At 40.6% G+C, this 72,089-nt stretch overlaps 1 protein-coding gene across 1 annotated transcript; it reads left to right on the top strand.

The window, feature by feature from the left end:
* The first annotated feature begins 22,055 nt into the window (after positions 1–22,055).
* Positions 22,056–71,149, top strand: MDFIC2 (MyoD family inhibitor domain containing 2). Its single transcript, XM_087744335.1, has 6 exons — positions 22,056–22,176; positions 22,865–22,952; positions 49,722–49,760; positions 58,495–58,559; positions 66,132–66,357; positions 70,890–71,149. The coding sequence occupies exons 2-6, from the start codon at positions 22,865–22,867 to the stop codon at positions 71,147–71,149; spliced, it is 678 nt and encodes a 225-aa protein (XP_087600461.1). The 5' UTR covers positions 22,056–22,176.
* The last annotated feature ends 940 nt before the right edge of the window (positions 71,150–72,089 follow it).

The following is a 72,089-nucleotide window of genomic DNA, read 5'->3' as shown; positions in this document are numbered from 1 at the left end:
CCCAGTTCATGTGGTAATTCAAGCCTCAGGCTTCAATGACCATGCTTGCCGGAAGCCTGTTTCTGGAGACAATGATTTGCAGAGTAGAAGAGTGGCCGTTGGTGGAGAGACCCATGGCAAAAATGTCGGACACACCACGATTTACAGCACTTGTAACTGGTAATCTGCCACAAGAAACTGCTTCAGCCGTATGGTCTCTCTCCAGAAATAAACGCATTACTCTAGCTAAATGCTGTTTCTGGGCATAGTGGAAGCTTTTACCCTCTGGAGAGATGCAATGTGTTCCAGGACACAGCAAGAAGCCTGGGATCAGATGACACAGCTGTTCCTACCAGGTGCTGTGGTGTCACCCTGAGCAGGTCCTTGTAAAATCTCCATCTCTTTTTGTCTGCCCACAACCGAAAGGTCTTGCTGACTGAGCCTTGATCCAATTTGGATGTGTGCAACCAATAGGGTTGGAGCAAGGCTGTGTTTAGCCTTTTATGGTTAGACTGAACCAGAGAATAGCACACTCAAGGCATCTTTCCCCACAATCGAGGCACAAGCAATTAGGTGACGGCAACGATATTACAGCATTGGGAAAATGCTTGCTTCAGAGCTCTTGTACCTGTTGAAGCAAAGTCCCCATGGGATATTTACAAATGGTTTGTCAAAACAGAGCCCTAAGCATGTACACGCTACCCTTCGGAGGCAACACTCACACCAGTTAAGGAGGTAGCTGCATTCATGAAGCACTGTTTTCATACTTCGTGTTCTGCAGAGCGTATGAGGTGGTACCAGACACTGGTGGCATTCGGTCCCATGGAAGTGCTACAAATGTGTTGGGGCACCTGACGTTAGCAATCCTTGAGCAACAAGCTGCGAGTGTCATGGGAGGGCTAGCTCTACCTCCAAACATAGCGAGACCTGTATGATTAACTCTTAAAGGAAGGCTGCATTGTGCTCAAAGGTAATTTTACTCTGGCATTGATTTGAGGTGCAATTTGAAATTCATGACAATCTATGTAAATGTGCTTGTGACACTGAAGAGACACACAGTGCGGATTATGCATGACATCTTAAGAGCACACAGATTTTTTCATAAATACTCGTACAGTGTCTGCCTTTTAGACATCCTGGACGTACTCTGCTCTCAGGTTACATCCATCACATTTAAAATAACTCCCATGATTATATCAATACAAAAGAATTTAGTTTGCCCTCTAATTCTATCTGCAGATTTAATAATCTTCTCTGTGTAGATGTAACAGAGAATAAGAAATTTAAGGGTCATTCATCTTTTAAACGGGGAAATATAAGAGGAAATGGAAATGGTGAGGAGGGGCAAGGAACTGCTGGAGAAAGAAGGAAGGAAGTAGCACCCCCTCTTCACCACTGCTTTCCTTGGCCTTAGTTTTCCCTATGTGTTGATAAGACTGCTTGACCACAAACAGAACAGCGGTGATTTTCTGCTGTTTCTTCTTGAATTTACGTTTAATTCCTTAACACAGTATGGCCTTCCAAATGTCAATAAAACGTCCATAAAGAGTTAGGGACAGGCACTGACAACCTAAAGCAGACAGTGTGCTGACACTGTAGATAACCTTAAAGGGGTTAAATCCAAAGCGAGTTACAGAAAGAGGCTCTTTCATGAGTGAGATAAATATGACTAATGTACTTTTACTAGAGACAGTTAAAAATAAAACCTTAAAGAAGAAAAACACGCATTCATTTTACACGACAGACACTATTATTTCTACATATTTCAGATTCATTTGCAAGTTAGGAAAATTGTGATTAAAAAAAACCCGTTAGCAATCACATTTACAAGCAGAAATTCTACTGTGTTGAGTCATAAACTGCCCCCTTGCCTCAGCTATATTACGCTCCAGAGTTAAATCTATTCTTGAGCTTTTTCTTCACCTCATTTAGCAGTGGGTATATCTTTTGGATTAATTAGAGCAATCCTCTCATTCAATAATAGTCAATTGTTTTCTGTTCAACCATCATGCATAATTGTTTTCTTTGATCCATACAAATGCTGGCTATTTTTCATGCTTAATTAAATCAGGGCTTCCTCCCGCGCGGAGGGGCGCGGAGCCCTGCGCGGCCGCCCCTGCACCGTTGCGCGGTGCCGGCAGAGGGCAGCCAAGCAAGAGTAATCCCGGCCGAGCGGAGACGCTCGCTGCAGATCCTTCTCAGATCAAACAATTGGCCTCAAAAGCTTTTTTTTCCCCTCCCTTTCTCCCCTCCTTCCCCCCCCCCCCCCCCCCCCCCCCGACAAACGTATCCTTGGCAGGCCAGCTCATTGCTTGCTTAACCAGCTCTCTACAGCTGAACAGGAGGCACTGCATTGCCCAGATAACTGATGAGATATTTAAGAGACACGTCTACAGGACGGGGGGAAAAAAAAAAAATCCGCCAAACAGAAAAGACGACAAACGGAGTGGTAACTGGCATTTGCACAAGCTTCCAGTCTTACTCCACGATCTAGTTCTAATAGAAGGCAGAAATAAAGTCATGCTTTTTATCTCCAAATTATAACAGCAAACAAAGGGGAATGTATTTTTGCAGTGGAAGAACCGCCAGTTAAATCCTCACAGGAGGGCTAAGAGCTAGGGCTCAATCTTGAAAACACTCATCCACATGAAGATTGATGCTTCTGTGACTATCCTTCATAAGGTTACACATGTATATGTTTCTATAGATATTTATAAACATACTTATCAAAATATATATAAACATAAAAAATTTCTTAACCATACTTACTAAATAAAAATTTCAAATTCCTTAAAATTTGTGTGTGCTTATATACACTCCTATAGACCTTTTTAAGGAAAAATTACTTTTTAAAGTAGGATTTCAGCCATTAGAAATGAATGTGATATGCACAACAGCAAAATAGCACTAAAGCACCATCTTAGGGAAAAGCATTCAGACAAAACCTAGCAAGTTACAGGGATCAGACTGAAAGGCGCTCTCTGAACTACTGCGAATGCTCAGCAGAGTCAGGAGTAGTCAGTGCGCCTTCCAACCTATTTTACTTTAATGGGATGATTGCTTATAAAAGTTTCTTAACCTTTCTTTCAAACCTTGACCAAAATGATCACTTTAAGCTGCATGTTTTACTCTCCACCACAATTTCCGCCTGCCGACAACCCCGGAGAGTGCAAAAGCGACAACAGGGGTGCTGCTGGATCTGCCTGTTCTCCAAGGCCGGATCCTGCCCCCTCGAGGGGCTGGTCCCCCAAGCCGGGGAAGCAGAGCAGGGCCAGGATGCGTCCCATGGCTGGCAGCTTGTGCAGCCACAGCAAACAGCCTCCACCTCTTCCCCAGCTTTCCACTCCCCAGGCTTCTGGCCCTTCAGTTTTACCACACCATTTTTTCTTTAAACTAGCAAGCCCAGTTTGTGGCTCTGCTCGGGCTGTGTTTAACTGTACTAAGGGCTTCCTGGTTATAACGAAAAGACCTCGCCTCTAACCCTGCTTTAAAGTGTCGTCTATGGAGATGGGTAAATTGAGGCAATCCACAACCTCCCTGGGACCCACTGCCATCCCACTGCACCCCTCCAGCACCCACAGAAGCAGAGATGGCCCATCGTGACCTCTCAAATACCAGCCACGGATGTGTCCGTGCTCTCACAATACCACAAAGTTATTCCAGATTTTGGCCAATTTTTGAGGGGAAATCTGCAAGTTTTAGGGTTTTTTTTTACAGGCCCAATGCTGGGTGCACCCCTCTATACTGACTCACAGAGGATGGTGGTTGTTTTCTTTTTTCCTTTTCACAGAAACCTCTAAGTAGCAGACAAAGCTACTGTCGAAAGAATATTTTTACAGCAGTGGAAATAATCAGTGCAAGGCTAGTTTTTAAAACCTGCTCCTAAAGTGCTTGGAACATTAAACAATTATTTATGAACACTTGAAACATTAGCTGTTCCACTTGAAACCATTGGCAGGGCTTTAATAACAGCCCAAGCAATGCTCTGGAAGCAACACCAAGGACTCTTGCTAGTCCCAAACCCTTTATTTCATTTTTAAAGCCGCTGTTGCTGTGCACCAAAATTAAAAGGTTTATCACTATGATTAAAACAAAATCTCATCACCGGCATGAGCATCTATTCCCTTCAATGCTCCACTGAGACATCCTCTCACTTTTTGACTGTTTTGCATGCCTTTGCTTTCCTCTGCTTCTTCCTAAAACAAGTTATTCTTGCAGAAAGCTTGACTGGGGCACTGCCTGCCCCCTCTCCCAGGGTTCAGGTGGATTTTCACATCAAGGAGGCCAACTGACATCAGGTTAAATAGATTTCCTAATCAGGATTGCAAATTCTTTGATAATGCAAGTACCCTAAACTCATGCTGTTTATTAAAAATAATAATCATCTTTCTGGTAAGAGAGGGAAAGGGGAACTCAATGACAGAGACTGCTCAATGACAGGAAAGACCACATTTATGAAATTTGCAGGTATGTTTTTTTCCTGCAGGCCACCTTTCCCAGGGAACCAAAAGTGTTCAACCTTTTTCATTTATTTTTAGTTATTAACATCAAGACATTCCAACCCAAAGAAGAATCCTATTACATGGGGTGCAGCAGAGGCACACAGTCCTGTCCCTGGGATGGTATGTTTGAAGAGAAAGGAAAGGAAGAGGCTTGCCCATTTTGCAGTGAGGAAAGTGTGGTACAGGGAAGCTGAGACCCAGGTACGGAGGTGGGTACCTCTCCCCTGGAAGGGAAACTTAATCCTTCAGCAATGTACCTGTGCTCCTGGTCTGGTACTTCCAAGCAAAGCACAATCCAAAATCTAGCCCTTTCAGCATCCAGCAGTCAAAACCTGCCCTACAGAAAGACCCAAGAAGGGAGGTGTTCCACAATCCCCTTTTAAATTTAAACACATGTTTAGATAAACAGTTTTTGTCCAGGATGTTAGAAAGGTCTGACCCTGCTCCTGGGATGTAGGCTTGTGTCCTCCCATCGCTCAGCCATAGCCTGCTACCAAGCAGGGCTCATTTGCCGTTCTCCATCTTGTGGTTATGATGTTGCCCGCAATTAGGTTTCATTTTTTTTTTTTTTTGCATGGAGAGGGATGGAGGCAGGCGGAGGGCAGAAAGGTGTTTCCCACCTTGACAGAGCATGCTGTTGGTCCCATGGTTAGGGAGTCAAGCAGTGATCATTTGACCATGTGTGTTAAAACCAAGGCTAACAAAAAAGGCCATATTCCACTGGGTCTAAGGAAAAGCAGGCAGCATGGTGTTAAGAAATAACTGAGGCAGAAAAAGCAGCATAAAGAATCTGAAAGACATGAATGCCTGAGGAAATGCAGATTTTGGGGAATCTGTGAGTAAACAGGCATATGACTGACTGAGCCAAAATATATACAGGATTTCACAATATTTAAATCATGTATCTTTGTGTTCTTAAAAATAAATTAAAACCATACCAAGGCTTACACATGGGGAACTGACGCACGCTGGGTGCTACTAAACCTGCAGTCAATGGCCTCATCCTGCAGCCTCCACATAAGCAGACCTGGGAGCCTGCGCACAGCCCCCAGGAAGCTTAACCACTGCCACCACTGGGAGCAAAGGCAAGCCGGTTGTGAGTGGTTTTAAACTCCCACATGAAGAGCCCTAGCAGCATTTGAGAATCACACAACAGAACGTGCATTATCTGTTGTGGACCCCATGCCCTCTTTTTAAGATGGCTGTTAACTTGCAAAAGTTACTGTGGCAAAGGAGCAGAAAAACGATTTGATCATATTCAGTGATATTGCTAAGAGCAACAGGGAAAGACATTTGAAAAAGTGGCTTGCAGTCATTTATACACCTCTTTCCACATGTTAACCATTTTTACTTTCAATAACCATGCATCAGTGCTTTTGCTGCATTACCTTATAACTCCTTTTCTTCTTTATGGTCCTTTGTGGACACATTTTCATCTGCTTAAATCTCTGAATATCTACTAGGAAGAAAATGTGAGACATACACACAGGTACTCTGTCCTAAGTTATAAATATATTAGGGGCATACAAATGTCATCACAACCCTCAAATGCAGCTTCACTGGCTCCTGCTACAGAGACACATTGTGACTTGCTAGAACTGCACCAGCCAGAATTTGGGAAGGTTTCTAGGACTGGTGCTCCTCTCTCATCCAGGTAATTTGTTACTCAGAGTGTGTTGATCGTATCAAAAGAGCTATTCTTTCCTTTATGACCATTTGCTGCTATGCTAGTCTTCCCTTAAGATATGTAAAGCCCACGTTGCTCGTTTTGACAAAGTGAGAGAGAGTAATTATCTTGTTGCAACTCTGGAATTGAAACCCTGGACTTACAAGGCTGCCAACAGCTATGTAAAGCAACTTCTGAAAATTTACCAGAATAAGTTTGGCCACCTAGATCGGGGGCAATATTCTCTTAAACCATGAATTTGCAAACAAAAGACAATGTTTCCTCTCCCTTCCTCGTTTAGGTACTTTCACTCCTTCTCTCTAAACTCCTCTGTCATCTGCTGGAGATGTTGGCCCCAACTCACCTTGCTCTTCCCTGACATAGTTATATAAATAGTAGAAGTCTCTGGAAAACCTCTCAGGCTCCGAGTCACCTGCCACTAGTCTTGCTGACAAGGAAGAGATTTTGAATCCTTCCTGGACGATATTTTCAGAAAGATGTTGGCCCTTCTCTAGACACCTGTGATCACCACATGTTCAGGAGGGCTCAGCATCTGGAAAGGCAGGCTCTTTATGAGTCTGGCTATAACTGCCACACCTGGTGATGCTGGGCTCGACTCTTGTGCACATCCCTAACCCACCTTTAGACATGGAAAAGAAAATTGATAAATCTGAAATAGGTTCAGATTGAAAAGGCAGCTTACAGCTCATGTAGGACTCTTCTCAGGTGCCTCTAAGCTCCCTGGTACATAAATCTTACAAGGTACTTCTGAGTTTAAAGATACTGCTTTTAGCATGGCAAACAGCATGCACACTCCAGCAGATGTAGCTGGAAAATCCTCACACCTATGAGCAGTCCAGTAAGGAGAGCTGAGATCTACGCAGACGTGGTTGAAAATGTTGGGTAAAGCTTTGGTAAAGCATCTACACAGCAGCCAGAGCTTCATTCTGTCTACTCGTATTGCGCGTCCTTAACAACTGCCTTCAGTAGAAGATTTTCCTAAAGGGACGGACTGAAAATGCATATGAGTGGCTATGCAGCAAATAGCTTTATCAATTATTTCATTTGCAGTCCAGAAATACCAAAGGGCTTTGCAATTCAAAATGTTAACACACAATCTTAGGCCCACAGAACTTACCACCTGGAACTGAAAGTATGGAAAACAAAAGGAATTAATAAGATGCTTAGGGCAAAGAGGTATAAAATAAATTAAAATCAACCTATCTTATTTTAGGACACTGAGCTCTAGCTATGGTTCATATCTCTTTCCCAGTTATTGATCAAGTTGTAACTTACTAGTTCTTTATGAAGGAGACAAGACCATTATATTACTACGTATGTTTGAGAAATCAAAATATCACCAGCATATGAAGTAGTTGGATTTCCAGTTATGAAACACGCATTTGACTCTTAAGAATGCTGGAGGCTGAATAAAGGTTAAAAACTCAGAAATAATATTGTTCCTTCAACTTTTGCAAAAATCTTTGAGAGATGAATTTAGCAATATGTGGCTTTTAATGGTGTTACATTAAACAGCAGGATTTCCATATGGCGTGAATCTGCTGAATTGTATCGAAGATGGGGATTTTGTTCCAAATTTCTATGGCATTCTGTGATTGTGTCATTAGATACCCGCAAGCCTTTGCTACAATGAAGAGTACAGAATGTGCCAAGTAAAACAATCTTGAGTGTGCCTTCCAAGGGAAAATACTGAGACTAACGTTTAAAATTTCCTAGCCCCATTTTCTCTGAAATACAGTGAGTTCTTTTTGTTAGAAAAGGGTTAAATGGAAATGTGTCATTTTCATAATAATAATAACGTGTTTTATATTGAAATTTGTTCTTCGCGTCTTTTCTTTTCAGTATAAGTGTTGGTGTGTATGAGTGATATGAGGATAAGTTTGTGAGGGCAATTACCCATTATTGTTGAGTAGCTGAGTAGTCCCCTGAGCAAACTCATGCATAATTTGTTTGTTCATAAGATACCGTAGAGCTGAGGCTGCAGTATCTTCTATGCCCCAGCTTATGGGAAAATGGAAGCTTTTTCCCACTACTCTGCATTTCTTACCCTATTGTTTGAACTCTGATCATCCTTCTTGCCCCTCTATTATGGGCACCTTCGCTGAATAGGAATCGCATATCAAGTGGGTTAAGGTCAGAAATACATCATATAAAAGGGGAAACAGTGAATTCCTTTTACAAGATTCATTATGATAATCATGTCCAAATACATTATTAGAAGCATTAAAGAAATCCTTTTCTAATTTATTTTTGTGCCTCTTTCTATCTGCATATCCTTGTTATCTAAGAGAAACAGTGTGGTCTGCAAAGTTGAGGTTACAAACGTGCAGTGGTCTTGGGATAGACAGGACTGGCTTGAGATACAACTTCAATGTTAAATAATTTTCCACTTTTTTAAAAACTCTAATCTTTCCTTACATGGTTTTCTCCCCTTGCAGCTCTCTCTTCCCTTATCTGTAGGAGGACTTGCCCTTTTCCTCAGGTAGCAGCATCCCTATTACCTCTTTCCCTTACACACTCTAGAGCAGTGATTTCTTGCTTTACTGATCAGTTCTTCTGTAGCTTCACCCTGGAGAAGCCCCACAATTTAAATGTTGCTGTCTGCAGCCCTTTTCCTCTGAAGAGCTGCACACATTTAACATCATGCTGTATGGGCAATGTATCTTATTAAAATTACTGTAATAGGAACGTGAGCATTTCAAAATGATTCATGTGTGCTAAGACAACTGTACGCCTGGATTTGTAAGGGTTTTCCTCCCACCTTTTTTGTTTTTAAGCCAAGGCAGTTCTATGCTATACCACAAGGAGGAAGGCAGGCTGATAAACAAGATATCTGTATCAGGAGATACAGGTATCTGTATCAAGACATCACTTTCTTACATGAGTTAATATTTGCTGTTACCCAGAAAACACTTATTTTTGCACAGGGGGTGACATTTTTTTCTTCAGTAGTAGCTCAGAAGTTGGAGGCACCACCAGAAGCAGTAACAGTGACATATCAAACCGTCTGCCTATTTGGTATGGCTGGCATGCCATATTTTGGAAACTTTTGGCTTAGGGTACAGACATTTAAAGGGTTTCTATCAATACTGTTAAGATATTACATATAATAATATAATTATTATGGGTAAGATTTTCACAAGAGATTAGCTTTACAAAACCTGCAGAAAAGCTAACCCTAGTTTTATCCCTCCATATGAGCAGTACTCAGCCAACACAGAACATTAGACAATCCTAGCGTTATATTTTCATATTTGGACAAAGCATTATTACCTGGAATGAATTATATTTGTGTTCCACCTGTACTTAGCACATTTGTTATCATGACAAACTGCTTCTTTCTGAAAGTAATGGTACAAAGAGGAGGATGAAGAATTAATTGACACCCAGATGTCAAAATTATATATCTTTTACTTTTTTAATAAGACAACTGTTTGAGGAAGACCCCTATTTCTTCTTTAGATACTTTCCACATATTCTCTCCTGTTGGTAAAGCAGGTAAGAATTTAGTTAAAGCATGATAATAGGATAGCTCTAACACAATTTGCATTGAGTCTTAATACTTCAGTTTTGAAGAAATGCTAGATCAACACGAGCATCTGTCCCTATGTAGCTCTCCTTGGGGAACTCCAGCATAAGGCATTTATCAAAGCAGCACCCAAACTCACTCATACCTGAACAGAATGAGCTGAACATCCAACAACATAACTCCACGTAAGAAAGAAAGAAGAAAAAAAAAAAACAACAAACAAAAACAAACAAACCAACAAAGTGCCTGAATTCAGCTATCAGCCTCTACTTGTAACTTGTGGAGATATGCTAAGTATCTTCATTCTGGCTCCACAGAACTGAAATCCTCTATGAAGTTCCAGCATAGGACTATCAGACAAGCTTTTGCCTGATGAAGTTTCAGAATAAATACGTTAGGGTTCCAGGCTGATTTAAATGACAAAGCCAGTTATTAATTTTGGTACAATCTTTGGATAAGCCCTCCAAGACTTTATGACACCTTCCTTCACATGTGGAACTCTGCCACCAGTGCTTTTATCTCCTCTTTCGCTTTGGCTGATGTTATTAGTGTCAGAAATGATGTTTGGATGGAAAGAGGAAATGGAGATATAGCTAATTTCTTAAAAGGTGGGGCCATTAATCCTGTCGGAGCAATATTTGGATCCTAAGGAAGTAGATACACTCAGGGTGGTAACTGTCAGTTATAGATGAGCCTGAATACACTGTCTCCAAAGCCAGTGCCGTCACCGTAATGCTCTCAGGTGCAAGGTGAAGGCACAGTCTTTGTGGAAAGGTTAAAAAAAAAGTATCCTGGGAACACATGGCATGTCCAGTACTGGTGTAAGAGCAGGCTGTGCTGGAGAAGACTCTTTCACCACCATGAACGGGGAAGGAACTGATTAAGAAAATAGCAGATTTTAGAACCTGATATATTTGAAGAAAGGTGTCAGTGGTAGTATGATCTCCTGGGGTCAGGATAGCCTGTCTGTGGTCCAACAGGAACTGGGCTGCTTGTGAAGAACTGCCTCTCTTCGAGATCTGCTTCACCAGCTGTCGATGAGCTGTCAATATCAAATGTAAATGCAGCTATGGGTAAGCAAATATTTATAAAACACATTGGTTACTTATAACAAGACAACTTGTGCCAAAAACTAAGAGATCCATTGAGATCACGAGCAAGGAACAGGGAAGTGGCCTTAAATGGAGAACTAAATACTGAGAAAATGGGCATTTTTGCCCAGCATCCTCTGGTGACCCTGAAAATTATTCTGGGAAGGGACTGATGTGTTCTTCAAAAGAGAGTGAGCCTGAAAGAGCTGTGCTGCACTTCATGTTTCCTGTGTCCATGGCTCTCTAGGACTTCGTATTGCTTGCAACAGCCAAAATTTAGTGGCAGTAAGAACAAACTCTGAGGTGCATGAGACTTTCCTGCTCCTGTTTATTGTCCTGTCATCTTTTCTTTTCACTCACACAGCTTTAAACAAATAAAATGTCCAACAGCCTGAAAACAGGTATAGTGCTAACTATAATAGTCCTAGGGTCTCTATAGATTATTTTTTTTTGTAGCTAGATCACAACATATGATCACTGTCTCTTTTACAGATCAGGAAAATACAAGGATTTATGCAGATCACTCACCATGCAAATGGCAGAACAAGGAAATGACCCTGTATTTTCAAAGTCCTTGGCTAGTATTTAGTACTTGCAATACTACATCTTAGCTCTAAATCATTATTAGTTACTTAAATTTTTAGTGTATTTTAGTATATTACTGTATCTTTATCACTGTAAATCCCAAAGAGTGAAAGGAACATGCTCCAAAAGATGTACCAGGAAGACTTGCTACTGGGGAAAAGAAAAATACATAGATAACGTCATACAAAGTCATATCTAAAGACTAGAAATTTCTGTGCTATGGCTATGTGAACTAAACTGCAACAGGAACACCCTGACGTCTAAGATACTGTCTCTGAAAACTTGAAAGTAGTTCTTGATGTCCGAGACACTTCTGTTCCTCAGCAAGAACTCATAAGAGCTGAGAGGACACTGGGGAATCACTTGGAAAATATGACTTGCAGTTAAGCCCTTGATCAATCAGTGTAGTGAAAGGAGCAGTATCACTCTTCGGAAGTTAATTAGACACTAAGAGTAATACTCTAGAAAGCTTTGAGAGCAGATTGTGTAAAGACAGCTCCCCATATAAATCATTACTATACCTCAACTCTGAATTTCCATTAATTATTAAAGCTTTCTAGGCAAGCTAAGCAGATATTCTAAGATGCATATTTCAGAAATTTCCACATGTTAAAAATTAAGTACTGTCGAACAAGCTGGGCCAGGCAATGAGAGCCCTTGGAGGCCCCCATCACAATGTACTCATGTCACTCATCATCATTTCCAAGGGATACATCAGGTTCCCTGCTGATGCACAGCGCAGCCCCAGAGCCAGCCAGCTCCCTCCGGGCATGTCACTGCCCTATCCAACCAATGAGTTTGGGTTTCTTCTCCCTGTATTTGGGACAGACCTGGAGATACAAGTGTATCTGCAGATGTTCAAAAGTGCTCCTGGGTTCTTCAGTGTACTTTGTGTCAGCAGGGTCATGACACAAATTAAAGGAAATGGGGGTGTGAAATAAAGGATTGGGCACAGGGAGGCTATGGAGAGCAGTTTGTGTGAAAAACTGAGGCCTGACTGGATGGCAGGAATGAGGCTCTTCCCCTCATTCAAGTTCATCTATGATGTTTTCCTTGGTTTTGTAATCAGACATGGAAAGAAACAGATCTGGACCAAAGATGTAATTTGAACGAACTCTCCTGGCATTCTCAGATGTCGAGAGAAGTCAGACTTTGCTGACCCTTGGCTTTGTTTTGGAGTTTAATTAGAAACAGAAGTCCACTGAAGTGCTCTCGTTTGGGATGACTGCATTAAGCCCCATCTAAGTCCAACTTCCCAATAAAGTACTGGGAGCAGGGGCCTTGTTGCTGTTTTTAATTAGATTAATTATTTTCAGTATTTCCAGCTAAGACTAAGAAAAGTAGAGCTTAAAATATTCTGAAATAGATCTACATCAAACAAAGGTAGATATTTCTCATATTCCTGTAGTAAACAATGGAAGAAAATCAAGGGATCTTTAGTCATTGCAAAAATGTGGGAAGATAATCCCCCCATTCTATTCTGTGGGTCATTTTTTTACATTAAATACAAGATTTCTTAACTTTATTTGTAAATAACATGTAGGTTTGTCCTTCTGATGGAACAGACTAAACAGAAAAAGATCAGCAATGGAAATGTTCAAAGGAATTGGAGGGAATGGCAGACTTTAGATTTGCATGCAGAACATTCGATGTGATGAAATGTACCCAAATAAAGTGTCTCAATTTTCGATTATTCAAATCAAGATACTGCAATATTTTTGGACACTCAAGACTTTGAGCTGTTTATTAATTTTCTTTCTTTACTGCCTTTGTCCCCTGAGAAACCTAACAACTGAAATATAGCAACAGTGCAGAATATTTATTGGAGAAAACAAGCACTTAACAGGATTGCAAAATTCCAGGTTCTCAAGAAGAAAAAGCAATAGGCATTAAAACAAAAGCTGCTGATACTGTACTACTTTTTAGTGTTATAGATAAGAGAGACCTCTTTTGCTTTCAAGAAGAAAACTAAGCATAGTTGAATAAGAGTGTTAGACTGCTTTTCATCCAAACTGCACAGCAGGAGGACACCTTTGCAAAAATACACAAATCCTATGTTTTACCACTTAAGTAATATTTGAAAATACAGTCACTATTGAATTAGCTAAGAACTAATGACTATTTGGGTAGAAAATCATGAGAAACTAGAACAGCCACAGTGAATGGTTTGAAACATTTTAGGCAATGACATCAACAGTATTTTCAATTGCAATTTTGACATGGCTAGATGGTGCTTTACGACTAAACCAAGATAAAGAGCTGACCACTCCCCAGAAGTCAGTGGATATCTGTCTGCTCAAGGTGAGAACGACAGCTAAAGAAATGGGTATGTGAGGCCATGAGTACGGAGGCTGGGCTGCCTGGGTAACCCTTGCGAGGGTGAGACAGCAGAGGGTGAAGTGTTGTCCTAAGAAGGCAGAGGGTATCCATGCTGGGACCTCACAGATGAGCAGTTCTCTTCAAAGGAGATTTCACTCACATTTGACAGATTTTTCAGAATGGCCACATACCTCCTGCTCCTTGCATTTTCAGCAAAGCATGCACAGTGTTTGAAAAACACTCCGAAACCTTGGCCCTGAGCTTTCCATGGTAGGAGAAGCTGTCTCACACAAATCCTTGTCAAAACCCAAGATATGGTCTGAACTAAAAATTAGTAGCTTCAATTATATGATCACCTAGTATGTTAATGAATGAGGGAGTAGAAATAAGGTTGCCTGAGCAACCTCAGTTCTGGCATTGCTTAATATCAGAGTACTCGGCTAAGCAACCAGAATAATTTCCTTTTAATACCAAGTGTGTTTCTTGGACAGATCTAGAGAGCACATTGCCTTCATATGCTACTAGGAGCAAGGATACAGACATACATATCTCACTACCAAGTCTACTTCAGCAGACTTAGAAAGGATCCTCCCAAATTAGGGGCTGAGGTTGCCCACAGTGCAAAGCAGCACATCCAAAGCGCTACCTGAGCTTGGACCACGGCAAGTCATTCCCCAGAATAACTCCAAAGCACATTTCCACTCTGCTCTTGCACTTCCCTGGTTTGTCTCACCATGAGCCATCTGAATCTCATAGAGCATCAGAGCAGGCTTGGCCTATGAGAGGAGTTGAAACTCCAGGACAAATTTTAGTCTCCTTGTATATTGTTAGGACTAATGACAATTTATTATCTATGTTCAGGTCTAGGGTTGATTGCAGATATCATTTTGCTCTATTCTCATCTGCATGCTTTCTATATATAGCGCTACTGTTTTTTTTCTTCCCTTCCAGCAACTGTGACAAATTCTTTTCAAGCTTAGGATGGAAAGAAATGCTGTCTTCAAAACAAAACAGGAAAAAAGAGCCTGTTTCAAATAAAAATATGAATTCGATACTATTTCATCTGTGACACACCTTCCCCACCCAGCCTGTTAGATATTTGAAAGAATTTGATACTTAAAAATACAATGAATACATACATACAAACAACTTTAAACCCTATGATTGTTTTTGAAGTATCATGCTACATTGAATCAGACAATTCTCCTCTTTCATCTACACTCCAGAGAACTGCACTTTTTCCCTGAAATTCTATAGCATTTGAAAAGAAATGGTCCTGGTTTAGAGTGATAGCGCTCCAAACAGTTCTTGTGTTTTCCATTAATTTTTGGTTGTATTGGTATTCTGTTCCAATTAGTCTCTGTTAGTGCTTCAAAGCTCTATCTTATCTGCAGATAACATCAAAGATGAGAGCTTCCAGTTTTAAATTTGGTTTGTAGTTATTTTAAAGATACAAAGGCATCATCTGTGAATAGCTGATCAAATAGAATAAATACTTTTTTGTTTTGGCTCCAAAAGGGCCAGAAAGCTACTTTTCTTTTTGAAGTTCAATTTCATTTAGACATCAGGCCTTATTTTCAGGGTGCTGAACTCCCAGAGCTCACATTGACTTCGGCTGCAGTTGTATGTGCTCAGGCGGGAAACATATTTCCTCTTCCCCAAAACTTTGAGACCACATTTTTTCCTCATTTCACTAGTCCAAATCACAGACCTTTACAAAGCATCTTTTAGAAGTATTAGCAAGAAAGATCCCAAGTAATTCCCATAACCACCAGCCTATCGGTTCCTTTAGGACAAGTTCTTAATCTCTCCTGTTAGAGCTATTTCACTCCAGCTAGAAACTAACATAATCATTCAGAAGGACCTTGACCTGACGTTTCTTGTACCCCAGGGAGACCCTACCTAAGAGTTCACAAAGTTGCTGTTTTCTCTCTACTGCTGCCTTCTCTCTGGCCTGATAAGGATTTAAACAAAGGCAAACAAACTTAGCTGAAGAACAAGAAACTCATTTCAGTAGTGGTTAGCTGAGAAATAGTAGTGCTGAGTTCAAGGCAGCTACAAGTTCCCTTGACATCTTCCTGAAATAAGGTAGAGGTCTAATTTTGTCTTTTTCTTATAAGAGTAATTTAGACAAAACCCCTCCTTCTCAGCTGTACTCAGCACCTCCGAGAAGGTGACCACAGTTCAACCACTGTTGGGAAGCAGCTTACTTAAAAGCATGAGGGGAAAACACTTAAGTCAGTTTTCTCTCTGTCTAAAAAGCGCAGTGCTTTCACTGACATCTTGTCTGGGATAGTGCTGTTTAGGGAGGTGCTGTCAAGCTTTGCCAGGCAGAAAAGGAGCCCGTAAGCGCTCAGCTTCCTCTTAATTAAAAAAATACTTGCCACTGCCTTTTTACATATGATGGAAGACAGAAAATCACTGTTGCACCTACCTGGCTTGCAAATAATGTTAAGGACAGTGTGATCTTGCTGTCAGCAATCCCATTATGCACTCTGCACTTGCTGAAAACATGAAGGATTTTTCTCTATGGCCCCACATACGTACTTGTGCACACAGATGTGTCATACTGATACTCAAGAAGCTGCCTCTGTAGTTCATCAAACCATGAAGACCCAGAGATTAAAGGTATTCATGGATTCCTGCCAGGGAACAAACGGTGGGGGCACACATGCCATCCATGAAACTGCAGTCTGGGAAACGTAAAGCTTATTTTCTGACCTACTCCAAATGCCGACATAGCAGAGACAACTGATTTCCACAGGAATTTTGCAAACATCCACCAGCCCAAGCACAACAGGTCAGGGCCAACAAGCACTGCAGAGGACAGGGTGAGAGTTCAAAACAATCTTCGCAAACCAGGGAAATAGTATGGAGAAGACTGAGATGAAGTGCAAGAAGCACAGCTGCACAATCCTATGCTTACGTAGGAATAATCAGTTGCATAAAAAAAAAACCCGAACAACTGATTACATTGCTACACTGCAAAACAGAATCTGGGGAATGGGACGGATTATAAACCAAACATAAGTCAACAATTTCATGCTGTCATGAAAAAGACAAACATCACACCAGGATGTATAAACAGGAAGAAAGCTTGTAAAACATGCCAGCAACCTCACTGCTCTATCCCATGTGGGCAAAGTCTTAGGAGGAATGAGACCACCACATTACCAGAAAGCTGAAGCTCCAAACGTCGTAAGATTGACCATACGCTAATGAATGTGATCTAAATGTAAAGTGTTGAAAAAAGCTGACGGAACATGTGATAACGTTCCTTTAGCTGCTGAAAGGCTTGTAGCAAAGGGATAGGAAACTCAGCTTTGCACAAGCAGAACAGAAAGGACAAGAGGTAATGGGTTGAATCTACAGAGAAGGAAGAATTAGGTTAGACATCAAGAAAAGTTTTTGCATTTGTTAGCAGGATAGAAAAGCACTGGAGAAGACTGCCTGGAAAGGCCACATACCCGGATGTTTTCGTGGTACTTCAAGAACAGGTTGTCTGAGTATTGGCAAAGAGACACAAGTCAATCCTGCAGTGAGCTAAACAAGGAGTAAATGGTCTTCTGAGATTCTTTAAAAATTCCTATAAAAATATTCAACTAGGGGCCTTGCAATAATCCGAGATAGCCAGTTTCTAGACAGTAGCAATGAACTGTTGCAACTAAGATATGACCTTCATTTTTTAGACCTGTTACACAAACTCCTGTACACTCCCATAAAAGTCTTCTAACTACTGTTGGTTACACCCATCTGCCAACGGATACAGCTGCTCCATAAGATGGTTACGTTCCTTTCTCCCTTATGACAGTATACACTGTGATATGGCAGCAATTACACCATTCAGCTTATTTTCTGTCTTGTCTTATTGAGTATTTCCCAATTTTTGCTGTAATGCCCAAGAGGCTTTCAAATATTTGTCTGGAAAGGTATCCTGCAGCAGGTCTCCCTTGGCCTGGAGGGGTCGACCCAAGGGACCTGTTTCACCCGCCTTTCCAAATATACCAAACTGAGCCTTTAAAGGGGCAAATTGTCCTATAACACACTATATATCAATTTTTTGAAAAGCTCTTGGGTTTAACCACCCAAACACACCCACTTAAATGCCAGGGCAATGCAGAAGCACCTGTAAAGACAGCGCACACAGAGGTAATGGAGAATTTGGCCTGTGATGGACAAAGCATGAAACAGCATGGAAGGATTTTCTGCTTGAAGCCAGGATATACAAAGGCACACATAGTTCCTGTGTTACTATAAAACCATTATACAGCCTGGGCTTTAATTTTGACTGGGGCCTCTAAGTTTGCTGCTGACAGGAGGGAAAACGGCCAAAGCGTACTGCTGCATTCAGAGGCCCTTCCCCAGCCTGGATGGGGCTTTTGTGGCTCCAGGGTTAGAGTCCATGTCTTTCTGCCTTCCCTCACCCAGCACCACACTATCATCCTCTCAACTTTATTTCACACTTGCCCTTCATCCTCTTCTCCTAACATTGTCCCCATCATCGCTTTTTAGCGCAGATACCAAGTAACCTCCCTCCTGCCCTCTCGGAAGATGAAAGACATGCAGTCTCTCTCTTTTCTTTACCTTTCAGTGGAAATATGGAGCATTCTTAATCTTACTGGTCTGTGCTTCCTCTATATTATTAGCGACCTCTATGCTAATCTGCCTTTGCAACCCTTTTCAAGCAACCCTTTATTCCATCCTCCAGTCTAAACATTCCCAGACATTCATCGACCTACAGAGGCACTGAGTGGAAAAGTGAAATAAAGCCCCATGTCTCCCCTTGCAGGACACTGAGTTATTGAAAAATTACCTAGAGTATCTACGAGGCAAAGTGATGGGGAGTAAACTCCTACTGTCTTTGTACTGCTCAGAGCCTCTGCGGCATATAGATCATTTGTCAGTGCCAGTTTGAGGCAGTCTCTATAAACAGGCTTTTTTGCATTTGAAGCACTCACAGGACATGATGGTTTGGCTAAAAAACCATGCATTTTACATGTAACCACCAGGATAATTTGGCTGAATATCGTGTTCCCACAACTTAATATTCTACCTACAGATGCATGATCAAGAAGAAATTCCTTAACTTTGACAGGGCACATCACATTATACTCACTTTATTATTGGAAATGATCACCCCAGGGTGCAAAAGGGAGCAAAGGCATAGTTTCATGATACTTTTTTTTTTTTTAAAACCACATTTACTGCAGTGTGGGGTATTGCAAAGCTACAGAGCGCCACTTGCCAGTGGACAAGTGGTTAAATTTTACCTGGATTGTGCAAGAAAGAAATAACTGCTTAATCCAATGCTGTGCTGTGGAAAATTCACGTTGGAAAATTCAACTTCTAGGCACACAGTTCATATCCTGAAGTAAAAAGTCACTTTAGGTAGTGAAATATAGTGCTGTAAATGCTGTACCCATAGATGCAACCAAAAACTCTCCTGGCTATGGCTATACATCCTCCCTTAGACTCAGGACAGGATCTGATTCTGAACTCCTGACCTGATATTAAGCACACAAGGAAACCTTGACAGTTTTGATGCTTGCTAGGACCAACAATGAGTTTTTTCCTCTGCTTTGATGGTTATTACAACCTATTAAAGTTTCCTATTCTCCAACTCTGCAAAGACTTGAATGCACTCCCAGTTGAGCAGACCAGAAAAATATACTCTCGAATCTCAACAAGCACTTGATACAGTACATTTATCTGGCAACTGATTGATATCACATCTATTTTGGCATTATGATTTTTTTTTTATCTCCCATATAAATGCCCTATTTCACAATCTGGAAGGAAAAGGAACAAGTGATGGCCCATAGCTATTTAATAGCTATAAAATAAAACCTATAAAATAAAAGTGAAATGAATTATCAAACCATAAACTAAAGTTCGGTGTTTAAAATGGGCCATGGCTTTAAAAATTCAATTACAGCTTTAATAGAAACAAGTTTACTCAATATTTTAATGACCTTCTCTCATAATGTTTTTTCCTCCTTTGCAAAGCCTGGCATTACTGAGGATGCAATGGCAAGCCTGCCTTTCCTCTAACTACTTTAAGATTGATTAGGAAACAGAAATATTGATGCATTTATCCAAAATAACTTAATTAAATGAGGCAAAAAATAGCACACAGAAGCATGTCTCAGTAGAAAACCAGAGTTGATCGAGATTAAGAGAGGTTACATTTAACGTTCCTGGATTAAAAACGTTAGGACCATTAACTAGATATCAGCAATGGAGAATACTCCGAATAGGAAACTCATTAAATGTTTTCTTAACTTGTCAGTGGGCTGTTTTGTGAGGTTCAGGTTAGGTAACTTCTGCAGATTTGCATGCTACTAACATGCAGAGGGATCCTACAGGGCATCTCAGCTGAGAATAGCAGATGAAGAGATCTCGGAACAGTATTCTGCATTATCTTTGTTGAAGCACAGATATAAAGTCAGGTTTGTGTTTGCTTGGTTTTGTCAAATTGGTATTGTCGTGGTTTGGTGGATACCTTTAGCAACAGGCTGCCAGCAATGTTGGTTTCTTGTACTCCTGGAGGCTGAGTCTAGACTCAGTCCTAGCTCCTGCTGGTTTCAAGGGGAGCTTAAGTGAGAAAAACCCTTAAAGGCAAGACTTCAGGGGCTGTTATTTCAAGCAACAGCAGCTTTCAGGGCTGTGGTTTTGCAGGGGCTTTTCTTGTCTGTTTTACTTTCTTTGGGAGATATTAGGATTTTGACAAAATCCCTAGAAAAACAGGGAGGGGGTGCTGAATGAACTAGAGGGAAAGAATTTTCTATCTAGTTTGTTTTGGCAACAACCCATATCTTCATTTTAAACAGTGCTTCTGAAATGTACGGTAGCATCAGGTCCAAGTTGCAATCAGATAAGTCTAGGCTGATCTGTGTGGAGCCCAGCTGATTTTATTAGGACCCACCAGGAGCTCTATAGCCTGACCTGACAAATCCAGCTGAAGAGTCAGCTCCACTGATATATTTAAAGCATTACGGGTGCAACAACATGGAAAAAAAGGTAAGTGTTTCTGGGAGAGAGGGGAACTACAACTGAAAATACATGATTCTCAAAGCTGCATCCAAGGGGAATGGAATAAAGATCTTAAAATATTACCCCTAAATGTTTCCCCCCCTGTGGTTGCAATTATTCTCAAAGTACCCTGCTTAAAATAGGTTTTCAAACCATGCAAGACTAATCATTGCAATTTGGAGATGTAAGTAGGCACTTACCATGCAATTCACAATTAGCTAAAGATGGTAGAAGAATCTCAGTCATGTTGGCACAGGAGATTTAAAAAAAAGAAAGAAAACATTTTTTCTTGTAAGAATGACATGTGATGGGAGAGTAGAGGAAGATAATTGTCATAACAAAGGGAATATGTTATTATTTATTGGCCACACTTAAGCACTGGGATCTTGGATTATAGTATCTGGTGACAAATGCTGCTTGAAATTTTGTAAATATTGCTTAAAAGGTAAGATAACTGAGTAATTCTGAAAGTGCTCTGCAACCAACACTTTCAAAATTCAGTTCTGGGAAGCAGAGTGACTTTTTTTTTTTTTGGTCCTAAGAAAAAGTAAGATGCAACATCTGAGCACCCTAAAATCTTGTTCTCTTTGGGCTAGAACGTACTGCTACTAACATTAGAGCAATATTACTGGTAACTATGGCAAAAGAATTTTTAAAGCCAACTAATAACCTTAAATTTTTAGTGCCTTCAGTGTATGGTGTAGTCCAGACTGTCCCCCCTCCTCTGTCCTGCTGACCGTCAAAGCCCACCCAGCACAGGGGTTGTCCCCACTTGAGACCACTCAGCCTTGTTGCAATGGACATAATGGCTGTTTGGCTCTGCCGACCTGCCCTCCGGCATGGTGATGGATTTCAGTCTCCTGAGCTTGAGAGGGTCACGACACTCAGCTCCCCGCAGGATTCGATCATTTCTTTGCCAAAGTGCCAGCTGTAAATAGATATTTAGGGTCTAATTTCTACATCCTTCAGTATTTTAAATGTGTCAGTGTTTGGCTAGATGTAAGTTATCTGATTTGTCGCTATTAATTTCCTGGTTCCCTTTTTATTTTCTTCCTCCTCTTGCAGAATCACTGGGTTATGAACTGCAGTAATAACCTTTCCAAACTAATTTTTCTTTTTGCAAAGCTTTTGATTTTCTTTTTTTTTTTTATCACTCCACTAGTGCCAGGATGCTGATTACCCCCCTCCTTCCCTAACCTACCCAGCTCTAGAAGTGCATGCAAACAAAAAGGGGGAAAAAAAAAAAAAACCCTCAGCAATAAGTTGGCTGCTTCTGGCAGCAAGACAAATCTAGCACCACACAGCAGGCAAGCAGAGAGTGCACTGCTCATCCTTTCGGTGTTGTCAGTGTATGGGAATGCTGGACATCAACACACAGCGAGGGATTCGGCCAAAAGCACTCCTCCTCGGCATCTGAACCCTGCTGCTTTCACCTCCGATTGGAAGATACAGGTAAAAATAGAGAAATGCTTTAGCTAACTGGATTCAGTGAAAATATAAAGCAGTTAGAAGAAGCCCAGACAGCCTAATCTTATTCCTAGCAGGCAATGGAAGTAAACCACAGTGTATGGGCTGATAGCTACTGTATACATAATACCCTCAGGTACTGTAACTTGCATGTGATTCTTCGCATTACAGCAAATAAATTGTCGCAAGTGGCAGTAAAGATTTTTTTCTTAATACACTTTGTTCAAGTTGCCTTTATAAATATTTATCATTATTTACATAATTATACCTCTCTCTGACAGCAGGCTTTATAGCAACTTTGAACCACTATAAACAGGCAGACTGGATGCCTCCTTTTAGCCAGACCGTATCTATTCTGTGTATTATATGTACATCTATTACCAGCATGCTATGAGGATATCACTCATTCATTTCCTAATGTAATTTATAGTTACATTACAAAAGAATCCATCTACAAACAGCAACTATGTAATATTGATAACGCATTTAGGAACAGAACATAAATTTAATGACTGAGATATTCCATAGTATAATAAACTGCAGGAAAAAAAAAACGTGTCTGCGTAAGTACGTACAATTTATTATAGCAGGCAACTAAACAGAGAACATATTTCTTTGTCAGAAACTTTCTTTAAAAGAACTTGACATCCCAAAATTCTTTTCTCCCCCACAGATGTCAGAAGCTGAGACAGACAAGGTAAAAATCAAACGAGCAGAAAGTTTTGAACATGACAAGCAAAATATTTCTTGGCTGAAAAAAGGTAAGTTACATTGCTGAGTTATTAGTTACTGGCTTGTGTTCAGAGATATTTCTCATTTATTAAAAATTCTTTTTTGAAGAAAAAGGCATAAGAATACCTTACGGGCTTAAATATGGCCAGGAATTTCTACCGCATAAATTCCATAGCTTGACTTCTACAAAACATGCATGTACATTTGCTTATGGTGCAGGAAGGCCTAAACTGCCAAATTTTAAAGCAACCTCAAAGCTCATTTTTCTAATATCCTTGCATTCCTGGGGAAGTTTTATTTGACCTGAACTATAAGCCACTAAGAAGTATGGATTATCATCTTAATTCTGATGAAAAGTTTTTATTAACTCAAACTATTACTGAATTAGATTAATATCTGTTTGGTTTTCTCAAACATGAATAAAGATCAACCTTGAATCTTTGGATTTGGCAGTGTGTTATCTTAGAATAAAGTAGCATCAGTTGTCAGCGGCTTATGAAATACAGACTCTCAGAGAAGTTATAAAAAACAAGTGTAGGAGACCTTTCCAGTTTTAAAGGCTGAAAAATGACAGGTATTAAGCAAATAATTTGTGTTAAATACTGGTGTTTTCAAATACTACATCCTATTAGTTAAACTATTTAGAAGACATACAATTGAAAAGGTTTTCATATCGCGTATGCCTGTACACATAAAGAAGGAAGGTTCTTCTTTAGGACACATTTCTTACTGGAAAAATTGACGTGCCAAGTTAGTACATAGCTTACTACATCTTTATGTTTGTTTGTTGGTCATAACAGAGTTACTTTATTGTATTTAATATACACACAAGAAGAACATTAATTAAATAGAATCTCAGAGACTTTCAAAATGCACGATACAAATTAAATATCCATGCTTAGGTGCAGATTGTTTTTAATGAGAACAGTTATATTCGAATCCTAACAAAAGTATTTTGGGAAGACTCAACAAGTTACCTGATGTTTTGAAAGCATTAACTAGGAGGGTATTGAGGAAAAGGCTCATTTATAGCCACTGTTATGTCATCTGTAAAATGTGCATCACTATTTTAAGTTCATGTAGTTAATTGTACATTGGATCCTTTAGCTGCAAGAGAGGCTGCAATCAAGTAGGCCTTGCAGTCTTCATGGTTTATGCAGCACTTCCGCAGAATGAAAATTGCATGCTTGAGCAGAGCTGACTGGCCACCACACAGGCTTTGTCTGGCTGGACATCCAAAATCCTCTGTTTGCAAGGTGTCACCTAACTTCAGTAAAAACTCTGCAAGCAGAGGATTTGCAGTTTGAGCATCACAGCAAGCGATATAGCTGAGTGAGATCTGGGTCTGATTGTACAAGATAGCACTGCACTTTAGCTTGTAAACAGAAATCACGTAACTGAATATTTATTGCATCAGAATAGAGGAAGAGAGACACAGCGTTACAAAAGGGGTACAAAGGCACAGGGGACTAACTACTCCATGTCTCTGAGCAGGATAAGACTGATGGCATGGGCCCTCAGAGTTCCATACGGTTATTTATCCTCTGGTTCAGACCTACTCCAGTAGTCAGGTGGCATCTCTCACAACTGTATGTTCCTGAGTTCCTTTCACTTAATTGATGCTAATCCACAATGTTTCATTTCTCCACTTCCTAAGAAGAGACACCACCCAGAGTTTCTAGATCATTAGTAAAAAGTTTTGATCATTTTCTACTTGGAGGAGCTAATCTTTTCCAGAAAGAGCCAAATGCTGCCTACTGGCACTTCTTCTCTCTAAAGTGCCACAAAGCAGAACTGGGCCTTGAAGGTCTTGTACAGCAGCTGAGTCAATAAACAGCTGAAATGTGTCTCATAATGAAGGGAAATTTTCCTTGAGATAAGAATATGGACATTATTTTATCTTATATTGAACTTTGCTTTTTAAAAATGTTGTTATTGTTTCTTTGCTTTAAGCACTTCTATGGTACACGGTGGTTTTTTAGAATATGGTAAAGCAAATTGTCTGGAGCAGAAGCTTAACTTCTATGTTTAAATGTTTTAAAAATACCCCACGTATAGATTTCAGGCATTCCAATAAACAATGAATTGTGGAGAACAGACTTGTACTGTTTCCGTCAGGCACAGTAAGAAGACTATATGTTCTTTTAGCAACCAGTTTTAAAGAAAAGTTATTTTTATTCATGGTTTTGTATTGATTATTTGTTCCTTCTAAAAGAAACAATCATGAACCACATAGTATCAGAAATAAACAAAAAATATAGACTAGGCTGTGGCTTTAGTATCTTTCCTAGACTTCATTTTTTTTCCTAATGCTTTGCAAATTAACAGATCATAGACTGACAGTACAGTAGGTCAACATCAAAATAAGGTACCTATTACTTTTTTGTTGGCTTTCACCATTAGAAGCTGTTTAATCAGGGAAGGGGGGGAGGGGGGTTTTATTCTGGCAGCCAGTTATTTATCTTCTGCTTCTTTTGGAAGAAGAAATTTTGCTTCTGTTTTTAAGTGTCTAAAAGCAGAAATCAAAGCCTCATTCCGAGGGAAAACTTCTTTCACACAGCAAAATAGAAACCAAACCAGACTTGTGAAAAGTATTATAGAAAAACATCAGGCTGTGCACATAGGATTGTATCTTACCATATCAGCAGGAAGAGCCTAAACAGTCCTACTCATGCATCTACTTCTTAGTAAGTCATTTGCACCCACTGCTGTGCTCCTGCATCCCTGCCATGAGTGCACCAGAAGACTGATGGGAGTTAACGATGACATGGAAAAAAATAATGCTGCACAAGCCAGCACAGTCTTGGAGAGAAAAATCTACATAATCATGGCCCTAGACTGTATTTTTCAAACGGACATTGGCACATTTGCCCTCTCCTTTTATTTCTTGCTTATCCTACAAGGCTTTTTTTGGTGGAGGGCCTGAGGTCCTCCGCAGCACCTAGCACATTGTAGAACTATAACAAAATAATTATAAAAATGTAAACAGGGAAGCAGACTGGTAAATGCATGCTCTATGTTTGCTAGACTTTAAGAAAGTCCTAAAACATCTCTGTACCTCCCAAGACACTTAGCACTTAAGTCTGGATGTGGACAACATGAGAGACTCCCTGGCTTGAGAGTGTGAATGAGGATGATGAAATGATCACAGTCCTATCCCAAGATATCTCAGGGTGAAGAATTTATACCAGCAATCTTTTCTGATAGTATGGCATGTTCCCCAGGACTATAATTTCTAAAAGATCACACAACAGATGAGAAAATCTGTGTTTGGAGGGTATGCATCAGACCATCACGTGCAAATCAACCAGAATCAGTATGAAAGAGCATTGAGAAAAGGCAGTTCTTGGCCTCGTGTTCTGCTTGTCTGACCTTAGCACTGGTGAGAACCAACTCAAGGAAAGCCTGGGACATAGGAGTAAAACCAGACAATGACTCCTGTTTTGTGTAGGAGTGGAGGCAGTTATCTCTGCTTGCTTCTCCCCATGGGGAAGAGCTTGTTGTTGGAGATGGGAGGCAGTTTTGGACGGAGATAGAGTTCCCCATGCCAACGCCTACAAAACATCAGGGTAGACTGAAACATGGGCTCGTTTGCAAAGAAACATTTGCAGAGTTGTCTGCATTTCTGTTCTGAAAAACCAAAGCTGGAATCCTCAGCACATGCATTATCCCCACTTATACATGTTTTGCCCTGACATGCACAAAATTACATAAATGACAAAGTGTATAAACACAAATACGCATGTGTAAGTAAAGAACGACCAATGTAGCTTGAAGGTAATGTTAAAGAAACATTCTCTGCATGGGCCTGTGTCCCCACCTGTTTCATGCACCCACAAGATTTGTAACAAGCAGACCATCACACTCCAAGCAAGAAACATCTCTATGGGCTCCTAATCAAGCACAGTTATTAGAGAGTCCTGTGAAATCTGGAAGCTACACAAGACATGCCTTTAGAAATGCAGTACCCAAGGACGAGTAACACTTCCAGGGGCTGACTCAGGGATGCTCCCACCTTGCATAGCACAGCCACAGCCACAGAGCTGCCTCTTCCACATGGACTAGGGCTCTTTCCACCATGGTGGTGATTTAGTGCCAGATTAGCAGCCATCTGGTGAGAAGGGAGGTCAAAGCAGAGCTAAATTCACACCAGCCTCAGCATGTGGCTTTTGGAGTTCCTTACAAACATTTAATCTCTTGGTATCACTTGATGATTACAGCCATATGGATATGTGGGAGCAGGCAGGAGCTTATCTGACTGACATAATGCTGTAAAAGGTGACACTGATTTTGCACAGGGGCCAGCAGTGGTCTGTTCACTATTTCTGCATCCATTGCAAACACAAGGGAAAATGTGTGAGGGCCTAATACTGCCCTCCAACAGTTTCATCCAAAACTGGCCACGGCAGCCCAGGAACGCAGATCCAAGTTGCGCAGAAATGAAATTTCATTTCAGATATTTTCACACAAAGCCCTCCTGTTTTATGCTGCCCAGCTGTGTACACAAATGCCCTCCATATATAACTTCCAGTGAAAAGTTAATGAAATGGCTTCCTTGCTCTCCTGCCAAAAATATAACTGAAATGCTAATCTCAAGACTTTCTCCAGAATAGCCCCTTTCTGCACTAAAATTCTCATAAATCAGAAACATTTTTGTCTAAAATAAGTCTGTTTTCATTGTCTTGCAAATAGTAAAAAGTCTAGCCCCAATTTCTTTAATCGGCTGCTCTAGCCAGCAGATTTTTGCTCTAGGGTGAAATTCAGCCCTGTTCTGAGGGTCAGTACAAGGTCAGCACTTAAACCATAAAATAGGGCTTAAGTGGTAAATAGAGCCTCTGTGCAGGATTATATTTCACCCCTCCAAGGACTACAGTTCATATGAAAAGGGAGATTTACTCGTATCATAGACCTGGCTGTAGTGACTTTATTCACATTATTCAAATAATACCTTAGTCCAGAAGTAATCCCATTGGGTGAGATTGTGCCACATTTCTTAGTCGCACATCCCAGAAATCCAATACAGAAGCAGGCCGTTCCTAACTGCACCATACCAAAACATCCCACAGCCTGGTCCTGGGGTTATATTCCTGGGGGTAATAGCAAAACCTTCCTACGCTGCAGCACTCAGAAATGCCTTTTCCCCAGCACACCCCTCTCACTGGTTACCCAGGGGCTTTAGGAGTCTTTTACAAGAAGTAATAAAGCAGGAAGGACATAATGCCAAGAGACTGGTTTTGCAGAAGGAGAGCTATCCTGGAGACACTCAGGGAATTTCCCAGTTCTTTCACAACCTTCCAGCTTTTTACCTGGTTTGCAGGGGCTGGAGTAACCATTACGAGGCTTGTAATTTGGTTTCAGGGAGATTATTCTCAGCAAAGTGTTCTGATCTCACATGCATCCCTACATTTAGGAAGCTAAATGACAGTTTTAGAATTTCTTTCTAAAAACTCAGAAGTCAGTGAATGAAATTTTACAAACATGCTTGGACACTTGTTTCCTGAATTTTGCTGACTTGGGTCCAGAAGTTTTTTTTTCCACTCTCTTCTTCCATCCTGAATTAAGTCATTGGATTGAAAAGCTTTACGGAAGACTGATAGCAAAGAAATACCTCTCAGTTTCATGTAACAGAAAATGTCAAATGCTTATAAGATGAACACTGTAATCCAAGCAGACTGTTTCTAGATAAGACCACCACACACACACAAAAAAAAAGCACATTTAAAAACTGATGACAAGGATCCCAGGGGGCTCAAGTTCCTGGAAGATGCCTTGTCAGCTTCAGGACTATGACCAAATGAATTAATCAAGACAACCCTTCCTTTAAGTTGTAAAACAGCAGATTTAAAGACTCTTCCAATGGAGAGGGAGTATATGAAATCTGCGATGGTCCCAGCTCACTGCTCCTAATTATAGTTTTATAAACTGAGTGGTCCTTGATCTTTGAACTGGAGGGTCCTTGGAGATGCAAGACTTTGAATACTGCCACAAAAGTGGAATGAATGTACAGTAAAGACAGTGCTACTTCTCTGGGTCATAGGATTAAGTTTAAAGTCACACTCCTATGCTGGATATTGACTGTAAAAATAGAAGCGAAGGTTTATTTAGGTTTGATTGCCTTAAGTAAATTTGTCCCACAAAGGAAGAGAAAAGTCTATTTCATTCAACTGCCAATGCTGGGGAAGACCTGAATATGTTTCATTCACCTCTGGAAGTTTTCCAGACCAATTCTATTCTTTGTTGTACTTGGGCAAAATATTCAGAATTTTGCTCTCAGTTTTTTGTGCTCAGTAGAGCAAAACATGGAATAACAATATAAACACTCATTAGTTCTTGATTTTCTCAGCAACATACATGTTAGGAGCAGAATCCACATATCCAAGGGCCTCCATAGTCCTTCCTACTTAAGATAGCAAACTGGTACATGAAAAATCTTAGCCTAAGGGTCAGCGTCAAAGCGATGAGTAATTCCATTAAAGCAACGGAGCTGCATTGGCTTGCAAAAGATTTCATTTGTCCCAGTATGTTTAAGACAGACACCTGTAATCATCTTAGGGCATCAATAATGCAGAGAGAGTGAAGCAACATGTCTCATTTTTACCACTCCAGTTCATAGAGGGAAGGGTCAAATGCCAAATTGGTCTCCTAGATCTAAGGCAATACAAGGCAGAAAAATGCCTGTACTAAACAGAATTAAGTAATCTGGATGATAAAGAAAATTCAGTACTAATAAAAGCGATAAGTGTTTCAGAAGCTTCATAATTTTTAGTGCTTGATTGTATATCTGCTCCCTATTAGGGATGTTGTTGGCCTTAGATTCCAATACATGTGTCACTTTCACAGAGTGGTTTGCTTCTCTTCAAGTGAAGTGGAGCCCAATGTCAGTTTTAGTCAATTTTACCCTACATTTCTGAAGGCTCAAAATTAATTATTTGTATTCCTTGTAATCTGGAGTAGTAATGCAAATGTCCTCAGGGTTATTATCAGTTTCTTCTGGAGGGAGACAGTAAGACCTTTGAATCTAATTGGGTATTAGATGTTTAAAAGCTATGAAAAACAGACATTTCAAACCTATTAATGAGCATTCAGTTCATTTATAGAACTTAACTCCCTGATAAAAATCCCATCAAAACAACCACAATGCAGGCCTGATTCATTTTTACCCTGAGCTTGAAGGCAGGATAATCATGGATGTAAGCAGTTCATTGCCAGTTTTCAGAAGGTGTTTTATAGGCCTGCAAGATTATATGCTGATATGTAGAGCCAGACTGACAGTCACATAGAGGTGTAACAAAATCCTTACTATTAGAGGGGTTCAATAAAATATTTAGATTAAAGGTAATTAGATTATGAAAAAAAATATGCCTCTCATCATCTCATTGAAGATTTGCGATCATTCTCCAAAATACAACTGCTTCTAAGTACTCAAAACAACGCAGTGGATGGGCTAAATCCTGGGCATGCTGGTTGTCTGTCGCTTATGAAGGATATTACAGGAAAAGTGGAGAGAAAGACTAGAAGTGGAATTAATTTAAATATTCATTGTTAGCTGAGGTTCACAAAGGAATTATTTTTCCATCTATTTTTTAAATAAGTATTTAGAACTAAATCCAAACAGAAAGAAACTTAGACATTAAGACTGACTTCTCTAAATGTCCAATAATAAAATACCTGACATAAAACCATCATCAGAACAGCTTAGTGATTAGTGAGTACGTCTGTGACTTCAGATCTGGGCTGAGAGCACATGATTGTATGAGAGGACTCAAATTCACACCTTCCAGAAGAAAACTCTCATCCCCAGCTGTCAGATACTCTATGTAATATTGTGTTTTGGAGATTCCCAAGCGTCTATGTCTGGGTGGACTACTTAAAGCTCATTGCTCTAGAGAGACGGGAAAGGACACTACAGTCCAGCAGGTAGGACACTTGCACGAAGGGCAGGAGATTGGCTCTAGTTCCTGCTAGAGAGAGTATTCAGCTATCCAGTGAAAAGTGGAAAGCCTTTGACAGGTGGTCTCAACACACTGCTCAGAGCAGGCAGAGAGGGATTTGAGCCTGGTCCATGCCCAATCTACCAGCTGCTCTCACCAGCAGGGATCACACTCACATAGGTGGAAAGGGACTAGAGCATCTCCTTCTGCTCTGCCTCAGGACTGATGGCTGGCAGAGATGCCCAATGCAAGTGAAGCAGCCATAAGTACATTGGGGTGGTCCTTCTCCCCATTCTTTCCAGTAGTTTTCCTACTTTAATTCCTCGTTTCCTCGCCTCTCCCATCAGCTTATTGCTCCCAGTTACCTGGTCCTCTGCATGAGCTGTACAGAAGGTTGAATCTGGGACTCTGGTACCTCCTGGGCAGAAGGAATTATGTAAAAATTAGGTGCTGAATCCCTCAGCATCAGCTGAGCTTCTTAATAGGTCTTACTACAGCTGAGATTCATCTCTTTGAAGATAATTGCACAAGGCCTCTTCACCACCTAAGTGATATCTAAGTGTTACAGAGATCCTTGCTATCCCCCTAAACTAAATTAATTTTTATTTTATAGGAGGCACACAGTCTTTTAGGGTGTCCTGATTATATAGTCTCATTCTAATTTCAGTCTTTAATCTGAATAAACACGTTAGAAAAACACAGACACAATTAACTTAATCATAAATTCAGATGGATTGTTTATTATCTGTCTACTTAATGTGCTTATGATTGCAGCAGTTAAACATGATAATGTTTTCTTCTCTCACACATAAATGAATATACACAGTATAGAAATGTGTGCGGGAAGAAAAACTTCTCCCTGAATACATCAGTAGGCTCCACAGAGAAGTAGATGCACTGCTCACTGTTGTGCTCTACAGAAAAACACAAACATTGCCATGATAGTGTTGAGACATCCGAGAACTGATTACTGACAAATTATGTTCTTCTTGCTGAAATATGCCTACATGCAGTTTCAAAAGAAAGAAAATGCTATTGCAGCAAAGATGCAGATAGGAACACTATTTGGCTATACCACTGCTCCTGTGATATAAAAGCAGAGGTGTAGATTCTGGGTAAATAAGATCACTTGAGTCCTTCAGAGTAAATACAGGTCAAATCAATATCTTCCTACTGAAGCAAACTCATCAGACAACAAATTTACAGAAATGAGTTTTCTGCTGTGATCTTCATAAAGATAGTTGTGTTAAAAAGGGGTTAAACCCTTTGAACACTACATTGTCTGTTTTGTTACACGCCCATGGCAACTAACATGTGCCAAAATGCTATCACATACCCACAAATACTTCGATGCCAAAATTAAAGTTGGAATATGATTCTTCCTGTTCCCACGGCATATTGAAAGTTAATAATTATTTCAAGCATGCATTCAGTTAAATTAGTGATTATTACTCAAATAGACTTCTCTCTGTCATTAGACTAATTTTTTTAATGGTCACATAGTATACCACAATGAAGTTCTATTTGGCTTTGGAATATTCAAGTTTTAGCTAAATTTAAAACATGCTACACTTTTCCCCCCAAACAAGAATCTTTGTTGCCTCACTCTTGGTTGTGAGATAAAGCAGCCCCAACCGCATGTTCTTATTATGTATCACTAAAGCTAAATTCAGACTGGTATTTCCTCTCTTAGCCTTCCTAGGGTTTCTGACTTCTATGTATTGACAGTCAGAAAGAGAGTCTTTGAGGTTAACTTAACTCTCTTAACCCACGCTTCATGCTGACTCTCTGCATGACACTCACTCTTACTAAATAGACCTTAGAAATAAGTTGAGAAGAGTCTTAGAAAAACAGAGCGCATCCTCAGGTAATTATAATTTCATAGGGCTGCTTCGTGTAACACACTTCTATCAGATGCTGTTCTTTCAGCTTTCCACCTTGTGAGCTGAACTCACTCTGCACACTTATTGAATACCAAGTAGTCAATACTAAACTAAATCACAGCTTCTCTTGTTGGTTAACAGAAGCCTAATATGCTGGGCAATCCACGCTGTTACACGTGTAACAATTTTGAATTTGACTCAGACCAAGCTAAGCTTTAATGCCTTTTAAGATTGTCATGTAGATGTATCACCTATGTTGACTGCTGGTCCTAAACTTACAGCATGGCTGATAAATCAGTCAGTATTCCTGACTGAAAAGAGTCCACTATGATAGTACATGGTCAAAGGGGAAGAAAGGGGAAGATAAAAGAACAGAAACTCAAAAGTCAATTTAAGTCTCCTCATTTTCACTTTGCTGCTTCTCAACAATTTCCCTTGTATATAAATACTAAAAAAAACCAAATAAAATTCTATGATAAACTTTGTTTTTCCCTGAATAAAAGAAAAAGAGAAGTTGTAGGTTACTGGAATTTTAGATCTCTGAAATTCACGCTTATATTCCAGGAGTGGGCAAAACAATAGAAGAGATGGTGAGAGGCAGAAGTCAGTCAAAAGAATCATAGTAAAAAGCAATTGTGGCACCTAGTAGTCATTCTGGTTAGACAAAGTTGTGAGCAAATATGTTGTCTTCAGATATTTTACATGTTTATTATTTTAAAAAATACTATTGCTATTATAAAACAAAACATATAAAAAATCTAGCATAAAGTATTTGAAATATATCCATTTCAGCTTCCAGCTAAGCAATGATTTTTTTTTTTTCTAGTTTATTTATGATTTAAATAAATAGCCTATGAGCTTCAGGTAGATATTCACTTGACTCACACTCTTGGTCCCTAACTTTATGATCAGCCCTGTTCCATCAGAAATGGTAATCACTAAGCAAAGAAAGTCCAAACAGCAGTGGAAGCTGCCCCAGCTCTTGTTGGAGGGAATCACCAACAGTTGTAGAGGATAGTATAGTCTCCATGCCTTAAAATTTTTTCATGAAAAATAAATAAAATATAAAACTAAGCTGCGGTTTTTAAGTATGACACAGCAGTATTACTTGCATTAGGCCAATTTACCATTTATGATAGCAGTAATAGCACTAAAAGCCAATAAAAGCGGTTTGTTCGTTCAGAGATTGGCTTTTATGGCTTATTCTAAATATTATCAAGTGAATCAAAAGCTGTCATTATAGTGTCTAAAAAGCCTTCGTACCCTGTAAGCAAACAGTGTGACTTTGACAAATAATCATTAATATGCCTGTGTGAGACCAGGGCTAAAAGAGAAAGAAAAAGGAAAACCCAATATTTCACTTTACATAAATCATTAAGATCATTTCAGTTAAATTTCACACAAAATAAAACAGCTTTGTATGTAAAATGCCACAGTTTTCCTAAGATTTTTTTTTAATCTGTGAACATACTTTTTCATAAAACAAAAACTTGTCAGATAACTGAGCAATGGGTGATTGAACTGTAATGATATATTCTCATCAGCTTTGGAAGAACAAATGATACACATGTCTAGGTAGTGCCTTTTGGGCCAGCATTAACCTATCCTTCCCTTGGCTCCCATCCTGCCTGCCAGAAACCCCAACAAGCACAGCACCACTACCTCTCTTCTTGCTTCACAACAGAAGGTGTGTTCCCATAGCACTGGAGAATTGTAAACTGATTCATCTCCCATCTCATACCTGGCCAGTTACTCTTGCAAGAAGCTCAGGGGAGCAGATCCAAGGCTCTGGCAGCTCTCAGCTGCAGTCCACCCACCTCCTGCCCACTTGGATGTGAACAGGAGCATCCAGAGAGAGAACTGTTCTCTCTATTGTATGCAGGACAGATGTTGGATATATAGGGTTTCCTCTTTGCAGTATTCCTTCCTGCTGTCCAGCAATACTAGGGCAAGTCCTCTTCAAAGCTGCACAGGTCAAGTCATTACCATTTGCCATTTCTAGTCTTTGAACCTCTTGAATGGCACTGTCCAGTGTGCATTCACCAGCAACAGTTTAGGATGAAGATTTGGGCTTACCACTGGCTGCCTAAGACAACCGTTACTGGCAACATTGCAGTGATTCACATGTAACTTCCTGAAGTGTTTGAGAAAGGATGGAGGCAAAGAGACAGACAGGAGAAAACACCCTTGTTACTGCCCTTCTACTGACACATCACAGTGTCCAACATTGCTTCTTCATGCTCTCCTGCTGCATAACCCGATAGACCTTACAGATGAGTTACTCAAGGTCACACACCCCCAGCTGGGTAGCCCTGCTGGCTTTATAGAAGTGCCCTCATCTGTTTCAGATCCCTGTGGGTAGGCATTACCTGGGCTACCTGGACAGAGTAAGATGGACAAGGTGGAAACACAGCAGGAGCTTCAGGAGATCATGTGGGGATGGGATGAGTCCATGGGCAGGGTGAGCACAATACCGCATAAAGAGGGCAGGTACTGGGCAGGTTAGGTGTGGATTGTACAATAGTTCTGACTATATAATCAAGGCTTTTCTCAATTAAAGAATTTGGACTGTTAAAATATTAACTGGACTAACAGTAAAATCTTAGCTGCATACACACTGTGTGCCTGTAGAAAGATTTTTCAGTGCAATGTCAGCAAGAGGATTTGGGAGCCCCAGTTATTTTCAGCACCCTACAAGGAGTCTGGCCTTAGGTCTGCAGGCCACAGCGCTTCCTCAGCCCTCAGGCAAGCCTCAGTGACTTGTTAGCCATGCTGGCAGACACCCAGGCTCTGGACTCAAGACCAGGGTATGCAACCGTGGCAAGAGCCTGGGACAAACTAAGCGCCTTGGGCCAGGCATAGCCACCTGTCAAGTCTCACGCATTGAGTACAAGCCTTGGCCAGTTGGCTCAAGCATTCATGCTCCCACAGCAAGTGCTGTGTCTCAGGGAGTTTTCTTGCCTATTGCTATTTACAGTTTTGGGGGCCCCACTGGAATGGCAAGCTAGCGTGCTTGCAGTTGACACGTTATGCGATACGTTGTGCAGCTGCACAGAGTGCATAGGCTAGCAGAAACATGTGGTGCTGCACTGCCAGGGGAATTATTCCCCCAAAACAGCCCTTCAAGGGCCACATGTGTTTTGCAGGCAATTTATGTGAGCAGAAAACCAACAGACCTCCCATTCCAGGCTTCTAATTTCTTTGGCTATTTTTTCCATGGATTAAAGAACTTTCCAGAAACACTATATTAACAGGGAAGTAGAAAGATCCCAGGTAGAAACTGATACACCAGATTTTGTCTAAGGTACCCTAAAGCATGGTAAGAAACCTGTTAGGATCCTCTATATGCTTGCATTTAGCCAAGAAATGGTGTATACAATTCTATAAATTTATACCAAACAGAGCTGCTTCCCTAAGAAAATTCCCACTGAATTATGGGTTTGATTATTTCAACCCAGGGAGTGAAAGAGTAGATAAGACCTGTTTATCTACTCACAAGAACAAAGTCACTCTGGTCCATTTGAGCCTTCTCTTTCAGGCAGAGTGTCTAGCAACTACCAAGCTCCCTTCCAGACCCAGTACACAAGCTGAACATCTGCTTTTCTGTGCCCAGGCATAAGCTGGTTCAACAGAGGGTCAACAATCGAGACCTCGAGAACATAAGCTGCTCATCGAAATTAATAATGCCAGTGTTCCTCTTCCATTTCCACCAACAGTATTTTGCAGTACTGAATTCAGTCTCAAGCATTCCTATAAAATGGTAAGAAAAGATTTTATCGCACAAAGGTTTGAGTGGTTTGTCCTGTTTGCTTTTCACGTCATGGGTCTGCAATGCATGTATTCATCACATATATTTTTCCTGTATTATTGTTCCCAAGGGTTCAGTCTCCCCATACTTTAGCCCCACCTTCATCTCTTTGTCACACACAAGTTCTTTATTATTGCTGAAGAAAATCAGAGCACAGGACTCTATGGGTTGCTGTGCAACCTGAAACAACCTATGCAACGCTGACAAAAAGCAAACATCAGATATGATTCTTTTGAGCGAGATTTCAAGAGCAAAGTCACCAGAATTACTCATATGCTTGAAGTTAGGTTTGTGCTTAGGCATGTTGCTGAATCTGCTTCTGATAGAAGAGGAAGACTAAGTATGCCTCAGCCTAGATCAGAGGCCACATCTTGGGTATGGTGTTGCCCTGTTTCTAATTGCTAGTGTAGCCAAGAAACTGTATCCCTCCCTCCACTTGAGAGACCACCTGGAGAAATACATTTTTTTCCCCCTCAAACTTTGCACAAGAGCCCAAAACTTGGCTTTAATATAATACATATTTTCATTCCCCCCCCCCCCCCCCCCAATGAGATGCATGGATATTTTTACCTGCACGTACTTGTTTTGTTAATGGGAAATATTTCAGACACTGTGTGGTAATGGACTGTGGGATATGGGATTATATATTTATTAATCTCAAGAGCACTGTGTAGACTGTACCAGTAAGTTACAAGCAGATTGGCAGAACAGGGTTTGAATTCTGGCAGGAGATCTCTTCCAAGCTCGCCTGTTAGGCTGCATTTGTCTCTGTTTTAAAACTTTACGCTGAGCTATAGTTGCTTCGGTCAACTGTGCTACAAACAGGCTGCACTGAGCACTCTGCTCTGGGTCAGTCATGTCAAAACTAGGGTGACCTTGTGGCCAAGGAGATGCACTTTGAGCAGCTGACCACTATGGTTTGTGCGCAATATAAAAAAATGTTGCTATATCCAGAGATAACAGCAAAAAATGTTAGTCATGGTGTGCTTCCATTGACAGAAAAAGCTCTCTTTGCCCATGGAGATTGTATTTATACACAGTGATGTCTAATCTGACTGTATGCGAGTTTACACAAGTATGCTACAGTCAAATACACCCTCACCTTCTCTCCTGCCACAATAGGTCAGCCTAGACTTTTCAGTGTGGTGACTTTTACAGAAGTGAAAGGCATTTTTTGCACAACTGAAAGACTTTCATTTTAAGATGAAAAAGCCTGCTTTCTCCCCCGAGGGAAAGTTGGAGAAAGTTTCATGGATTTGCCCTTTGTAATATTCTGGTTTGTCTGCAACAAGAGGAGGAAATAAAAACTAATGGAAAGAGACATTTCTTCCTGGATCAAAACTGAATACTTCCAAGAATGCATTCTTAGACTGTACGCACACTTAGAAGAAACAATTGCTAGGTCAAATGATTCACAATGTACAGCCCCACTTCGGCACTTTATTTTTCCTAATCAGGTAAAAAAAGACAAATTTTTACTTTTCATTTGAAAGTCTCAAATCCTTTTCAGCCATTAACCACTAAAACAGCCTATTTGCTCCATGAAGGTAATTAATAGGAGTGGAGGGAGGTAGAGCAAATACTTGGAAGTGTGAAATTAATTCTTTCCTAGACTTGGACATCAGGACAGGAACATACTCTACGGTGAACTAATTGAAAGCTCAGCCCAGAGCCTTTTTAAACTTCAGAACAGTTCAGATCCCAACTTTGCAAGCTTGTTTCATCTTCCCCTATGCCACCACTTATCTTCAGGAACTGAGGCATCCTACAGATTGAGACAGTAACAAAGTAAACGTTTATACCCAATGTTAAATTAAGTATACATTAGATGTAAGTAATACTTAGATATTCTAAATATCCAGCTTTCTAGGTAGCTGGGACCCTTGACTGCAGTTGCCAATGCCTAACATTTCTTAATGAAGATGAGCTCTACATGTTTCCAGGAAATAAACAAGAATAATTGTAGCACCCAAAATTAGTAGCTATAGATGAGGTAAAGGTCACAAAGGACTGCCATTGATTTTAATGACAGAACGGTTGAACCCTTAATAAAAATGCCAGTACTGAATTATTAGAATCTGGCTTTCCCTGATTCTCAGTCTCATTTTCTACCATTTATTTATTACTCTTCCAGTTCTCTTCCAAAAATACCAAGTGGCATCACCTTCTTCTCTGGCCTGTTTGTGCAATGCCCGCCTGTTCAAAATCTTTCATTTGTTTTTATGAGCTCTGGACTGTGGCCCTGGTCTTGGTTTTAAAACAACCAAACTTTCCCTACAGAAAGTACAAAACTTTAAAGACAGCAGATGCCAACAGCCTTCGTACATGAGTTTTAAGAGTTATCTTTCCAGGACTGGCCACACTGACCTCCTCCTCTCCCATTGGTGTCCCATTAGAATGCAGGTTGTGTGTAAAATTAGAACCAGATCCTGTAAGTACCTCTGAATCCTCGATTCCCTTTTTCTGCCAGGGAAGTGACAGTAGTCATCAGCCAGCTACAACACTGGAGTTATTGACATGGATCTTGCCTTGGAATGTATGTAAATTTCCCTTAAAGTTATTTAGGCAGCTGATTTTCAACTACTTTCTTCATCTACATTGTCCATAATGTACATCATAAAATCCTTATTTGCCCTGTGATGAAGACTACCTAAACTACGGCTGGATAAGAAGTCTATTTGCTTTGTCTAAATAGTGCAAGCTCTCCCATATCCAATGACTGTTGGAATTATTATGTGATCTTTTCAACTTCTAATACATATTAATTTGTAATATACAAAACCATTCAAATAAATAATTGTGCAGACTGAATAAAAAAGCAATTTAAACTTCCCCCCCCCAACTGGAGACACTTTTTACAAATAGTTCTTTTAAGTAGTCTTAATAGTATCTCTTTAATATTGCCATTAAAATTCACCAGAGTTCAAGAGCAGAGCAAATTTACATCTGTTAAAATAATGGAATTGACACTGATATTACATCATTGCTATTTTAAATAATCATTCTTCATAATTCTAACCTACTTGCTTTAAGTTGCAAATAAAGGGCTTGTTCCTACTTTCATCAAAGTCAATGGCAAAACTCCCTTTGGCTTTCAGGGAGCAGCACCTAGCTTTAAATACAGGGGCCTCTAGTGATATGCGGTGGGGTCTGACTGCATTTACTAATGATTCACTAATGCAGCGAAGAATAAATCCCTCTGAAGGAAAAATTACTGAGGACATTTCTATGAGCTCCAGTCAGACAGGATAATTGTGCTGGACTAGCCTGTTCCCCAAAATCACAAAACTCTATACACTACCCTGAATTTCAAGAGAGTTACAGTTCTTCTGCTTAGTTTCACAAGAAAGATGTTTTATATAGGTGTTTTTTGCCATTTTAGTGCAATTTTGTGGTTTTCCTTCCTTAATATTTTGGGAGAAATTGTTTTAAGAGAAGCATAATGGCAACCCTCAAATTCACCTTCTCTTGGGAGAACATTAGAAGTTTCACTGAAATTACATAACTGTTCTTCTATGAAGAATTCAAACTGAACCTAAAGGAATTAAAAAGATAGCGTATACACAGCTGGAAAGCCACCTAGAAAGTGAATCAATGTAGTCCTCTCCCTGATTACAGAAGAAAATGAAGCAAGGATATTTAAGAAATACAGAGGATAAAAGTTATAACTCAGACTATTTATAACTGGAGAAAAATATGGTTTTTTAATATCTGTTTCACACTCAAAGTTTGGTACCTGGCTATTCCTAGGCTGCCTTTGTGTTCTCCAGAAAAAAAAAAAAAAAAAAATCAGCATCCACACAGCAGCTTATCATCTGTAAAATCATTATGATTGAGTTACCTACATAGATCAAGTTTTCAGGGACAGGAATGTTTCAACTGTATCTGCACTGAGCATCTGGTTTGACAGATTTCTGGCCATGGCAGAAATCACCAGTCACTACAATTAACTTTCTACTAATGCACTACTAAAATATGTTGAACATTTACTGGACAATAACCACCAGCTGAGTCTTAACCATAATTTTTCACTGCAGTATAGGGCCTGTTAGATGTTATCTGGGAGCCAGAGAACTTTATTAGCACTATCATAAAAACTAAAGCAGAATCAATCCCTTGTTTTATCATCACTGACACTGCCTATTAGACATAAAATATCTATCAAACCTCAGCAAAGTTAGGTCCTAACTGAAATTGCAATTGCCTTGACATCTTTAAGAGTAATTCAGCTTAAAAGAGGCCCACGTGAGAGAACAAAATGTGACCCTTTACTGTGAAGAAAAGCAAAAATAAGCAGCACCACCAAGACCAGGGAGGAAACATCAAATTATTCCAGAAAAAAAAAAATAAAAAAGTCAAGTTTTGAAGAACCTGCAGTGCTGACTGCTTTACTCCACTTGGAATTACTTGCCCCATTACATGTCTTTCCACTTCCACAGCAGGACACCTGCCCTCAGGCTTATTTGGGAAAGAGAAAAAAAATTGTAGCTTGGATGGAGGGAAATATCTTCCAAGCAAGGACGATTAGGCAATGCTCTGCCTCAGGAAGTGTTTCAGGCACTGTCACTTGATAGTGTCTAAGAAGAAATGAGAGGGAAAACACCTAAGGGATTAGCCCACAGAGATTTTCATGTCATGCAGGCTGGGACTAGCTGAACTAGGAGGTCCTTTCCAGATGCATCATCTGTGATTCTTTTTGGCACCATTCCTCAGCTTTAAAAATATACCATCTTCCCCCATGCCAGTGGCACTAACACAACATGATGTCTAGTGCAACTCAGCCTTCAGGATAGTGTTGAATCACACAGCAAACTAGTGCTGTGCAATTAAATAATTTATAAATTCAGCTTTTATTAGCAATTTACTACTTTTGTGGCTTTCCAACCATGCTAATAGGAGGAAACAGCAAACACCTGACATGGAGGAGCAGTTGTTGGCAAAACCCTCATCACTTGGGGGGGATATAATCAAACATACATATATTATAGAAACTATTTTTATATTATAAATATACAGTCTAGATTCTTCATTCCAACATTATTCTTTTCTCCAACACTAAAACCTGCTTATCTGAAGACTTAGCATAATTGCAGAAATCTTCATGGGAAGAAACATGTTCTTATGTCATCTATTTTTGGCTTTCCATGCCATGACAACGGAGGCTGGCCTTGTGTTTCTATATATGAACACTTCTCAGGTAGCAGAACAGCTACTGCAGATTGCTTAGCACCTGCTTGAGGATGAGGTGAACAGAAAGTAAAGCAAAAGTATTTTTGTTTCATTGAGAACATTTTGGCCAAACCATATTTGTAGCAGATGAAAAAATGAGGAAAATGTAAACCAATGGGGAATGGAATCTTAATATTTTGGGAGCATGAAATGGTGAAATCAGAGCTCTGAACTTGAACAGGTTTAACATGTAGTGGAACAAAAAAGGCAGGTGCTGGGGAGAAATATCATTCTCAGGATAAGTATTTTCAAAACTGGTAGTTACATTTTGTTAGTTCTAACCTTCTTTTAATGACATAACTTCTGAAAAGGGAATATAAAAACACAGAGCCTGAATGTCAATAGAAACATATTGTAAGTGTGATATATCAACAAGTCTACTGCTCCTGGGTTAAGAAAAAACCTAATGCACTTAAAAGCATCATCATCTTTTGCTTTCTAATATATTTTTTGAAAGATCTGACTTTTTTTTAATAGGGCAGCTATTAAGAGAAACTAATTATGATTTTATTTTTAAAGGCCTGGATTTTCTCTTACATGTATCATTCTAACTCAGGACAAAGCCCATTCAAGCAAATGAGAAGAGGTTTGTGTGAATGAATTTAAATGTGATCAGAAGCAGACCCCAATGTATTTATGGATGGAGTGAGTCATTCTTGTTCTGGTTGGATAATTACATCAGTGGAGAATTAGTCTGTCATCATGCAGGGCCTGAGCCTCCTTTCTCTTACATCACCATACATCAGGAAACATTGTGTGGAGTTCACTAGCCTAAAACCAACATGATGGAAGAACTGAGCCCACAGCCCCAGTCCCCTCTACTAGTTGTGCATTGACTACAGAGAAGCTGCCCCGTTTAAATCAGCAGATCATCTGGTCTTTCTTCCTTAGTCTGTTTACCTACTAAACCTTTCACATAAATTATTTTAATATTTTAAATGAAAACAGGTCTTAAGTAACTGTGGTCATAAAAGAACACATTCTTTTTCTAGCATCACATTCAAGAAGTAACTTTCATTCCATCAGTCTCCAGTGACACATCTACAGAGATGGTAAGGAGAAATTGAATAGACAATGTAAATTTGACTACTCAAGCTCCCTCTACAGCAAATGTGGTTCTGTGAGAAATCTTTAGCAGTCCAAGTCTCTGAGCATTTTGCAACAATTTCTGTATCAAATTAAAACAACTATGCCAGACCCGACAGTATTATTCCCTTTTTAGGCACACACCAGGTTTGGTGGTGCTAGAACAACATGTGATCCATCCATCTTATCTCTAAGAAAAGGCAATTCCAGCTATTTAAGAAGCCAGCTCAGGAAGTGTTGTGGTGGGCTGCTGTGAGTATCTAGAATACATTATGAGAGGAGAAAAAAAAAAAAAAAATCAGCTGGAAAGTCTCCAGCAACCATTGGAGTTCCTGAGAAGTTTTTCCCTCATGGCAATGACTTTAAGGCTAATTAGAGGCAGAAAACCAAGATGGCTCCCTACAAATTCCCCAGACATCAGGTGTTTACCAGAAAAATCTGTTCCCCAGCCACACGCTGTCCCTGTTCTCAATGGTTTCCATGAGCCTCTTCCCTACCAGACACTAGGCGGTCTGCCTTCCCAGTACATCTGCACACTTCTCACTTCTGAGAAATGGGGAGGATTAAAACCACCTTCGAAGGGGAGAAAACAATGTCATTGCTTCTTGGATCCAGGTCAGCAACCCCAGAAACCGAGAGCTACGATAATGTTTTACACCAGCTTCTTCATAGGCAACTACAGAGCATCATGTTTTGGTGCTATCCTGTCCCTGGCCAGGCAGTGGTCCACCAGGGACAGTGAGCTGGAGAAGACTGGATTTAAATAATTTCCTACCATTACACCTTTTTCTCAAGATATTTAAGCACCAAGCATTGCGGGTGTCATGGTTTCATATTCATGTTTTACGTAGCTAATACCATGTAGAATTTCTCTGCATGAAGTAGTGTATTTTATCTTTTCCCACAAATAAAGAGACATCAGCACCATAATATATCCTATAGGAAGCTTTTTTCATATCTAAATCCCAGGGATTTGGGGGGGGGGGGGGAGGAATATTATATATCTATTCAGAAATCAAATGAGATTAATAATTTTGAAAGTAATTTACAAATAGCAATCAGCCTCTGCAATGAAGGTCAAAAGAAAAAGGACACATTAGCAATTGAATATCTTCACTCCCTTTAAAGTTTTAATACTGCATACCTGTTAATAATGGGAAACAGCCTTCTTCAAGAGTAGCATTTTCAAAAATTGGTAGGATCCTTTTGCTAATTCTAATCTTCTTTTAATAAAATAATTTGTTAAAAAGGATTATAAAAAAGCATGAAAATGGAATGCCAATAGAAATGTACTGCCTATACAATAAATAGTTAATGTATTTTCTAAATGAATGATTTAAAATAGCTATTAAAGTAAAGAGAATGAGCTTATGTTTCTAGTAATGACTTCTCTGCCTCAGAATGAAATCTGTAAATCCCTGATTGCAATTTCACATCCCAAAAGAACAAGCAGTCCTGGGACCGATGCTTATTGCCTTTATCATTAATACTAGCATACCACATATGTGATTTTTATATCACTGGTTTGAATATTTAGATTTATACTTGTGTATGCTTTATATTTTAAATCTCATACAGCTATTCTGTCACAAAAATAAAGCTCTCCTTCAACAAGGCTTTTTTGTATGTACATGCATACATGTATACACAGACTTTCAGTATAACTACAATTTTATTCATAAGAGTGCATAATGATTCAGGCTGTGATTGTTAATAAAAATGCATTTCTAACCATCAAATTTGAGTCTATTATTCTAAGTTAATTGCATTTGCCCTAAAGAGACTTGCGACTGGCTGTCAGCCTATTTGTGTCAGTTCCATTTTATTCATCAGTCAATCTTGTCTCCTCTTTTTTCACATCCCATATATTGATCAAATAGATTTGTTAGCATGCCTCTGCAGCTTTAAAAAAGTTTGTTATTTGTCAGGTTTATTTGATTACTGTATTAGTTCGCGTGTTATCTTAATTGTTATTTCAATAGAAAATATATGCCCTTTGATAGTCCCACAAGATTCCCATTAAATATAATCCATCTAACAAGTTAGTGGATGGAGTGAATGTGGTCAGAAAATAAACACATTAAACCTATTTTAAAAGGTGGTATTAATCTGCAGCTGTATTGTACTTGATCCAAAAGACAGGAATAGAAATAAGTACAGCGTGAAACAATTTTGATAAACATCAGTGCCGTATCATTGCATATTATGCTATGTATAAAATACTTTAAGAAAAAGACGTGTGATATAAAATAAACTGAGGTCATATCTGGAAGAGTGGGTTTTGTGGTTAAGTGTGAAATGGAACGACATTATATATGGCTTTAGACACAAAAAATTAGGCTAGAGATGCTGCAAGCAAAGGCAGGTGGAAATGCAGTGTTAGAGGGGGCAAGTTTTTGATAGGGAGAGAAAAAAACAGCTTTTAGGAAAGTATTTTTGAGGAAGAGATAAACATCTAAGCAGGTAGCTTCTTCCTCTGTAAAGATATGATACACTGTTTAGTGAAATAAGAGTTTAGCTAGATTAAAAATTGAAACAGCATCTTTTGCACATTAGCCACCCAATTTTGGTAATGACTTCACGAAAACACAATTTTTACCTCAATCTTCTCAAAGGGAAAGGTGGTGCAACCAGTTTTTCCATACAAGTGTTTCAGAAACCTGCCTCTGATACCTTAAGTGTCAGTGAAACTACATAACTCTGGCTCCTGCATAACCCCATAAAATCTGGGATCTTCTCAGCTGGTACCTGAGCTTACATAGTGTCAGAAATAAGCACTGTTGGAAACCAGCAATAATGTGCTTACCATCTCATTAAAAAAAAAAGATATGAGAAGTCCATGTGTCTTAAGATGGCCACTCAAGACAGAAACATTGATTTTATAAAAATTTTAGGAAACAAAATCTTGTGTTTTACATGTCCTTAAGTACATTGACCAACCCCACAGCTTTCTAAAGCTGAAATGTGAAATTACCAGAGTTTTCCAAACTTCTTGTGAAAAGCTTTGTTCTTTCATTTCTTTGGCCAGGATTCGTCTTTCGTTATCTAACTTTGGTCACCTAGAAGTTTGGTTTCTGGTCTGGGTAATTACCTGTATTTTGTCTGTAGCCAACTGGGGGGGGGGGGGGGGGGGGGGCAGGGGGGGGACAGGGACAAAACAAGACTTCCAAAGAGCAATTTCTTCCTGGCTTAAACTCTTCTGTCAAGATGGGATGTCTTGCCAGCAGGACAGGCTTGTCTCTTCCATTGATTATTGTAGGAGTTTAGGCCAGACTGAACACCTATCATACCAGCTGCAGGTGGTATGATGAACACCATACTAAGGGGTCCTATCTCATTATAGCAGGAGCATTTTTCAATGCCTATACACTGGAAAATGTCCAACTCCTAGATTATTGTTTTTCATTTGGAACCTCTTTAACAGTATTTCATACCAAACCGCCATGCTAAAGCTTCAGATGCCCTAAAATAAAGCTGAAATTTCCAATTGTCCTAGAGCAGTCAGCAACACTCCTACGATTCAGAAGCACGCAGCGTGATGATAGTTTCAAGCTAAACTGTTATGACCAGCTAGTATGGAATATAAACAGGAACAGATGAGAAGAATACAGCCTCAACATTTGAGACAACAAAGAAAGAGTGAAATGATTGCTACATAAAAGGCATTTCAAAGACCTCCCAGAAAAGCAGGCATAAAATTCCCCAATAAAAAGGCTCAGCAAGAAAACTGTCACACCCCCTAATCCTCAGCAGACTTTAACAAGATGTTCACATGAGCCAGAGATTGTCTCCTTCCCCAGAAGACAAAAGGCACAGAAAACAATACTGTCTAGCATAGGATTAGGAGGCAAGAGATAGATAAAAAGGATTCCTTAACCTTACAATTAGAAACACCAAGTCTCCAGCCAAAAGGATAATCAGAAACAGACTTCAAACCTGTGTCACAATAATTGCTGCATCTTTCTTTACTCTTTGAAAACCGATATATTTTCTGAAGATTTTTTTAATTTATTGCCACCCCAAGAAAGGTTTTGATGGCCACTTAACTACAAGACAACTGCTGCTACCAAACCACAATTCAGCACACATGGCAACAGCCTTTTATTTCCCATTCTTTGTATTTCCACCATCTCCAACCAAGCAAAAATTAGATTACCAATGCTCATACCAACCTCCCAGTAAACTGTACAACTGAAAGCAAAGTTACATGTAATGCACTAGTCTTCTAACAAATGATCAGCTTACTGTGCCCTAAACCAGACACATACACAGATTCTTCATGCCAAACCTGGCATAAGCATGTGCTCTGATTAAAAAGGAAACAACTTAGTTGTTATAACTAGCATCTTTAGCTTTATTTGGTATTACTAATGCCTTTAAACAGAAGGCAGGATACTGGCAAGAGTAGCAAACAGACTTGAAGGGGGAGGAAGCCTACAGGCTGGAAAGAAACTAGTTTCCAAAGTTTGACCCTCCTGCTGTAGCTCACTAGTGACCATAAGCTGTAATAGCTGTACAAGTTTGCTGCATGAAAATTTAAGACTTCCTGAGGCTGAACAAGGCAACCACGAGACATTGACTACTGCGTTTACAGAGCATATATTAACTTACAGACACGATTTCAGCACCCGAACAATCATATATGATTAAGAACTATACATGTCCCCACTTCGTAGGGAACTATTTGAGGCACACAAGAATTAAATGGTTAGTGCAAACACTCATTGAGGGACAGACAGGATTTAAGCAGTCACCCCCTTCAATAGGCAGTTGATCTTGCTAGCCTTTCCCAGACTTTCCGGTACCATCAGGAAAGGAGAAGCCAAGCAATTTCTTTTTTCCTCAGGTGCAGCACACTTGCAAACTGTCACTCTATGCTATTGTGATCCTACTGTCTATTGGACCCTAAATTTCCTGCCTTAAGCTAATGTTCAGTGGTCTTGTTCTGTGCAAGCTAGACACTACCTCAGAGCTGCTTCACATGCTGTGGCAGATTAAATAATCCCTCTTTAAGTAAGCTACTTGAAACCACTTAGAAAGAGGTTGGCAGAGATGCAACCTTAACCATTGTCATTTGTTATGGAAAGATATAAACAAATCACACTTCCCAGAAGAATCATGGCTTGAAATAAATGCACGGAAAAAGGGATGTGTTTCTGTTCTCTTTTTAGTAAAGCTCAAAGAGAGCATAAAGCTTGGTTTGCACATACTTGTAGAAGAGAAGGGAGAAAAGTTATCTACAGATTTCTAAGTAAACTTTCTGGACCTTGGTCCAGCTGAGGGCAAGTAATTCACTGCGTACGTCCCCAAAGCATGTAGCTAGCAGTGAACCAGGCAGAACAATACAGGATGTGAATCACTGCAGGGTATGAGTGGACGGTAGTCTGGTCTGCATGGTGGCATAAGCAAATTCATCTCTTCTCAGCCACACAGTGCTCCAGGGACTCCAGGTCTTGCTTGTGGCATAGTGTCAGAGTCTCACAAGCCTTCGCCTACAAGCACACTTTTCCCCATACCATGAGAAACTTTGCTGCTGTCCTGCTGAAAGGCCAGCTATGCTTCAATCGAGAGCCTGGAAATAGGACCATGGCACCCTGTCTGTTGTCTGAAAATTATTTCCAGATCATATTTTCTTCATTTTATAAGCAAGCAAGCTTCTGGTTGCCACTATTACAAGCACAACTTGAGATTTACAAGGTAGGCTAGTATTTTTCACAATTTGCATTCAGATCCAGATTTACTGAAAAAAACTGCAGAACATTATTTCTTTGAGTGACCCCTGTATGGCACAAAATCCCACATCCAGTGGGATCACAATGTCACCCAAGTATTCAGTCATTTAGATAAGATCTATATCTTCCCCTCCAAGCAGGGGAAAAATGCATAGTGCTACAAACACCATGAAGTTTTCTGCTTTGCCATCATTATTGATTTTGAGATACTCGGATACAACGGCAGTGAAAGGCACTGCAAAGCCCTAACGTACTAAAAGCATAGGAAGCATTGCTGTGCTGAAACAGAAAAATAGAGATGGGTGAGCTAAACTTGAGCCTCCACCATATCCTAAAACCATGGTTCAGAAGACTAGACCACTATTAGAGCGGTTATGTTCAATAACTTATTCTGCTAGCTTCAAAAACTGAAAGTCCAGCATCTTCATATGTACTATTGGTAGGAACAGGGATGTGATGAAACACACAGTGATGAGGTCTGTATTCAGGTTCATTACTAGTGTTTTCCTCGGTTGTGATTATTTTAATGAAGATTTTGCCTAATTAAGATTTTCACGATTTGACATAGAAAGCAGATATAACACCTGATATAGTATGCCCTGAAGCCAAACACTTCCATCAGCTTTAATGGGCATTAGGATCAAGGCAGAGCCATTTCACTGATCAGGTGCATGAAGACAACTCAGACACAAGCCACCAAAAACACATAGCAAAAACCAAACTACTCACTCAGAAACTCAAGGATGAACGCTGCATTAGTGAGTCAGGATCCTCAGGGAGTATCTGCTCCTTTGCGTAAGGCAAGTTGTGTTGACTATATGAGAACTGGCTGTGTCCCCTGGGGGAAAAAAAAAAGTGATTTCAGTGAGAAGCCAGAGGACACTGGATCCTTAAAGGGAAGAGGTATCTCCCAGCTTCTATTAAGAGCTGTTTTTTCCATAATTGTGAAGTCAATTAGGGGACTAAGTCTCCAGCCCCAGTAGCTTGACTTCTCTCTTTCCTCTGTTAACAATACGGTTTTGAGGCATTTACAAAACACTGGTGCCCATGTGGGATAACAAAGCCACTTCACCAGCTGAGGAGCTTTTCCTGCTTAGTGAAGCCTTCCTCTCTGATTCTTGTTTTCCAGAACTGGACAGTCCCATCCTACAGCCCCTTGGAGGCTCAGGTAAGTCCACCCACCTTCTCAGCTCCTTCTCCCCACAGTACATTGGTCATGGCACTGCCACTTTACTGAAGTGGCCCCTTTCATGCAAGAAAACAATCTCAGTTATTCTAATCCCATGGGGAATGTGAGCAGCATTTTTTGCCTTAATACTGACTCATCATCTGTTTCAGATTTCAGCCCATCTTTAAAATGAGACCATTATTTATATTAATGACAAACTTTTTAAGGTTTACTCAAAACAGCAGAACAAGCATAGAAGTGCTGTGGGCTAAGCCTACAAGCTTTTGAGTATAACAAGCTCTTAGCCTCACAACCATTTTCTTATGAAAATTGAGTAAGAACCCCAAAAGGGTCAGCCTATGAGCCACACAAAACCTGCTTGTTTCAATTTGCAGGATCTTAGTGGATTACTTTGGGATCAGGCAACCCCCAAACCAATTCCTAGCCACCTTACAAGAGCTGCTGATTCTGCACCTTACCTGGAGAACAGCCATAATATTGTTCTTTTCCTCTTACCTTTATTTATCTGCTGAAGAAGGAGGAAGGCCTATGCCCCCCCCCCCCCCAACTGAGGATGTTTTCCTGAATGAGGGTTCTTGAACCAATTGGTACCACCTGAAAGCCTTTAGGAGGAGATATGCCAATTTATCTGCTTCCTACTCAGCCACAGCAGAAGTGGGTAATGCTTATCTGCTTCCTTTACTTGTGATGATGACCTTTAATTGGAGAGTCCCAGCTGGAGTCAGCCTGAGAGACACCTCAGATTTTGGCAGGGTCCTCAGCAGTCCTCACCATGATGATTAATTGGGGTGTCACTGATTAGAGGGTGAGCACACCAGGCTGTGCAGCACCCCCAGGCTGGGCTCTTCCAGTAACAACGAGCTGGCTGTGTTAGAGACCATGCCATCTAAAGAAGTTTAGAAAGCACCATGCCCTCATTAGGACCTTTCTTAATGGGGCACCCAAGACCCTGTTGTTGCGGGCAAAACGCCTGCACCCAACAGCTCTGCATTTATTTGTATTGCAAACACACACGATGCAAACTGGACACTGCTGGGGGTTTGGTAGGCAAGGTCAAGACAACGTTAGTCTACTCTGATAAAGCATGAGGAGGTAAATCATTCTGTGCAACTCAGAAGTCATTCAGATGGTACTTTTGGCATTTCCCGCCCCCCCCCCCCCCGCTTTTGTTCTGTCAGTCTGAAGAGAACAGCTCGTGTGATGTAATTTAGAATGGAGCTTTTTTAAAGCTTTCACTCAGGAAAGGCTTCAGGAACTCTGGGGGTATAGCTTAGCTCCGAGAAATAGAAAGAAAGCAAGTTTGCATTGACAGCTTGATCCCAGAGAGAGGTGGCTGCCTGCTTGTCTAACAGGTCCTCTGGGTCTGGATGAGGCAGAGACAGAGGAGCAGTCATATTAAGTGAACATGCGCTGCCAATGTTAAAGGAACAATTACCATTATTCTGCATAGTTCACTGTTTGCTACTGCTATTTCCTTCAATAAAACCTCTTTTCACTTGCCAATTGGAGCTTGTCATGTAACAATATTTCTTATGCACAATACACATACTAAAATGCCCCTGTGTTTTTAATACATTTATAGTTGTTAACAATGGCGGTATAGTGACAGAAAAAATGTACTTGCTTTGAATACAGAATAGATTGAAAAAAGAACAAACCTAAGGCCCTGCTCTGAAGGATTAATGGGGGTTAGATTTTGCCTAATCTCAGTGTTAAAAGTGACACCTCTTCCATTTCATTGACACCCACTTTTTCCTCTCAGGGCATGGGCTGTGACCTCCTTGCTTGAAAGGGGTTGTACACCTGAGCCTTAAGCAAAAGCTTCAAAGAAAGTTTTGATGTGAGGAAGTGTTGAGGAGAGGGTTGAGCTTTCACCTGCCCCCATGCCCAGAGAGCCCGGAGGGGGATGAATGAGGGGTGCTGCTGCTGGGGCTTTGGCGAGCTCAGTGCGCTGAAGGTTGCCCAAGCAACCCTTTGATCCTTGTGCGTGGTCCACAGATGGGTGGGAGCTGATGACCTACCATCTAACAACACCTGAAACCTCTGGTGTTCACTGCTCACATCGGACACTAGCAAAATTCCTTGGGAGTGTGGTTCCTTGCAAAGCAGGACAAACAGCTGGCGCTGGGGAGAGGCTGGCATTTCACTGAGATTGCAGGAACTCTGCAGCTCTCCTCTGAAAGCTCGTACAACCAAGATATTGTGCTAGTACTGCACTTGCAAACATTACAAAGCCAGGCAGAAATGACCACAGTGAAGGTGCCACAACGAGAAGAAATTACCTGTTTGTGCTTATGAGCAGGCTGAACCTAGTATTTCATGCACCCAAATGAACAAGCAGCTGTTTGGAAACCTTTGTAGCACAGTCATGAAGGAAACTTTCTTCTGCCATAAAATTCATGTTTTCTAAGAACACTATTTTGTTCTGAACAAGTTGATATACACAGGAAAAGACATCTTGAGTGTTCCTGGACTCTCCTACACTACCCAGCAATAGTGATAGACTGTGAGTTTAAACACATCCTTCCACTGCACAGTGAGAGAAGTGTATTTAATATTGTGAGCAGAACAGTTACCATGTTTGCCTTTACCAGAGCAGGCAAGAGTACACTGTCCTAAAAATATTTATTACATAATTAAGAAACAGTGGATGTCATCTGTGTGCCCCCAGAATAGATGTTCTGCATCTTTAGTGTCCCCCAGGAAAAAAATATTTTGTGAAAAGATGTATAGCGTGATACATCTTCTGCTTCAGATATTACTAAGTGCTTTGTCTACAATAACTCTTTCTGAGGAAAAGAGCAAAGAAACCCAGAGAAGGCTACCATGTTGGAGGTTGTTTTTGAGCCTGATCTGCTGTGCTCCCTGGAAGTCTTTCCATGGACATCTGCTGATACTGGATCGGGCCTTTGCAGAGCTAAATAAATGGTTTTCCAGCATGGTCCGCCAAAGGCTGCTCAGCAGCACCTGGGTAGGTGCTGAAATGGTAATAAGATTAATGATGTTTGCTATGGTGGACAAGTCCAGCTCCCAGTTGTGTTCCAGTATGGCACTCAGATGAGAGAGAAAAAAAAGGAAGTGTTTGCTTGGAAAGTCTCTAGAAGACATAAGACTTTCACAGATTGCCATTCATTATTGCATTGGAATCAAAGAAAAGCTTTTATAACTTATCAGAAGACATGTTTTTTTTGTAGCTGTATATTATGACATACCAACGTACCGTGAGTAGAGCTTTAAGGACCATCTATAAGAAATACTGCATCTGCTATGATTTGCAGCTCTATTTGACGGCATTTAAACTGTTTGGATATATTTTAAGAATATATGTGTTTTTGATGGTGTTTCCCCCCACCAAATCAAAAGGCTGACAGCCTCAGAGCTCCTCTGGATTTAATGCTGTGCAAGGATATCTTTGTGACCATAACCATGTGTAATACCTGCTTTGGGAATAAACTCTTGGTACATAACTTCAGTGTCATTCAGAAAGTGACACAGTTGACAAAGACCTTGGGACATGAAAGGAAGACACTGTGCTGTCTGTTCATTGGAAAGTTCACAAATTCTGCCTAGAGATGCCTCTACTATTTTCACTTTTTAATAGATAGTGCTTACCAAAAATAAAACTGAGAATTTTAAGTGCTTTCCAAATTTAATGACACAGAGTTTTAGGTGGAAAAAAAATGCCTTTGTAATAAACTCAGTATTTTCTGGTTTACATTGTGTATAAATTTCCCAAACTAAACAGAGTGAGCAATTGCACAAGCATGTCCATGGGTGAGACCTACCTTTAGTTACTGTGCCAGCGTATTAAACAAAGCCCTGTCCACTTCTGCCTGCTCCATTCTAGTTAGGATTTTGTTTCTGAAACTTGATCGTATTGGCAGACAGTCTTAACCTCATTGATGGGGTGAGTAAATAACCGTGAGAAGAAAGAAGGAAGACTGAATTAATGCAGCAGTGCTGTTGAGGCAAGGACTATAACAATAATAATAATAAGGTTTGGTTTTTCTTTAGTTTGAAAACAACACTATAAATTCAGATAAGATAATGCATCAAAATCTCCAGCTTCAGACTCTGCAGTGAGGAATAAAGAGAATTTGACAGTTTTGAGTTATCCCTGCAGTACAACAAACAGCTGCCCATGAGCGCTGGGATGGACCTGCCCCAGCACCTGGCTGCAGCCCCATCAACGGGGTGGCCTCAGGGGCTCTGCATGGGGCTGTGCCTCCTAAGTCTGGGGAGAGGACAGGACTGGCACGGCCCTATGGTGGCTGGGGTGACGTGCTGACTTTAATAAAAACAAATAGATGCTTAGCCCTCCACTTGGAGGGGGAAGGACAGGGCTATATGGTTTCAGTTCAGGTTCGGTTTGAGACTTACTTGCTCTGAGTTGGTTTAATGATCCCTTTTAGCAAAATGTCAGGAGAGTGCAACCGTGAAGCAGAAAGAGAGAAACAAAAGAATATGGGAAGAAGACTTTATTTTTCTTTACAATATCTTTTTAGGATTTTTTCATGTGATAGAGCCACCACACCACCTACAAGATCCAAAAATCCAATCTGGGGCTTAAATTCAGCTTCAGAAACAGCTACTCTTTCTTGGACACTCCCAGAGAGGATGATCTCTCTCAAGAGCTGCTGGAGTAACAACAGAGTGCCAGGATGCCCTGATCACAAACTGGAGGAAATTAATTCAAAACAGGCAAAAGAAAAAAAAATTACCTATCAGAAAGCAGTACGTGAAATGCCAAGAGGTCCTGCTGCTCTCTGGACTAACCCCTATTACTATAATGGATTTATTTCATGGAGGCCATTTCATACAGTCACAACAGCCAGGAAATAAATAGAGACCTAAAGAAAAACTTGGTAGGAAAGAAAACAGTGGCTGAAGCAGAATTTGGAAGACCCAATCTAGAAACAAACCTTGGGAACTCCAGCACAGCTCTCCCAGAAGATGCACGGCCATATCCCACACTCTGGCCCATGGGTTTCAGTGACTGCATTGCCTGTTGACCAGCTGATGATATGTTTCTGCTGCAGTTAACACTTGATACCAAAGCTGTGAAGTTCCTGCACAAATCCAGTGATTTATCTTGGTGCTTATCAGGCAAGGGCTCCTGAGAACCTGGCGCCAAGCTCTGAGACACAGCGATGGAGAGTGCAGGTCTCTGGGCAGGCACCTGTAAAGCATCCAGTGAACGTGCTACAAAAGCAGTTGTGAATTTTGCTATTGTGTTCATTAAGAGCGTGAATTATGTCCGGTGTCTAATGTGGATGATGATATCTGATGCAATAGGGACTTTTGAATTAGCACATGAAAATGTTTTCATAAAGTGTTTGGTCCCCTTTCTTGCAAAGTCCGTTACAACTCTATAGTGTAAGCCAACAACATAAGATTCACACTGATCCCTTCAATTCTTTTTTAAGCATCCTTAAATCCACCTTTTTTTTTTTTTCCTGCTGTACATCTTACTTTTTATAGTTAAAAGTAATTTTGAAGCAAAAAAGAACATAAACAATATACACTGACTCTTGACACTCCATTGCTTTTTTAAACTAGAATAATAAAAATTTGCAAATGAACAAAAGAGTGGGAGGAAGATATCTGATTTACAATGTTTTTGAGATAAAGAACACTATAAAAAAAGATCAATGTGAATAATAAAGCATTGTTAACTGAGTCATGACATTTCTATTCTCAGTGAAGATTTGAACAGTAGAGCTCTGCAAATGAGCACCTTGTGCCATTTTCAAAGTGGGAGGAAGACATATAATTATAATTTTTAAAGTGAAGAGAATTTTAAAAAAATCTCTGTGAAAAAGTTTATTGAAAAACATATCGACATATCAATATGACATAAATTACTTTAATTTTATTAAACTAGGAGGGGGGAAAACCTCTTTTTGAAGACTGGCTGCAGAAAGCGTTCCTTGAAAAGAATTTTCTTTATTAAAAACTCTTTTGCTAAGATGAAACAGCACCGAATGTCAGCACTACTGTATATTTATTCTGTAACTCTTCCAACAGCTGAGATCTATAAAAGAAACATATTTTCAAAACAGTTTTAACCTCCATTGTCTTGATCATTCGTATTAACATTTTTCATGTCACCTATTGAAATCTCTTAAAGGAACCTTTTATTCAGTCAAAATTAATGAAGCCATTTTCTTAAACAGCCTCCAAAAAGTAAAAAGGACATAATGTTGTGCATTTTATTTGACATACGTTTTCTGCCATTTCACTTATTTGTGTGATGAGAGCAAAACTTCATATTTATGCTATCAAATCTGCAGAGAAAAGTGATTTTGAGAGAGAAGAAAACTAAGTCTGCTCTTGCTGTGTGTGCAATTTAAATCCACAGTGAAAATACAGCATTGATCAGATTACTCCAATTGAGTCATTTAGTGCTTTGGCATTCCTGAAGTTAGGGCCCAGCTGTGAAATCATAGTTGGGGCCAAACTTTGCTGTTAGGTGAGTGCACATGGCTCCCATTTTCTTCAAAGGGAATGACACACATGGCCAATATTTAACTTTCACCTCTTCCATTCTTCAGCTAGCAAAGCCAGAACCAATGCAGGCAATTTAATAGAATTAAGAATATAATCAAGATTTTCCAGGACTTACTAGTGATTTGGGCTATATAATTCAATACACCTCAAAGCGCAGATGCTCAGCATATTCTGAAAATCAGGCCATCTCAAATATCTTACTTTAAGCAGGTAAAATCATAAATCACTTTGAGTATTTTGGCCATCGGATCCTAACAACAAACAGGGCATAGGATACCTCTTCAAAATCATAAGCTCAAATCTCTGGATTGGTTGGGGTGCCTGGGAGACTTACCACATCCCAACCCATTTTGGGTACTGCGTTTGCACACATTTGCCTCCTGCCTGCACTTGAACACAGTGCAGATGCCCTTCTGCAGCAGCTGTCCCCTCGAGAAAATCTAGGCTCTGTTTCTGCAGATCCCCTGGGATGGACTGGATTATTGGGATGGCCCACAAGACTTCGAGGCGCAAGCGCCACAGAGAGAAAAAAGGATGCATCCCAAAATCTAGCTGCCCCATGGTATATGCAGATCTTCATTTCAGCTCAAGGTCAAGTGGAAAACTTTCCTACCATTCTTGCTGACTCTCCTCTTCGCTTTCCCCCAACTCCATCTGTTCCTCACCCATCTCCTTCGTTCCGCACTTGCCTCCCTCTTCTTCCTGTGTCCATCTGTTCCCTCCTTCCTCAACGCAAGTTGGGGAAGGGAAGTAAATTCAGTCATTCACTGAACAGATTTCAGGATGAACCCCCTCCCTCTCCAGTTCTAACTTCATTCATCATGGTAAAAATTATGATGAGTAGAAACATTGAAGGTGAAAATTTATTAGCGATTGTGTTGTTTTCTTATATCAAAAGCAGTTAAAGCTGCATATAAACATTGGCTTCATTCATTTTTTTTTTAATATATGGTATAATTAGTGAGAAATATTAGTGGAAGTGCTTGCTATGCAGTCCATCAACACATGCCTGTCAGAGTTTAGGATCTGGGCCAAAATTTCTTGCCAGTCCTGTGATAGATTTATAATAAGCCTATAGAAGGCTTTACAGTCAGCTGGGTCACTAATTCATGAAGTTAAAACGTATGCAATGAGGTTAAAAATTCACTATTGATAAAATGCCCCACCAGGGATTGCACCATTAGCTTTGTTACTGCAACAGCAAAAAAAAGTAAACCCAAGCTCCTGTGAATTACCAGTCCATCATCATAAATCAGAAGAGAAGCACTTGCACAGGTTCATGATGTCATCTGAAGCCCCAAATATATTTATAGCCTTGTGTACTATTTCCTGTTTCCCTATGACAAAAATAAACAGTCTCTAAATCCCCTGTATCCTTACGCCTGAGCTCAGAAAATGTAACGGGCACGAAGCTATGAGAGCACCCATGATATATTAGTCTAGAGCAGGTTGCTTTGGGTCGGCTGTGGGGCCCGCTCTCCCTCTGGCCTCTCCTACATGGATGAGAGCAGTTCCCATGGAGTTTGCTTCATCTGCTGCACTCACTGTGGGGACAGTCCCACACCCCCACTTCCTACTTTGCCTCCCTAACCCTGGGAGAGAGAAAGAAGGGAGACTTAAGCCTCCAAGCCCTAAGCCGGGAGTGGGTGGCCTGGCAAGCATAGCAGAGGTGGAGGAGCTCAGCACCCATGTGGGGTCCTGGGCTTGCCACTGTGAGGACCTTGGGCATCTTGTCCACCAAGAAGGATAAGCCACAGAGGTTGGAGCTTGGGGGTGCAATTTCCTCTCTCCTCCTTTGCTGATGATTTGGGAATCTCATCTAAGGTTTCTGGGGTGTTTGGGCATGGATGATGCCCCACATTTCATCACAGACCTCCCAGCTCTCAGATTTTCTGTACTTACCTGAAACAGGAACTGCTGTGTTTGCCAGTGATCCTTTTCCCCTCTTCTCAGATGAAACTTTCTCTCTTAGCAATTTGTTTTTCTTGTGGCTTCCTTTCCAGAAATGAGACAGGGAGTAACACAAACAGTGCACCATCCCACGTAACCTCCCCCTGCAAGGAAGCACACTTGCTTCTATTTGCCCCCAAAGCAGCAATTCCTGAAATCAATGACTGTCACTAAGTGGCTGGGGGTGATACATGTGCCAAACCACATTTATTTACAGTGTCCCTCTGCAATGTTGCTTTGTTTTTCCACCAAGACAGCTGCACCAGCTCCCTGCCCCTCCCGGCGCTTCCCAGGGTGACGCTGAGCAGTGAGGACCATCCAGGAAAGCTGCTGGCCCCGTGCATGTGTCACACCATGCAGAGATACTCCTGGCATCCCCTCCCATTGCTGCTGGCAGACAAATTATGTCCTTTAGACTGGCAAGAAAAAGCATTTTGTTTTTCTTTTTACTTTTTCTTTTTTGAAACATGGCCATCGAAACCTGGGGTTTGGGTTTCATTTTACTATGAGTCTTTTCAAACCAAGTGAGTTCAGTTCAAGCCTTTATACTTACAAGTTATCATCCATCAGGTCTGATGTAGCTCTGCCTGCTTCATCTGAGGACTGAATGGACATGGCACACAGCTCTTCCAGTGATGTGCATGTGATATAATAAATAGACAGGTAGCGACAGCGGTGCATGGGATAACGAATGGCAGGGAGATCAGCCAGGCGTTCCTTTGGTTCTTTTGCTGCACTAATATACGAAGATGCCTCATGGTGAAATTAAAAAGTTATATGACCTAAACTGCTAGAGTTTTCCACACAGTTCACCATTAACCTTTGGGACTCCTTGCCACAGGGGTGTGAGGCCAAGGGCCACTGCCAGGATGGACTGGGGACAAATGCCACTGGCAAGTAGAGCCACAGGCTCCCTTGTGCTTTGCTTGTAAGATGTGTATGAGCCCTACATAGGGTGATAGCCCCTAACCAGTTGCTCCAGACAGCTCTGTGGCATGATCCATATTGCTGCAGTCCCTGTCCAACAGAACAGAGCACCTCATCCTCCTGTCTGTCCCCTGCCAAAAAGAGACTTAGAGCACTTATATGGCACTTTGTTAAAGCTAATTTCAAAAGACTGCTAGAAAACTCCTAGAGCTTTAAAGTTGCTGGGAGAGGGGAACCTCAATCCATCCCACTCCTACCAGTTTCATGCCAGTGCCAGCAACAGATGCCCAGAGCATGGAGAAGGATCACAGGTCAGCAGGAGAGCACCTGAAGAGCAGCACAAGGGAATTCCAGCCACTACAGCCAATAAGTCAGCTTCATCAGGGGCTCAATTTAAATGCCTCTATGCAAACACACGCAGCATGGGGAATAAACAAGAGGAGTTAGAGATGTGCACGCATCTGCAGAGCTATGGAGATGCGGTGGGATGGCTCTTATGACTGGAGTGTTGGAATGGAAGGATACAGGCTCTTTAGGAAGGACAGGCAGGGGAGATGAGGAGGGGTTCTTGCCCTCTATGTCAATGACCAGCTGGAGTGCATGGAGCTCCACCTGGGGATGGGTGAGGAACCAACCGAGATCTTATGGGTCAGGATTAACGGGAGGGCAGGGACAGGTGACATTATAGTGGGGGTCTGCTACAGGCCACCTGACCAGGAAGACCAAGCGAATGAGGCCCTCTGTAGACAGATAGGAGCATCCCAACAAAGAGGAAGTCAGGCAAAAACACCAGGAGACCTGCATGGATGAACAAGGAACTCCTGGACAAACTCAAACACAAAAAGGAAGCCTACAGAGTGTGGAAGCAAGGACAGGTAGCCTGGGAGGAATACAGAGAAAGTGTCCGAGCAGCCAGGGATCAGGTTAGGAAAGCTAAAGTCCTGATAGAATTAAATCTGGCCAGGGATGTCAAGGGCAACAAGAAAAGCTTCTGTAGGTACATTGGTGATAAAAGGAAGACGAGGGAAAATGTGGGCCCTCTCCAGAAGGAAACAGGAGGCCTGGTTACCTGGGGTATGGAGAAGGCTGAGGTACTCAATGACTTTTTGCCTGAGTCTTCACTGGGAAGCGCTCAAGCCACACCGCCCAAGTTGCAGAAGGCAAAGGCAGGGACTGGGAGGATGAAGAACCTCCCACTGTAGGAGAAGATCAGGTTCGAGACCATCTAAGGAACATGAAGGTGCATAAGTCCATGGGACCTGATGAAATGCATCCACAGGTCCTGAGGGAACTGGCAGATGAAGTTGCTAAGCCACTATCCATCATACTTGAGAAGCTGCGGCAGTCTGGTGAAGTTCCCACTGACTGGAAAAGGGGAAACTTAACTGCCATTTTTAAAAAGGGAAAAAAGGAAGACCCAGGGAACTACAGGCCAGTCAGTCTCACCTCTGTGCCTGGCAGGATCATGGAGCAGATCCTCCTGGAGACTATGCTAAGGCACATGGAAAATAAGGAGGTGATTGGTGACAACCAACATGGCTTCACTAAGGGCAAATTGTGCCTGACAAATTTGGTGGCCTTCTACAACAGGACTGCAGCATTGGTGGATAAGGAAGAGCAACTCATGTCATCCACCTGGACTTGTGCAAAACATTTGACACTGTCCCGCATGATACTCTTGTCTCTAAATTGGAGAGATATGGATTTGATGGATGGACCACTCAATTGGATATGGAATTGGCTGGATGGTGGCACTCAAAGAGTTGTGGTCAATGGCTCAATGTCCAAGTAGAGACCAGTGATGAGTGGTGTTCCTCAGGAGTCAGTATTGGGACTGGCACTGTTTAACATCTTTGTCGGTAACACAGACAGTGGGATTGAGTGCACTCTCAGCAGGTTTGCCCATGACACCAAGCTGTGTGGTGCAGTCAACACACCGGAAGGAAGGGATGCCATCCAAAGGGACCTTGACAGGCTTGAGAGGTGGGCCCGTGTGAACTTCGTGAAGTTCAACAAGGCCAAGTGCAAGGTCCTGCACATGGGGCGGGGCAATCCCAAGCACAAATACAGGCTGGGCAGAGAATGGATTGAGAGCAGCCCTGAGGAGAAAGACTTGGGGGTGTTGGCCAATGAGAAGCTCAGGATGACCTCACAACGTGTGCTTGCAGACCAGAAAGCCAACTGTATCCTGGGCTGCATCAAAAGCACAGTGACCAGCAGGTCGAGGGAGATGATTCTCCACCTCTACTCTGCTCTTGTGGGACCCCATCTGGAGTACTGCATTCAGCTCTGGGGTCCCCAACATTAGAAGGACATGGACCAATTGGAACAGGTCCAGAGGAAGGCCTTGAAGATGATCAGAGGGCTGGAGCACCTCTCTTATGAAGACAGGCTGAGAGAGTTGGGGCTGTTCAGTCTGGAGAAGAGAAGGCTCTGGGGAGACCTTGTAGCAGCCTTCCAGTACCCAAAAGGGGCCTACAGGAAAGCTGGAGAGGTTTGTTTTTTTTTTTTTTTTACAAGGGTGTGTAGTGACAGGACAAGGGGTAATGGGTTTAAACTGAAAAAGGTAGATTTAGATTAGCTGTAAGGAAGAAATTCTTCACTCTGAGGGTGGTGAGGCACTGGAACAGGTTGTCCAGAGAAGCTGTGGATGCCCCATCCCTGGAAGTGCTCAAGGCCAGGTTGGATGGGGCTTTGAGCAACCTGGTGTAGTGGAAGGTGTCCCTGACCATGGCAGGGGGGTTGGAACTTTAAGATCCCTTCCAACCCAAACCATTTTATGATTCTATGATTCTGTTCTCTGGGGCTGCAAGACCCTGGTTTGTGCCTGAGCCAATGAAGAAAAGTAGGAGTCAGGGGACCTACTGTAAATGCCAGTCTTGGTATCACTGCTCCTTGCTATTAACCAGGAGGATCTGGGACTGGCATCAGTGGAAAGTAAGTGATTTACTTTGTGCTTTCATGAATTTAGACACTGTAGTCAGCCACCTGAATCACCCAATTTAAAAAAAAAAAATAGAAATTTCATTTGAGTATTGAGACTATCTCTGTCTTTAATACAAACATGGGTGAACAATCCAAGTCTTCTACTGCAACAGTCATGGCAAGCCCCAGCTTCCCCAATTACGGAAGAAAGTTGCTACTTCAGGATACTATTTAAAAGTGGTACTTTGTGGGGATTTACGTCTAGCTGCCTCTGCCTACCACTGAATAGCCTGAGCTTTCTTTATTATGATATGTCTTTTAATTCACTTCAGTGGATGATTTCTACATGTTAAAAACACAGACATTTATGGATATCTGAAACTGAACACAGGCTTTTAGAAGGCAGTCACAAAGTTTGACCCTCTGCCCATCTCTAATTGTAATTTAAATTATTTTTACATTCTCATTTAACAGTAATCATAAATAATATCAGTTGTACATAATGTATTTTTAAAGCCTATTTGGCTCCACTTATTTGTTCCAATCTCTCAACCTACTACTGTTCCATGCAGCAACGAACTATAAAAGAAAAAAAAAAGTGCTAACCATTTTTTTTATGCTGGTCTAGCATAATCTTTATTTCTTTAGACACTTTGTGCAAACATTAAATTGATAAAAGACGTAATGTAGATGGACTCACAGCTGAACTGAAGGTAATTGCATAAAAATGAAATGAAGACCTATAATTGTACACTGCTTTAGCCTCTATCACACTGTTTTCTGGAAGCAAGGATCTCACTTGTCATAGCAAGTTGCTTGTTACGGTGATTGCATGAAGACTTGATCTAGCTGTACAAAACAAGTATAACATTACTTAAAGGGAGCTTTTCAAACTAAGAGTCTGACACTAAAATGTACTGTATTTTCAAAGATGTAGTATGCTTTAACAAACAGAAGAGTCCTTGAATGACAGCTTTTGTTACCCTTTTGTTTGATGGTGCTGTATTGAAAAATTCAGGTTATGTCTATGCCTTTCTATTTCTGGTTTTGATTTCTCTTCAACAGCACTTCAAGAACAAAAATTGACTCTAAGCATGAATAGTAGAAGTTGGTGGATACAGTAACTGTTAGTCTGGCATTTACTGATTACTTCTGTCTAATTTTTTTTCAGTCTCATTTGTTGAATGCTTAAATGCATTCTGTGAGCCATTGTATTGTTGCGGAAATGGGGAATTCAACAGATATATTGCGATTTAAAATTTATCCGGTTTAGATTTTTGGGCCAATTTTGAAAGTGGAAAATGGTAGCAATTGTCATTCTTGCCTAGGCCTTTCAATCTGATCCGTGTGTATTCAACTACTCAGCCTGTGTGTAGCTCTCAGCCTGGACAAACAAGATCCATTTGTGAGATTGGCACCTGAATAATAGGTGGGGCATGTGTCATTTGGACTCTCAAATCAATTATTATCCAATAAATCCAATGCATAAGCAGGACATTGCTTCCTCCAGAGCTCTGCTACTCCAAATAGCACAACTGTTCCTGGGGACAATATGTTATTGAATGAAAGTGCAGGAAAAATTGTGATATATCACTGATGTATAAACACTGGAAAACAGTGGTTACTGTACATGTAAGTACATCCAAAATGCATGAATTTTCACATTTTGGACTCAAGAGGCTGGCCAAGAAGTCAGAGGGGGGAAAACTAAACTAAACAAAACTACATTTACTTACTCTGGGTGGAAAACCATCAACAAATTACCACAGGTGGGCAAAAGCAGACGTGCTTTCCCCATTATGCTAGTTTCCTACTACCAAGTGTACAACCTGCAGGCGAGCACCACTGTGCTTTGCACTGCTGGTTCACACCCGGAGGAGCCACCGCCTCCCCTGCCCTTCCCAAGTCTCGCCTGTGGCTTTCCTTCATCATAACACTCACAAAACCTGACAGTTATAGGTTTCTGAGACTCCTTTCTGTGCCACTGCTGTCTTACTGTCTCCTTTCCTCCACTTCTCTCTATCCCACTGGTTGCTCCCTGCCTAAGGCCAACCTGTAAACTCTCTGGGACAGGGAAAATCCACATGTCCTTCATAGTAGACTTTGTCATTATTACAAGCTCAAAATCAAGCCAAAACATCTGACAACACACATTTTTAAAAGAGTGATTTGAAGTTAAAATGAAAATAGTAGCTTAGTATTTCTTTTTTTGCTCTCAGGGTCTTACTCTGCTAACCTCTACCCGCCTTTTCTGCTTCTGCATGTTTCCCCACTTGAAAAGGATCTAAAATGACATGAATTACAACTATGAGTAAAAACTTAAACGAATTGCTCACTCATTCTGTAAGTAAATAGAATCATAGAAATCACAGAAAAATTAAGCTTGGAAGGGACTTCTAGAAGCCACCTCATCTGGCCTCCACCTCAGACCAGGGCTAACTCTACAGTAAAATCAGGTTGCTGGGGTCCATGCCCAGCTGAGCTCTCCACACTTCCCCAGCCTCACTGGGGGCTGCCCCAGTGCTTTACACCTCCCATGATGAAGAATTTGTCCCATATGAAGTCTCAATTGCCCTTGCTGTAGCCTGTGACAGTGGCCTCTTGTCCTTTCACCTCTGTGCACTACTGGGATGAGTTGGCGTCTGGCTTCTCCATTGCTCTGGTTATGAAGTGGAAAACAGCATCTAGCACTGTTTTTTGTCTTCTCTTCTCCAGGTCAACCAAGCCTAACTCCTTCACCATCTCCTCACACTTCAGGAGCTCCAGACCCTTCACCACCTTGGTGGCTTTCACTGGGCTTGCTCCAGATACCAGTTAGTCCTCAAACCCTTGCTTCCCTCCACTTCAAGCCCAATGGTCCCAGTTTTTTACCCGCCTTGCAATCCACCCACCCTAACCCCATTTCCTCCTTTTGGCTACAAGGATACTGCAGTCTCATCAAGGTTTCACTGCCCATCAACCTTTTCTTGGCTCTTATTTAATATATGTCAGGGGTCAAAAGTACCTGAAAAATAAGAGATATGCAGGGTTTCTCTTCTGGCTCCTTGCAGCAAAGTGCAGATTAGCTGCTTTAGAGCACTTACTGTTCCTCTCAGAAAGTAATGTTTGCAAAACTGAGGTGTTTGTAAAGATTGATTATCTGTATGTAGCTCAAGAGCAAGCATAACACAAGATTTAAGTAAGATAAAAAGTGAGGCTGTGCTTGATGTGAGGTGCAGGAGTTAATCAGTTGTAGATAAGAACTGATGAGGTTTTATCATCCCAGCCATAGAGAGAATGACTGTGTTTTTTGGCCTCTTGATCACGTCAGAGAGTAAGTGAAACTATATATCAACCCATGTTTATCTGTGCCTGAGAAGTTCTTCAAGAATAAATTGAGCTCAGAACTCTTCTTAACCTTTCCCCTAGTTGGGGCTTAAAATTAAGCTCTCCCTCTGGTTTTTGAGCTGCCTCTCTGGCACGCTGACAGCATGTGAAGTATCCCATCTTCTAGTTGACTTCCAGGCCAACAACACAAGAGTGGATGAAGTTATGAAATAATGAATCTGGATGTAAAACAGAGACCATCTGGCTTTCTTTGCTACAAGATTATGAGCCATGGCGAGCTGGCACATCTGCATCTAGGTGCCACCTACACACACATTGTTGGCTGTAAATTTAGGGAAACAGAGCTGCCGTTGAAAATTAACAAGATAATTGTTTTGCCTTCTTTTATATCACAAATTGAAGTTAGGGTATCGCACTCGAAATAGGTGTTGACTGAGGCAATAGTTCTCTCTCCTAACCTGATCCCACCCAGTGGAAGTGAATTATCACTTAGCCTCTAAGTCCACTGGGTCTAAGGGAAAACCTTAGAATGCAAGTTCACAAATACTTATACCATGAATAAACTTTACTTGCATAAAGAGACTGAAATCATTAGGTAAGTAGGGTTAGGCCTTGGCAGTAAACAACTGTAGGCCTGGATATTCTGCATATGTTATTCTTTCAGATCTTTGTCTTTGTATCACAAACAAGTCTTTTTTTTTGCTAATCCCACCAGATAACCAGCTTACAAATGAAAAACATACAGATGAAAAGCCTGTGAAAAGTATTGTTATGAGTTCTGTCACAGAATTCAGCATCACAGACGCTTCATCAAAGGGTACCAAAAATGAGAAGAAATTGTCAGATGCGAGCACATCATCCATTGCTTCCCTGGAGAAATGCAGAGAATTCACTTACATTGAAGATGATGCATCAGTACATCAGAGAGACAGTGACGGTATGTTTTATAAAACGGATCACATTTAAACTGATTTCTAAATAATGCCCATTGCACAAGCACTATGTGTATCTAACTTGAAATAAATGCTTGCATACTGAACAGGAGGTTCAAGACCATAGCCAAAAACAGCATTAAGTTGCCCTGCAGACATTTTTGTGATAGATGAGAATCTGTAGAAGACAATCTTAAATTGTCAGTGATATTGAAGTCATAGAAGAGGGGCTTAGAGCCTATGGTGCACAGAGCATTTCTACGTTTGTAATGAGTGTTTGCACAGAGGTACTAGTGTCAGTATCAGATAAACAGAGTATCTCACACAGACCCACTTCTCCCCGGTAGCAAAGGTTGTTGCTTTTTGCCTTTGGTACTGCAGCAGCTGCTGTGGTTGCTGAATAGATGCTGCGTTTGTTGGTCTGCACATTACTTCTATGGTCTTGTGTGTACAGTTCTTCTATGGACTGTTACATCCAAAGCTGCCATTCTGCTGACCCACCACCAAACACTCTGTCTACTGCCTACACGGCAAAACTCATGTGGGGCAGGATGAGGAGCTCTCTTCATACTCTGCCATGCTTCTGCAGGAAACTGTCTTTGATGACCAGGCCAGGTGGATATACGTGGATAGGATTTTGGTTAGTTCAGCATGCTCTGCGTCTCGAAAAAGCATATTTGAAAACAAAGTGCTATGAAAAGTAGTTACCAAAATTGCAGCAGAAGCCCAATAGTTCAGTGCATTTTTGCAAATGAACACTGCTAAAACATAACTTGCTCTGGGACTATTAATCAGAGCTGTCTTACCTTTTCAGAAAAGGAGCTGATCCTTTTTATGGCATAAAAGCACAAGTAAAAGAGCCAGATACCTTCATTATTTTCTGTAAGAGTTTCCAAGGCAATAGTATAACCAAGAGTTAAGGAATAGAATGGGTTGTGAACACTTATTATAGACCAAGGGGCATGACTGCTGCTAATCTAAATAATATAACACCTCTGATTTTAGTGGAAGTATGCTGAGAACCAGCTATTTCTGGTTATTCTGATGGATATGAAAAAAAGTGCTTCTGTGAAGCATTTTTGAAGTTTCTTATGTGTGCCTTTTGCAATAACGGATTAGTGTGCTATATCCAACGAAATTGGGATTATCACATGTATCATATTACCAATCCCTGAATTAAGAACTTCTAAATACAGATGAACACAATAAACCACAATGCTCTCCAGGAGCCATTACCATCTCCATTTTATCACTGATCCTGTAATAAAAGGGATGGCTCCAATACATCTATTAGAATGCATGTAATTTCTATGAAGGATCTGAAATATTTATTTCATTCTGGGGACTCATCCTCTGGTCCAGACACTCACTATTTTCTGAGTTTGCTGACTATCTGATCAGACCCCTCAACCATTACTGGCTCACAGGTGTGTATCATGTGATGCAAATAACAGATTTCATACTCCTTAAAAAAGCTAAAAGTGAAGGAAATTAATAAAAAAAACAATCTGTGCTCAATTAATAATGTTAAGGGCTGGATGGAAGCCAAGAAAACCAAAGGAAACCAGATTTGTGGTTGTCACTGCGTACTCTGCTCACTCTACTCTGACAAGTTGCTGCTTATTCCACACACACAAGGCCAAATCCTGTTTGCTGGTGCATGGAAAACCTTTGAAGGCAGAATGATAGCTGAGGAAATTGGCAGTTATTTTGTTCCCTGTGCTCAGAGAGAGGCAGATCCAAAGCTCATGGGTCTCACCAGGGGTGACCATCGTGGCCTCTGTGAGCTTTGGACCAGGTTTGTTCACAGCGTCATCTGCTTGAGCAGAGGGTGAGCTGACAACCACCAAACAAAAGCAGGAAAATTTAGAGATAAGGCAGGCTACAAAAACTATTAGAAGGTCTTCTTTTGTGGTAATTAATCCACTAACGTAGAGAATGAGAGCTGAGGTTGTGGTTCTCACCGAGATAAATGCAGTAATGCCGTTTCGCAAACAGCAGGGAAAACAGAAGAGAAAACAGGAGATTGCATCTTCTTTTATACAGTTTGTGGCTAATTTATTTTCAAATATATAAATGAATGCATAGGAATGGATGTTTAATTGCTAATATCTATTATTTATATACATTACCCCACTTAAAACAGGACAAAAAAGCCTCACACATGCAGATTTTTCGAAATGTGTTACATCCATTATCACAGTTCATGGTGTGTGCTCTGATGGGAATTTAAAAGCATCTTTACTGCACATCACAGACACTGTGCTGAAACATTACTTTATTATTAAAATCTTGTGCTTTTTGTGTGCTCTCTTTCCTGGATGAAGCCCTAAGAATCATATCTATTCTCTCAAGATTACATAAGCACCATTATGGTTAACACGTTCAGGAAAAAAACTGTTATTAGAAAACAGATGTTTAGAGAGAAAAAAAATTGGAAGATCCTTAATTGATATATAATTTTGAATTTCATCTCTCACATCTATGTATAGGAAGGAAATTTCATAAACATAAGATATCTAAAAAGAATAGTCTTAATTACACCATGGACTACTGGATAAAATGATTACATTTTCTACACTGTAAATTTCATACAATTAAATGCAGCGGTGTCACCTTATAAAACGTTTCAATTTTATAATTATTTCAGTTCATTTAATTAGAAAAAAATATAAGCATGAATTTACTAGGTATCACCAAAATCTAGTCATTCTTATTCAACAGAACTGACTTAGAAGTTAGTTGTGCTTGTCTGAACTTAAATAGATCTTGACATATTTAAACAAGTATTAAAATTGATAACATTGGTGATGATATGCTACTTAGAAAGAAGTTCAATCACATGCTATTTATTCTTGGTTTAACTGCCTTTTTTTTTTTATAAAGAAGCTGGAATGATTTTTTTATTTTGTTTTTCATCAAGAAAGCTTTCTTAAAAAGAAAAAAAAAAAAAAAGCATAATTCTGGAAACTTCCTGGCAGTGAACTTTATGTTACGTGAGATAGAAAATGCCACAACAGAACCAATGCAGTTGAATGAGTTCACAGTTAGTCATCCTAGGGCAAGAAATGTGGTTATAACCATATGCTTTCCTGAAAGAACCAATGAAAAGGCATTCATATTGTTGAAAGCATTTTTCCTTTCCAAAAACAAGGAGGGAAAAAAAAAATTGAAAGGTCTGGGTCTTTGCGCTCCAACTGGATTCACACAGTCAGAATCTCACACCTGCTCCGAGCCCTGCTGCACTGGGATGCAGTCTCCCCAGATGCTGTAGTTTGAACGGTGGGGAGGTAATGAGTTGATTTTTGAGGGGAACAAATATAACACAAAGTGACCAAGTTTTCAGGAATATTCACTGGCTCCAGACACACATCCTAGCTGATAGTATTTTCCAAACTTTTATCTCCTTTCAGAAATTAACAAGTCTGTGAAAGAAAAGGTGACAAACCCGTTTCAGCGGGGAAGTGGAAGGACGCTGGGCTGAGAACAGATCAGCACGCTGCCCTCTGTAAATGCTGTTCTCCAGACTTGCTTTCCCCCCTGTCTTTGGTTAGGCAATCTAGCTGTCATTAAACATTTTTACTGAAACAGACTACTTACAGAAACCACACTATAAGCAGATGATGAATCTGTATGCTTCTTTTCCCCTGTGTGTGTGCATTTGGTCTTCTTCATAAGATCATCTCAGTCCTTATCCTGACACCATATCATGAGCCAGGAACACACTATCCCATGCATCCAGACTGACCACATAGAAAAGCAAGAACTAGACCCGGAGAGTCTGAGGGCCTGATCCACTCTCCACAAAAGCTTTGGGTATTTGCACACTGACCTCCAGCAAGGACTGATTCAGACCATAACAGACTTACAGCCCAGAAAGGAATCATTTAAATAAGAAGGATTCAGTTCTGAACTCTGTATGCAGGCAAAAAATACCCCTGAAAGTTTTTTTGGGTTTTTTTGTTGATTTTTTTTTTCCTTCCTAGAAATAGAAGGAGCAGTCTGATGATTTTTATCTTTAATTGCAAACTCTTGTGAAAAAGAAAATAAACTCCAGTGTCACGTGCATTGGCCAGGTAGCACATGTGGCATCACAAAGCAGCAGCAGTTCCAAACTCCTGCAAGGCTGCAAACCCCCCAGCAGAGCATCCCTGCTGTGTGATGTTCACACCTGTGCTGAAATTTATAGCCCAAACACTTTAGGAGTACAGAATCATAGGATCATTTAGGTTGGAAAAGACCTTTAAGATCTTCGAGTCCAACCATAAAGTTGGTTCAGAGTACTTGTTCCTCTGAGCTTCACTGCTGCAGAATATTTTCATTCCAATTATTTTCATGCCGCTGTTGTTTTCCCAGAACAAACAACATAGAAAATAAATCCTTTCATTTGACTTTATGGAAGTAGTTATCATCAATGTATTTTTAGCCTACCTTGTGTGCAGTCTTGCATCTCATTTCTGTGTAGTCACACTAGCCTGAACCTGGGTATTCAAGCACACCCTTTTTCTTATGTCTCGCTGCTTTTCCTTTTTCTTAGATGAATGCGCAACACTTATCCTGGCCTGCTTGTTCTGCCAATTTTGGGACTTTCTTATAATGCTGCCTGATACCTGTGAACATTGGCTGACAGATACCTGTTGTCCATCCAATAGATACTACCAGACCTCCAACGAAGACCACGCCAACAACGACTGCAACTGTGACTGTGACATTGATTGCAGCCTTTTTGAGTCCTGCCACGAGACTGGTGAATGCCTGGAACTTGCCATGGAGATTTCCGAAGTCTGCTATCGCTAATAGGAAAATAAGTGATAAAATTCCCCAAAACTGCCTGAAAGTGAACTGACAGAGTACAAAGGAGATTTTTTTTTTTTTTTTTTTCTGAAAGTGTTTGCCAACCAGGACTATGTGCATCATGCTGCTCCCACCCTGGAGGTCTGTATATCTGTACCATTCTGGTTGTATGATTTCACAAACTGCTGAAACCAATAAAGGGCAAAAAAGGGTCTTCTCCTTTGCCACAGACAACAACAGAATTCCTAAGTGCCAAGTGTGCTCGATGCTTTACCCACTGTCAATCCAAAGCTTTTATAAATCTGTAATTGCTTTAAACACGGATTTCCCCATTCATAAACACAGGACAAATTAGGACATTATTTTAGGACTGATATATATTAGTTCATCTTCCTAATAGATTCATACCTAAACATGTATTACACATTGTTGGTTATTATTAATAATGTATGATAGAGCATCATTTTATAATTAAAAATTTATTTATTCAATCTCTTAAAACACACTTATATGCTCAGTTTAGGTAGAAAAGAAAATTAAATGAATTAGAAACCATGCTAGCGGTAATTACAGCAAATGTCTCTAAAAATCTCCAGTGAATTTTGTAGAGGAAGCATTTTAACAGGGTAGTGCAATTCGACAGTGTATTAATGTGCGTGCCTATGGTTATGTAATAACAGGTTATGCCTATTGTTCATTAGTTATAGGAAAGGGCTCCTTAAGTGTAATTAGCCTAAATGGGAATTGACTGCACACTTCCAGAGGAGAATTACCCCGTGGATAACCAGTAACTCCTTTGCCTAATTTTCATTTGTAAGATTTCTGCAAGCAGCAGAATATTGCCACCTATTCTAGTGGAAACAGGCATCTCCACCTGTGCACAAAAGATTACAAAATGACAGTATCTATCCTGGTTGTGCTTTCAGACTCCCTTTATCTCTTT

Source organism: Nipponia nippon, unplaced genomic scaffold (assembly GCF_047370975.1).
Source record: "Nipponia nippon isolate SJK-2023a ecotype South Korea unplaced genomic scaffold, ASM4737097v1 scaffold_9, whole genome shotgun sequence".
NCBI lineage: Eukaryota > Metazoa > Chordata > Aves > Pelecaniformes > Threskiornithidae > Nipponia > Nipponia nippon.
The sequence above is the reverse complement of the archived record's forward strand: the minus strand, read 5'-3'. Positions and strand labels throughout refer to the sequence as shown.

Excerpts from the sequence above, each read along its gene's own strand:
- MDFIC2 (XM_087744335.1), top strand. The coding sequence starts at position 22,865 with ATGTCAGAAGCTGAGACAGACAAGGTAAAAATCAAACGAGCAGAAAGT. Across the intron at positions 49,761-58,494 it reads ACAGCCCCTTGGAGGCTCAG|ACAGCTGCACCAGCTCCCTG; the intron begins GTAAGTCCACCC and ends TTTTCCACCAAG. Across the intron at positions 58,560-66,131 it reads CGCTGAGCAGTGAGGACCAT|CCAGATAACCAGCTTACAAA; the intron begins CCAGGAAAGCTG and ends TTGCTAATCCCA.